Source organism: Anopheles ziemanni, chromosome 2, assembly GCF_943734765.1.
Source record: "Anopheles ziemanni chromosome 2, idAnoZiCoDA_A2_x.2, whole genome shotgun sequence".
Lineage (NCBI taxonomy): Eukaryota > Metazoa > Arthropoda > Insecta > Diptera > Culicidae > Anopheles > Anopheles ziemanni.
Genome location: NC_080705.1, coordinates 24,761,040 through 24,833,128, shown reverse-complemented (window position 1 = coordinate 24,833,128; position 72,089 = coordinate 24,761,040). Strand labels below are relative to the sequence as shown.

Here is a 72,089-nt window from a genome sequence, read left to right as displayed (position 1 = left end):
GTTTTGCTTTTGAAAAGAAAAAAGTTGCACGTTTTAAAGTGCTGTCAATTTCTCCTTTCTTTATAATCTCCTGCATAAAATTGCACGAGCCACAGTATTTGCTTTCCATGTGGCACCACTTATTGAGCAACTGCGCGCTGGACGGTTCTATTAAACCTCGTTCAAAATGCTTCACGTATGGTAAATGCGAAGGAAATCTAATCTCTTCAAGAAAATGGTAAATTATTTGATTTGATTAATTTGACTTTGAACCAAGCCAGCCATTACTTTTAAATCGAAATCTTTTTTCGGTTACGGTACGGTACCCACGTATACAAAACATACTGTGAGAACGTGTGAAACTTTCAGAAACATCATGCAGCGCTATTAGGAAAACAAACCCGAGACAGATGAACCAAGGAAGTGCCTCGAATTCTCTCATCAATTTAATTGCTTCCATTGAAAGTAAATGACCCAAATCTTCTGATGGTAGGCGTATTTGATTTAGTGCATCACTAGGCGCTTCGTTTAACCACAAATGAGTCTACCGCTGCTATTTACGACCTCCACCGTTGATACTGATACCCTTCCTGGATGAGGCTCTTACAACAATCACTTTATACTGCAACCACTACAACACAAAACAGAATTCTCACAACATGGATGATGCCTTTGTGCCATTTTATCTGAAAAAAATAATTTCTATCAAGAAGATTCCATCACTGTAGTTCATTATAGACCGCATTACTTGAACGTTTAAGACTGGATTCAAAATGATTGTTCCTAAACTGTGTATGTTTTCTATAAAGCTCTAATATTATCAATACTAAATCCAACGTATAATTGATAATAAAATGCTTCATCTATAGACGAACCGCGGCTCTAATAATGTACTTAAAACCGTTAGATTACAATATACGTTTTTTAAATGCCAAAAAGAGAGAATATTGCAGATTATTCAGTAAATTTTAACAAAATTCAAAACTGAAGAATGTGTTGGGAAAAAAATCCGTAGTTTTAGGATTACAAACTTAAGTTTTCAGAAGGTGATATTCCAGCAAATATTTTTGACTCATGTAGCTAACAACGGTACATATTTGTTTTGACGAATAATCAAACATATTGAAATTGCACATGTAATAAAAATTCATATTATATACGCTCTCGTCGTAGTTCTAGTTTGTTGTGGAAACATTTTCTGAATGGAAATAAAAATTGCAGAACAAAAAATATGAGTTTAAATGCGTAAACAGTTTTATGTTAATCGAATTTTAATGACCCCTCTTTTAACGATACTCATCTGAGATTGCTTTAGGGCAAGGCTTTAGGGCAAGTGACATTTGTGGCAAGTCATAAACATCCAAAAAGCCTTCGTTGTCCTCACGGGTATCTTTTCGTATTTATTCCTAACACAAATACATTTACGTTTGGAGTGGTTTTCTTTCCTCTTAAATATTTCTTGCTATAGTTCGCCCAACGACTGAAACTCGCTCTTGGTAGGAAACCTTGGAAAAAGCACGAAATACGAATATCGTTACAAATCAACGGCAAGACCTCCACCACTCTCTTCTTCTGTCTCTTATTCCTATTCTAGGTTGTTGTTATGGTGCTGAAGATCGTAAAAATCGATATAGGTTGGACCAGCTCTCGTGTAGCAACAGCCTCAGAAGAGAATGCAACACCGTAACATTAAAAAAATAACAGGACAAAGCGGGTCTAAAAACTCGAAAGCAACGCTAAAGATGACAACACGACCTCCCGAAGCGCGAACAAGGCGGCAGAAGACGACGATAAAACTCAAATTTATGCTCCACTCCAACTAATGAAACACGCATAACAACAACGTTTCAGTCGCGTAACACTTGGCCCGCCTTTGGCTTGTCCGCAGGTCTGCAACTAGTTGGCGATTAGTTTTCCGCTGACTGATGCGAAATTGTCAAGGTTTTTGAAAAAATTATCATTTCTATTGCTATCGCCTGGGAACTATGTAGGTTTGCAAATGAAATCCATTCACTAATTGAGCGTCTTACGTCCAAAGACGATGGTAGTTTTCATGGACATAACTCATTTACATTCAGCATTAACACATTTCTCTACCGATTTTTCAAGCTTTCCGTTTTTGAGCATACAATTTCTAGGATTTAATTTTAGGATTGTCCTACCATTTCTTGTAAATGTAAAAACAAAAATCCCAATCTATTGCATTGAAGAACTTTTTGTTTTAATTACTAAAACCCTATGGAATTGCCACGAATCACCTTACAAGGGTTTGCTACTTCTTTCATTCAACCCTTGGAAGAGTTGCTACTTCTTTCATTCAGGAAAATATTTGATGTCGAAGGGATTGTGTGCCTTTGGTTTAAACAGAATTGTTATGAATTGTTGATCGGAAATTACTTCTAAATGTATGTATGCACCTTTTTTCTAAATGTATGTATGCACCTTTCATCTAAATGTATGTATGCACCAATGTAACTTACATTTACAATTTACATTTTAAACAAAACTGATTGTTGGTTTCAACATGACTAATGTTGTAAATGTTGTTCATGCCTTCACTAGAAGAAGGCATGGTTTATTGGGCAGCACTAAGAATATATGAACACTTCCTTCCAAATACCAATAGGCACAACATATTGGTATCTGTGGGGTTCAAAAATGTGAAAACAAATACCAATGAGCTTATATTTATTCCTCCTGGCTGTGCTTGTGGTTGTTAGTTTTAATTTGTAAAAGGCATACAGATTGATAGTTTCAAATTCCTACTCGCAATCGGCTGCATTCTTTACGAAAAAGGCGATAGATACGATACACCACAACAATAAATATCTTTAACAAAGAGCGGAAAAATACCTGTCCACGTGCCAGCACAACACTACCCATAAAACAGTCGGGATTACTTGGTACAAACATAACTCTCCAGTTAACCAACGAATTGTCCCACTAGCCGGATTATGCACGTGGATTTCATTGTGGCACATGGGTGATGATTCTCGTAAACTCAGCAACCTCGTGTCCACCATCGTCAGCACTAGGGATGGGAAAATTTCTATCAAACAATGGAATGGCGAAAAAAGAAGCAGAGCATGGATAAATTCCATAGAGAGGAAACTAATTCCGTTCAGTGTGAATGAATGCACATTTGTGATTTTAAAATTCTATTTTATGATTTCTTTGGAACTAGAGCGTTTGTATGCAAAGAAAATACTTTTCATTTATTTTAGCTTGCATAACGATATAGAACTTGATAAAAATTGAACTAGCTAAACTGCTAATTTCAGAACGATCCATAGCCTGTATTTGGACAAAGAGATTTGCAACAGGCCAGACATTAGTGACTCAAATGCATATGGTTTAAATGGATTTTCCACGTAATGAAGCTGGGGATGGATTTGAAAACATAAAATGCTTCTGAATAGAATTCAACGCCTAAAATTTGAGCATGTCAAATAATTAGAAACTTTCGGAAGCAGTTGCAGAGAACTGGTGCCTTTCGTCTGGTTATCTATTTTTCAGTGCAAATTTATACCAAATTGGTCAGACAATTGGGATGTGAAGCCGGTCTAACCTCGGGTTTTCTGTGGTAGCAGCATCAATAGAAGCAAATGTTTAACCGGTGCATATATCCATGCTTCCTACAGGAGGTTTTCAGACCGATGAACAGCAGACTCCACCTCAACATTGAAGTTGCATTGCGATTCGGTAGTGCCTGCAGGTAATAGTTGGAGTAATCCTACACCTTCAACGAGACATATTTGCCGCTTCTTTGTGTACACACATTACGGTTTCAGCCTATGGGCTTGACCTCAATTTTCTTTTTGTGTCATTATCGGGCAGACATGCAAAATTTGACATTTGCTTAAGCTATGAGCAAATGATGCGGAATAAGTGCCATGACGCTTATCAGCAACTGTTAGTAGCAGTTACCAAGAAATTTTCTCTCGCTTTCAAATGATCCTACAATGAATCTAGAATATCCTTTCCAGTATGTCAATCTTTTGCTGCCGTTCTTGAAAATGCTTATTGAAACTAACTTGACATTGATGTTTATTTTATGATGATATGGGGATGAGGGACAGGGAGCAATATGGGTTTAAATATGGGATACACTGAAAGAAATGGAAATATGAACAGTTCGGCCATTTGTTTTATGATATATACTAAAAACAAACATCGGTTTACTACCAGAATGATTGTTTTTGTCATTGCATATTGAAAAAAATAATTTTGCAAAACATCACTGATATTGACAACAAAATGTCTAAGTACACAATAAATATTCAAAAAATTCTATTCAAAATTTCGAATTCCATGTCAGTTCCATTGGTTCATGTTGATTCCCAGTCGAAATAGTGTTCCATACATTAGGTTCACACATCTGTCGCCAGATTGGTATACCTTGATTATGCAATTTCACTTCTGAATGCAACCAACCGCGAAAACGGTACCCCGACGTTCATTTCAAGAAAGCAATTTCCTCCTCCTGTAATGGAAAGACGCATTCCTTCTCGGTTACAATCATTTCACATTACACATGAAGGTACGGCCTGGCGTACGTCCGGAAATTTGCATTTTATTCTGCCATCTGCGATTCCAACTTACGAAAGCATAAGTTCGGAAGCAAATATCCAAATGTGTGGTACAGAAGCTTGGTACAAAGATATTTCTAAAGTATGTGTCTAGTTGACTGAAGTCGTTTCTGTGACTTTTATCGTAAAACGAGAGATTAGTCGAGATAGGTGGATTGATTTTTCGTTGAACCCTTGACTTTTTGAAAAAACGTGCATATAAGATTCCTAAATCGTAATAATTTGTCATTTTGAATTTCCAAATAAAAACTTTAATTTTAATTGAATTGATTTTAATTGAAACTTTCTATTGCTTTCGTAGTATTTGCAATTTTACATCTTCTTCTTGGGATAACCAAATGCGGCTGTAAAGTAAAAATTAATTGAACAACTGATTTTGATCGATCTGATCTACATTGCAGATATGAAAGCACGTATGCCTTTTATAAATCCTTTAAATCCAAAGCATTTTCTTGACACGTAAAGAGCACGGGAATCTTGGAGCAATGTTGAAGAAGCTTGTTGATATAACTTTTTCCAGCTAGGATTTGCTCCCAACGGGGAAATGTAGAGTCAGCATCTCTGCAGGCAACAGATAAAATATTTTGCAACCCTGCTAGAGAACTCTGATATCATCTACCAGGTGACGTAATACAATTTGCTAAAGTTGTAGTTGAACCGTCCCTACTCCGACGATCAATTCCTTAATCTATATGCCAATTGGAGTGTAAACACAGCAGCTAGGGCAAGTGGGTTGATACCTGAAGTGGTTGGGTGGGGACGAGACGAAGACCAATCATAAAAGTAGCAGACACACAGAGAAATATCTTTTCCTGTTGATTCACTATTGGCAATGTTACCAGCGTGACAGTATGCTATCATTCCGTGAATTCTCTGCTCCTCCCATCCATTCTCATGTCCTGCCTATTCTCAGCTCCTGCCAGTTGTGTGTACGTGAGGCAAATTGATTGCTCTGGGTCATAAAAATAATATTTACATTCTATGTAACGACATGAAATATTGCATCTTGCATCTCTGGCATTGAAAGTAGAGATTCAACACGGCGGGTGCAAGATTGTTACTTAACAGGGTCGTTTTTTAACCATTCTTACCATCGTCAGAGAATCGGAAAGGTTTTACTAGAAACGTAGGTCATACCTCGTGGACAGAGACGCGTACCACATTGGCGATTGTGGAGATACGTGGAGGGAAGGTTAAGATAGTTAGGAAAGTGCAAGTGATATTTCGCCGTTCATTATGCTGCTTGTAATGCTATTGCTTTGCGCTGTTTCGTTGCGTCCAGTTGACTGTTAGAACGGAGTACCATCTAAATTGCAGTCCGAGCCCTAATAAATGCCCTTCAAGTTGCTCACTTTAAATGGAGCTCATTCATTCGCGCTGAATGCCAAATAATTGCACCGAGCAAATAAGGACTACTTCTGTTGGATTTTTCTACTTCGATGGAAAAAATGCAGGGAATGGAGAAATGTAAGTACTACGGAATGGCTAAAAATCATCTTCTCTTTTCAAATCAGACGGCAACAAATCGTCACTAAAAAATATAGCAAAAGTTGTATGATGTTAATGACAAAACTTTGAGTGAGATTGCTTCAGTGCTGCTGAAGCGAGTGCTGCTATTGCTTGGTTTTAAACATTTATATAAATATTAATATCCTTAAGTAAAAAAACACCATTCTTTATTGATAGTTGGTTTTGAGCATTTTTTATATATTGTAGTATCTTAACCAGGTGTTAAAGTTAATTCGTATAACTTATGTTTTCCTTTTTTAAAACGACTATATCGCTACTTCAGCGTACATATCTATCTAAACAACAGAGACGATTTATTGATGTTTTATTTTCCAATAATTAATTTCAGACAAAAGTTTTTTGCTTTCTCATGAAGAATTATTCACCAGCAGGCGAGTAGTTTTCTGGTGATGACATAAACTTTTGCGCCGCGTTTTGATCCATGAACCAAAATGTTCAAACGAATGTGTGGATGAATTTTTCAAATTCATACAATATTCATGCTGTGGAAATGGATTGTTCGTGTGTTAGTATTTTTATTCTAACTACCTCTGTCCAATCCACACTGTACTAGGAGTTTATTTATTCTACCTTTCCCATGCATTATTTCGCTAAAAAAAATCCTCTAGCGCAAATCCTTTCAAACGCCATCCATTATCCATTCAAACGAGTTTCGACTCCACCTGAGATATTCATGGTGTTCGTTTATGATCTAGTTTATCACCAGTCCAATCTGCACCAAATGCATTTCCAGATACAATAATTTTAACCAGTCACAAAACTAACACAAATTAAAATGTGCACTCTCCGACAGAAAAACCTCTCCTGTTTCATCGATACGTTGCGAACACAGCAAATAAATTCATGCATTTTGCTTCCTGTGTTTTTATGGTTTGTTATTTCGTTTTTTGTTTCAAGCGATGACCATTGGTTCACAGATAGCAACGTTGCTCCTTTTTGGAAAATTCAACGAAACATAAAAAAAACAGTGTCGTGTCGCAGAGTCGTTTGTGGTTCCAAGCACTTATGGTTCCGTTTTTCATGTGTTAGTTTGTATAGTGATATTTTTTCCACATATTTCTTTTTGTCGGAAAATATTATCCTAAACGTTAATTGATTAGACAATAAACTTCTGTTGCTGTTGTTCATGTTCTGGTTTTTCTTTTTCTATCCAGTTAGGGTTGCTGTGTTTTCCAGCTAACGACAAACTGTTATGTCTTAGTACGAATCTAGAACCATGAAATAAGTGTAGTTTGGTGAAGAATTTGAGCAATTTTTAAATTGTTAAATGATTTTCTTTTTGAGGTAAGAAGTAGAGTGCAACTTTGTTTGATATAGTTGCAAAAACTTACTTCGGAAGATGTGTTTTTATTATTTAACACCAAAAGATGTTCGATATTGTTAAAACAAGCTTCAAAAATATTGTGGTATTGCAAGGAATTTGCGGTAATTTGAAGAAAAGGCAAGGCCACTCAACATCAAAATATTGCATTCTCTCCTATACTATACCTATAGTACATTAGTTCATGAACATGGACATCACTCTAAGTATGCTATAAAGTAGCCGTTTTTGGAGCGTGCTCTTTTCCAGAGGAGGAGTAAAATTGTGATTGTGGTTTTTAAATAAAATCCAGCAAATTCGCGAAAGGGGTTATGTAAAATATTTTATTTTTAAAGCACCAGTTGCAAAACATATTCGTGCCTTTACCCATGAACAGCATTTGCAATTATTCAGCATAAAAACATATTACGAATTCTGTTTTCAATTGGTTTTTTAAATTCGTCCATTTGTTCGGAATCTAAAAAAATTGTAGACAAATGTTAAAAGACCATGCGCCTCCATCGGTTTGCAACAGTACCGATCATGGTTTCGTAACATACCTTACATAGATTGGATTTTGTTGATTCGCTTGTCAAAGAAATGGAATGTGTATGGTGATTTCATTTCAAAGAAAGGTGCATTACATAATGAATCGCACGTGTAGCTGACAGACGTAGCTTTATGCAACAAGCCTTTTAATTAACTAATGCTTTTTAACTCACGCGCAACTCGCTACAACACATACTGCTGGTAGCACGTAACACTGACATTGAAAGGTTTGCTCGTCGACAGACTTTTTCTGAACTTATTCAACCAAACATCCAAAAGTGCGCTAATACTTGCAACCACCATCTGTACCCTTACACGAACATCGATTTGGAGGTCTTCTAATGCATTCCGTAACCCAAAAAGCACGTGTTATACACATTAGCAAAGCCATAGAGCAGATGGTTACGGTATTCACCGTGGAACGTAACATGCTGTTCTTTAGCACCGTGCCTTGCGAGTATTTGCTAGATTAGTACAAACTTTCCATGCATCGTTGTGTTCAGCAAGTCTGTTTCTGCACGATTGTTCTAATATTCTGACCATTACACATAATTCATGTTTAGTTAAAAGTAGTTTGAAAAGATTGTTTGTTTTGCTACTTTTTCCTTAAAACGACTTGAACAATCAGAACTCTCGTGTATTCGACGGTGTGGAGGTATTACGTAGGGTATTACGAACGATGTTATCGATCCCTTTGAGAAAACGTACCAATGACAGACTGCCGATTTGTCATAGTTGTTGGTAAAACCGTTTATCGTATCTTGGTTTGAATCGTGTTCTTGACGAGTCGTTTGCTTTCGATTTCTTGCCTAAAATCTCCATAAAAAAGCTACCATACTCCTCATGCACTACCAAAAGGATTTCAAGTTCATAAAAGAGTGATAAAAATAACTTATCTGCACCAGGGCGAAATTATTCCCAACTGCTTGGGACTAAAGCTATTCATCTTCGATCCTCTCGTCCATGAACAACTTTTCTTAGGTTCAGCTTTCTGATGGCAAGCTTTCTCTCGTGGTCAAACCATTGGCTGATTCGTTTGGTGTTTATATCGTTTTGATGTGGAATTGATCTTTTCTTGAAGAATAGTTATCACAGAAAAGATGAAAAAGTTTTTAAAACATTGATTTTACAATTCTTAGTGTATAAAGCAATGAAAGTGTTTTGTTGAAATTATCACTGTTTGTGTACTGTGCTCCATAACAAATGTTTTTGATTTATTAATTTAGGGATAGTACAATGTGTCTATACAAGAACAAAGTTCTATAGCAAAACATGAACTAAAAACATGGTGATATAAAATGCGTTTAGTCTCCAAAAGTCACAAAGAAACTGCAGTTATAACTTCTGCCACCACTAAAGTGAACTGGAGTATCATAAACGTGTTCAGAGTGAAACTTGTTTTCCACAAGACGTAGCAGCGTTGGACAATCGAAGTCAAGTAAACTCGTATAGGTTCATAAGCATGGTTAGAAAATTTGAATTTATACCATACAGTCTGCCCGATAAAACTGTTCATCCGGAAAGGTCATCTTTCCTTCTTGCTTACTCAAGACTATGATGCGACGGTTTATCGACTCCGCTATTTTCACGCCAAGCGGTTGTTCCGTCACAAAGCCGTGAAACATGCCGTGGCACTTCAATTTTACCATGGTGGGCTCTTCTCAGTATATTGCCTCACTGGTATACTATCCATTATCAGAACGTTGTGTACAGTTTGCTGGTCCTGGATCTTTTCCGAAAGGTGAACTTCGTGAAAGTTTCATTCATCCAAAGGATGTGCAACCTTAAAAATGTGCTGGACAAGAATGAGGCGATGATAACGACATCAGGTGCACCACTTTACTGAAGCGTTTTGTTCACCGCATGCGGATGCCGATTTTCATTAAATGGTGCTTACTAGATTGTGCATGCTTTATGTGAACGTTTGTGTCTTTGCATGTGAGACAGACGTACTGTTTATGACTTCAACACTCCGAACAAAACGTCACCGACCTTTCTGCACACCAGTGATTAGAGCCTAAGTAAGATGATGCAAGTGCTAGCTTCTTATGTTTTTTGAGCACAAAAATATTGGTAGATTTAAGGGTCTGTTCGTTTTCCCTAGAACTTATTCCACTGAAAGAACACTATGATCTCTTGACTTTGGGCTATTCTGCAAATTATATACTTGCCTGGGCACCTCATCAGCCGGAAACGAAAAACAAAATCCATACAGATCATGAAAACGTTTATCAAACTATGACGATGTTCATCGTTGTAAATACAAACATGATGGAAAACGTTTAAACTCGTTTCATATAGAGCTCAGATCATTAAACGCACACTATAAACGGGTGGAAAAACGATTTAGGTCCTTACATTTTTCAACGCATTTCATCTCAATGATAGTAGGACTGCTTTAACGTATTGTCTGTTTTTCCATTAATGCATTTACAGACATTTGGTTCATACCTATACCATATGAGGTGAACGTTACACAATAGGGTTATCACATATCGCCATAATTTGTCCAAACTTAAAGCGCCAATATGATGCAGATCATAAAATAGCGTTATGAGTAATTTATATGAGTCATTGAAGAAATGTATGGGTGTATTTCAATGTATTATGTTACGAACCAAGGAGGAAACAAACACCTACGCCCTACTCTTCTTTGTCCATAGGTTTTTCGATCTATTTTGTGATAAAAATGTGAATGATGCATTTTACCACCTCGATTAAAATTAGATGTATCGTGCACACAAACGCCTCCTCTTATGTTTTCCTTGACCATTTAGTATAAGAGCTGTTCGTCAAAGCGACCTAGTAAGGATGATGGATAAAAGTGGGAGGAGAACGATCAATCAAACGCAGCATCAAGACTGTGAGATTCGGAAGCGTACCATGTGGTTCATATCCGTTGGGGATTGATGGTGTGAAACTCCCGGATTGAAGGCGTGAAAATGTGTGAGTGTGATGTTCGTTTACAACATGGGGGCTTTTGAAGCTAGCTTAAGTGATTGTGGCTGGTAGTTCCCATTGTTAATCGGAACAATCCGAGTGGGTTCAAGAGGTTTTAAAAGATATTTACTTAACAGTCACCGGCTTGTCCGTGTGGTTAAGTGGGACACTCCAAATCTACCGTAAAAACCTTCACAAGCATCAGTGGGAGCAGCATGGTGGTCACGTAAGCCCTGGCATTCTCGCATTCATTATACGCCTTTCTATAATCGATGTCATACTGTATGACATTGTATACTAATAAACTGTAAATTTGACCATAGAAATCAGTTGTTCTTGCTTGGTAAAAGGTATCTTCTTTCCCGATGAACTTTCATTCACCATTATTACAATTTTCAAAAGGTATTTGCCAAAATAGCATCTTAACAAAGTCAATTTCATTTGAAGTTAAATCAAGTACTAAAATCATATGAGCTCTTAAAAATTGCTAAGAGAAGAAAATAAGCTTTGTACTTTGTAAACTGATAGTCTAATATTTCTCCAACATGTTTCAACACCTTATAATCCAATCCTGTAGGTTTATCATTAATCATGCTTTCGTTTCAATCAATATCTACTCCAACAAAGTACAGACCGGAGGGAATTGCTGGCAGACATGCCCGGACAAGTCAAGAATGGACAGCTTGTTTCAAGTAACTAACGAACAGAGTTCACTTTGATAGACGAGCCGTGAGGAGTCTGATATAAAAGAGCGAGATGCTTGTCAAGATTGTTAGTGAAGAGTCCAGTCTAATTACATAGTTCATTGTTTCACAGAAAATAAGAAGATAATAACATCATATAAATTAATCCTCTTATTACAACAAAAACATCAGAAACAAGAAATGCTTTTGACGGATTACATAGTAGTTTTCCAATGAGCGAATTCTTAGAGCGGAGTTCTCTAAATGACGACAAATATTGTATTCAATACCAAAACCCGCATTACAAACCATAAACAGAAAAATTCTTCATCAGTATAAGCAATAATTATTCATTCAACAAGCATTCGACCCTTGGCTTGGCAAACCCAACGGGCAGTTTGAGTTGCAACAGGCGCGCCATGAATCATGAAATCGTTTTCCTTTCACCGTTGCCAAAACGCCAGTCAGGAAGCCAAAGGCTCAACTTTAGCTGCATGAAACTCGAATATCCTTTTTCCCTTGTCCTTGTCAGTTTCATAAGAATTTTCACAAGACAAAACGTGTTGAAAACCGAAAGCGTTGCGAAGAGCACGTCCACAATTAAAAATAGCACTTTGACCAGGGGTCCCGGTACGAATTATTTAATTCGTACAAATTTTTATATTCATATGAATGTTAAACGTAAAAATCCCTCTGATGGAGGAATATTTGTCTTTTTCCACATGGTTCACTCCTTTGAGGAAATTCGTGATAAATTGATTCTGATTTATTTATTTCGTCGTAATTTTATAGGTACTACTAGTTATTTGGGTCACTCTATTTTATTTTATTTTTCGCTTTTTTCTGCATACCCCAGAGGTATAAAAAAGTGACAAAAAATTTCAGGCTGCTAGTGAAAGCCGAACAAAAAGTCAGCCAAGTCATCTTACTGAATCGTCAAAATTGTAAGTGGGTGAAATGTTGAAAAATGACACTTCAATTTTCCTGATCCGGCTAATCCATTTTAGCAAAAGCACAGCAACGAAACATAATCGGAGAAAACCTGAATGATGATTTTAATGATAAAAAAACGACTTGCCTTGGTTTACTTACCCACATCACTGCAGTTCTTGGTAGAATTGGCGAGGCTGCGTTCCTCTGAGTTCTATGAAAGTTAGTACGATTTCTTCCTTCACTTTTGGGCCAGATGAATAATGCATGCGAGCTACGAACGTGACAGGAATGCTTTTGCAAACGTCACTATCAGTGCCTGTTTTATCGGCTCCTAGAATGGAGTAGGAGATATCTATATTTCGAGAATTATTGTTGTTCTCCGCTGGCATGATGTTCCACTAGCTTATGTCCGACGGTAAGAGTTAGATTTCGATGCGGTGTAGTACTGGTTTTGTTCACGGAACCATGAAATCCCTCTGAATAGTATTTGTTATTCGCGGTAACTGTAATTACCTCTGATTGCATTCGAAGTAGTAATTTTCCGGTGTACCGAATGTATTCGACATGTTTATTAGATTTAAGCACTGTTTACGATGGTATCCCTATTGAAGTAATTGCACCAAAACATAGAAGTATAGAGGGTGAAAGAAAGGATGAAGTTGTATAGGAAAATGATAGACATGAAAGGGAGTAGTAAGTAAGTAACATTCTATATTCTAGCAGTGATAAATTTTTCGTCAAGAATTTTATTTTCATACTTGTTTTCTTCATCTGGTCGACCTAGAGCTATTTCTAGAACTTGCAAACTTTTAAACTGATGAACAAAAGATACACATTGAGAAAACATGTTAAGAAGTTGCGAAAGTTTATAAATACGGCCACTCCAGACGGTAATTACAGTTCCAAACAAAACCATTCACGGCGATGGGAAAAGTCTTATCAAGATTAGTGTGGATAGTTCATCGCTGCTCTAAATGAGGAGAGCACTCCGTGGGTGAAAGAACTATGCAGCGGTATGGTAAAAGTAATCAGACGCAATGCATACTGGTGTCCGATGAAACCAAACAATGAAACTCACATGGTCTGATACGTTGTTTTTTTGTAACTGAAACTTTTTCCAAATGGTACGTATTTTCTTCTTTAGTCTTCCGAAACAGGAGAAGGTTGAATTCGTTACTGTCATTAGTTCAATTTGGAAAGGAAAAAAGGTTGAAGTGAAGCGCTATTATAAGGAGCGTTCGTGAAAGTTCTTTGCATTGGACACTGTCCACATTGGATGTTCTCTGTATCAATGCGGTTGAAATAGTATTGTGAATCCTGGCATCTCTTGTCCCTTTCCCTTTATCTGCTTATCTGCTGGAAAATGAAACCAAATATTTGTTCTGAGGTTTGTGGGATACCATTTATGAAATAGTAGAAATTTTATGTGAAAAATGTTTTACGTGCCAACGAGCGAGAGAGAATTGAAATTTCTTTCAACGGTAGCAGGTAGATTCATAGAATCATGCTATTGTTTGTGGTTGTTATCAACTATTAGTAGTAAATATTTGAGGTGTATTCCATACTTTAAATAATAGCATTCTTGTGATCAATGAAGCAATATCTATACAATTTAAATTAAAATGGCAGCGATGCGTAAATTTCTTGTTGCCATGGCCATTGGGATTTACATTTCAGATTCAGAAGGTGTTTGCAAGTTTAACTCGAGTTTAATATTAATATATAGTAGCGCAGTCGTTTTGTTTTTGGATTAGCAGCGAACATAATTTTTAGAAAGTTCTTAAGAAAGTATTTAATCTTTTATCGGCATGAATTTCTCAAACATTGTGCTATATAACAAATACTATTCTAAGTTCTCCCTTCCTTTATCGTGAAAAGAAAGCCAGGTTGAAGCGTGTATTTCAATGAGATATGTTTGATCAATTAAACGTAAATGATCATCACACAATGTTTGATTGAAACTCAATTGAAATACAATGTTAAACGTAATCGGAATGCGTATAGGAAAAATTCTACTTCTGTGCTGATGGTTGAGTAAAAAGAGATGCCAAAAGAGATGTACCATGCCGCAAACGCGTAAATGCTTAAAATAGAATATTTGCACTCTGCGCAATTTATATAATAAAATAAAGTCAACATATCTTTTATACACTCAATAAATATAACTGTATTTAAAGAACTAACGTTCCACTCCTCAGTCGTGAGATCAAAATGCATAAAATATTTGATATCTTCACCCTTTTCTTAGTAGGATTATTCAAAGTTCAGCTCGATGTTTACTGGCTAGCAAAGCTTCCTTTGCAGTCCTGCTGCTTAATTTCTCAACCCAAAACCAAACATTGACAAACTACCCATCGGCTGTTTTCATTCACTTGCTCCTTGCTCCATGCTACACCGCATAATAAGATTCGTATGGTTATTGGAGATAGTGTAGCACCTCCCAACGAGTTTCCTCAAGCAGTAAGCTATAATCTGCGCATCATGAGCCCTCATCAGTATTTCGTTGCCATCGTAGCCCTCGGCGTCGATTGATATTCGAGACAATCCCATCGAGAATGGTAAATATGGCAAAACTAAAACCAGCCGGGGCGGGATCGATGTAAGGATTGACCTAAAACCTTCCACCGTCAAAATATCAGCCCGTTTGTTTTGCGTCCGAGCTTGAGTTTGTAGTCGGTAAGGATGAACGTAACCCATTTCCCATCCACGTGGGTTGGTGCTTCGTACATCCTTGATGCCAGGGAGCGTCGGGATTCAGCGAGGTTTAAAGAGTGTGAAAGCGATTATTGAGAATTAGTGCGTGACTTGAAATCTGAGCCAAAAATTGGCACCCTTCGCTGAGTACCGCAAAACCTAGATTGGCTTAAATGAAATAGTGGGAGCTTACTACGCTCATACTTCAACGCCTTTTTCGCATAGATACAAAAATGTGGCGTAGACTCACTTAATAGTCTACGCTAGGTGATCTCATGTTTCAATGATGACGCCTTGATTTTGGGTATAACTTTCTAACGGCTGCTGAAGATAAGGCATAATAATCTATTTGTGGCTTTATTTTTCATCGTAAACACGTAAACAGAGAATCGTTATTTTGCGAGGAAACGTAATGAAGGTGGTTTATTGATAATAATTGAAACAATATGCTTACTTTCTACCAAAACTACATAATGGAATTCTTCAATTTACTAAAGTAGAAGGATAGGATCATAATGATGTTCAGGATAGGATTATGTTTTGTCTTCTACCAAATTTCATGTCCTTCGTCCCTGTGAATGTACTTAAAAAATATTAAAGCACAGGTTACCGAGAACAATTTTACTATACCTAGAAGTAAGCTGCCGAATATAACTTGAGTGCCGAAGTTAACCACCTTGACGGTTCAAATCCCAACCGAGACAGAACCCTCACTGGTACAAGAGGACCGACTATCCACGAACACAAACGATTGTGTTTTTTTCTGTTGTTTCTGTTGCAAGCAACACAGGGCCGAACCAAACTGTTAAGGAATAGACGAGGCTAAATAAAAAAAAATCTATTTGCAAGATCTTTAATTTTGTATAGTGTAACTTGTGTTGACTCACTTTGTCTATCCTTGACTGACATCATCGACGTCCTTCTGGAATGTTAAATAAACTTATATAAAAGAAAACATATTAAATGGGTGTTATCTGAATTATAATCTTCAACGATCAAATGATGAGCAAAAAAACATTCTTGCTGCAACACTTCATCAACTATCGTTTACAATCCTATAAAAATATATTCATTCCGGATGCTTTTGCCTTATCAGGTAGGGATTTGAAAGATTTTGAAGGCGATTCAATGGACATTTTCCTCACGGGTCTGTACTTTGCGTGTACTTCAACCTCAATCATCGAGTTCTCATGCCTAAGAACCTTCATAAAACGCTGCTACCAGATAAGATGGTAATCAAGCAGCTCTCGAGCTTAGCAGATTTTTCTCAAGTGCCTCGTTTCCCTAGGCGTTTTAATTTTTCCCTGTTCGTTTCAAGGGTTATATTTATGTTTGTATTCTTTTTCTCACCCGTGTTATTTGCCGTCACGAGAATATTTTTGGCACGTTACGTAAGTTTGCATCCGTACTAACTAAGGGAAAAGGCACTGTACTAATCCTCATTAAAAGAGGAAGATAGATTCACTAAATAGATAGCAGCTACTTACTCAATCGTTTTAAGCACCGACTTCAGCACGAGGAAGATCGAACACTTGACAAAATAACGTTATGAAATGTTAAACATTCGAAAAGGATAAATAATCTTATTTGAATCTTTTACGTAAACATTAGTGTCAGGACCTTCATGAACATTAGCGATATTGTAGGAATTTGACCTGATAATTATCAGAATTGTATCTTCACTGATTTAAATCATGTTTTTAAAACATTTCAAATGTCCAAATGAGTGAATCAGAATGTAGTTCAGGTAACAAAATGAAACAGTTTATTATTGATGTAAGCTTTTCGATTTGGATGATCTTATGAAGTACCTAATTACAGTGTAACGCCATTAAAGATAAAAACGTTATTTAGAGGACGCCTAAGTTGCTGTTAAAATCAAATTGTTATCATTATTTTGATCACTAGTGCAGGGTAGCCTTCGTGGATCAATTTTCGGCGATACGATAAAAAATAATACATTTCAATACATTGTCCTCATCTCTTCTTGAATTTTGCATTTTTGCCACATTTTTAACACCTAATGACGTGCAGTTTTTTTTCCACAAGTTTAGCTGTTAAAAAAAACAAGAAACAATAAACTGTTTCATTTAAAATGGATTTTACTTATAATGAAATCACGCCAGTATGAAAACAGCCGTTACCAGAGCTCGTTTTTCTTCCCAATAATAAATTATAAACCTTTTCAACCCCTTTTTTTCATGTCCGTTTTATAGGCCAAGTCGTGACCCACCCATTACCGTTGCTTCATCATCTATCTTGAAAAACGTCGCGAAACAGAAACCTTTCGAGTCGTTTTACAATGATCCGACGTGTTTATTTTATGTTATCTGTTTATTTTTTATCGTTTGAAAATGTCTTATCCAAAATCATAACAGATTACAGCAGTACCGACCTTTCGGGGGCGATTGGTTGGTGTGTTTTATCTAATTTTAGTAAAGGACTTTTAGTTGGTGCCACCATTGGCAGATTGTTATTTTTATTGTCGATAGTTGTGTTTTTGACTTTTCCTACAAGTTTCATGTCAAGATATTCATCCGGATCGGAGATACGATTTATTTTGTGAGCTACTACACGTATGTTTTTCGTTTGACCTTTTGGCCTTATTTGGGAAAGGACTCCTCACAGTCAAGAACACCGTTAGCAGCAACCATGAAAGATGGTCGGATTTAGCAAACTCCAGCGAAATGAAAACGGGCCTCGCACGGTACGGTAATCTTATTTTCCTAGTAATGCTAGATTGAAATTGAATTTTTCGCTTCGAGTTGTTCTTTGTTGGAAGAAAGTTGTCTCCACCAACAGCTTGCAGGGGGTTGTTCATTTTGTCATGGGAGGCTTATTTTTGCCAGGTTTGAATTCAAAATTGGTTTCATTTTAACTTTGTAAGCTACGGTACGGTGTTTCTCCACCAAATCATTTTGATGCCAAAAATATGGTATTTGGTTTATGGTGCTGTTTACACCACCTTCGTGCTTCGTGAGATCATAACTTGTTTGTAGCTGCTTCCATGTAGATTATGGTTTGCCAACTGCTTTTAATAATGATAACGGTTATGTACCCGTACGAAGATTTGAGGAACCAGTAACAGACGTATGATACGTATTTCTTGAGAATATTTTTAATCATTATTTGAATTCAATTTTTGATTTTGTTATTTATTTAAAATTACAAATTACCATAAGCTCCTTAGATTTTATAAACGACCGTCCCTATTCTGGTGTCGGTTTAAAAACTAAAACATATAGAAACTAGTTTTTCGTGTTTTGTTTGGACCTCTGAAGCACAATTGTTTTATATGTCTTAATTCTTTTTCACTCTAAATTTTACGTAACAAAATCGTGTTACTCTTGTAAAATGCTTTCATTTTTCATCACAGTCTTGTCCGAGTTCTGGTATAACGACCTAAACTGGTCTCCGAACTGACAGAATCTTCATGAAACCATCCTTTTAGACTCTGTTTAGAGTTCATTCACTTTCGTGTGGTTCATCGCACCGTTGTTTACTTCCTTGAAACTTTCTACGTTTGACCTAATTTATTAGGCAGCAAAAAGAGAAAGAAAACCAACAAACACACTCAAACACGCACACTTTAATACGCCACCGATGTACCAGTGACCTACCGTACCGGTGCCGGGTGTGGAAAACTGAATGAAAAGCTCTAGAGCTCGTCTCACGTGTTCGTGGCTTCTCCATCAGCTGGTGTTACCAACACTACCATGTATGTTACCGACATCCATTTCCCCATGGGAACTGTCCGAACAGCCGCTTTTCCCCTAAAATTAGCACGCGTTACAAACACGGAGATGCTGTCAGTTTTCGTTTGCTCGGGAAAGCAACGAGCTCGTTCGGCCCAGCATCTGACAGCATCAAACAAGCTGAGTTCGAAATCTCGAACTCTGTTGACCGGAGAGATGCCTATTTGAGGCCTACAGCTGGTCCGCGTGTTCGGAGTCGCTCCAGTTTAGCTCCAGACATCAGTGCGGATGGTGGAGCTTTGCGGTTCGGCTTTACACCCTCTCGTTTACGTACTATCAGAAAAATAGGACAAAATCTACTGAAGGTAGATTGTGTGGCAGTTCAAGGGTGTTTGTGAGTTGATTCAAAAATAAAACGTTGCGGTTTGGAGTCTGGGACACTCAAATGGTAAATTGAGCGAGAAAATCCCCTAGCTGCAGGACAGCGATAGTTGTTGCGGTACGGGAAACTATCCGGATAACATCTCGCGTGGAATGGAAACCGAATGGAACTGGAACCGGAACCGTCAGTGTAAGGTAGTGAAGATACAAGAGAGCACATTTTACGCTCTCTCGACCCTATCGCTTTGTTCGGACGATTTATTGTGGCGAAGTCAGATGGAAGTGAATAGTTGGTCGTAAAACCATGACCACACATGGCGGTACGTTAAGGAAAGGGAAGTCCCAACAGTTGCCTATCTTAACCTTGTAGGTGATATAATTTTACTCGGAACTATGGAACCTAATAGTATTCTACTATGTTCTGTAAATTGAAGAAAAACAAGTATCATTATAAGCGGGAAATGAAACACGTTTTACATAAAAATACCTGTTTCCATGCATTGTATGTTTATATCCTCGAGTTTTTCTTGCATACTGATGAAACGATCGTGCCCAAACAGGGTAGCTTAAAATATGTTTAATAGTTTGGCACAAAATTTCCATTTTCTTGGCTTCCGTGTATCCCGAGCTTAACGTGCTGACAGTGATTATGATTACACGAGCCTTTACTTCAGTCCCATTCCACTCTCCATGGTGTGATAAAGTAGCTGATAATGATTATAATGACGCAGCTGATGTTAATCTGCAGAATATTATCGTATTAATTCAGGTTACGAATTAATTCACCAACACATGTTTTTCGATAATAACGTTGTCCCGCTATTTTAAGTGCGTCGTCGTAGGCGAAGCACTTCCTCCATGAACCTCGAGGTCAATTAATTGAAACTAAAAGCAAGTATTTTGCACAGATAACGTGTAACTCATGAAATATTGGAACAAAATTTTGACTACAAACATTTAAATTTTTGACTACAAACATTGAAAATTGAGCGATATTATTTTATGTCGTTTTCCGTCTGTTTTGTTTTCTAACTATCATGGTAGTTGATGCAACTTCATTCATTCCAGTTTTTGAGGAATGAAAATCATACATATATCCACTACGAGCAGTTTCCCGAAATGGCACAAACGAAATCGTGATGAATAAAGTGTTCTATAGCTATTCTGCGAACCAAAAAAGGATGATGTCGTAAAACAGCCATCAGGAAGCTACCCTTTGCCCTTCGCGTTGGATCCTTTTAAGTGATAATAAAACAAACCAACGCTTTCGAATCCACCCAAAAGTCGGAGCGTTGCAATGCGTGTTTGGCCGATGGAAGTGTGTGTGTGTGTAATAGTGGATTGTGTGATTAAAGAGAAATAACGGTTCGCACGTCGGAAATTTAATATCTCTCGGCTTCACGGCTCGAATCTGTGTGGGAAAATTGTGTTATACCGGTTCGGTTGGAGATTGGTTGGAGAAAAAGGAAATCATTAGGTGAACGTTTGTTGTTGCTTTGATTATGTAGGCTCAAAGAATTTTCGCAAAACGAGATTTTGTTGTGTGATGAAAAGATTGGTAGATTGTTTACAAAATCAGCTGATTTTCAAACAAACGCATGTTTGAATAATAACTGGTGCCTTCATTGCGGAACTTTCCCAGAACGCACATGGTAAGTCTTAGTGAAGAAAAGCACATACACAAATAATCACATCACCACCACAACATTACCCACCTGTGACGTGGGGTCAGAAAATACATATATTTTTTTTATTTTACCTCCCTATACATTCTGTCTATCTTATTTTTTGTATTCCGTTTTCTTGCTCTCATTTGATTACGAAAAAATAAGCAACACATCTCCAACGAAAGTTCAACCGAAGCAGTGCTGTATTCCACCAAAAACAAACCTTAAACTTTTGTTGACACCTTTCTCCAGCGCAACTTTTTTTTTCCTATTATTGTAGAAAAACAACTACCAAACCTTACGGTCGTTTTCCTCCGCAGCGACTAAACTTTGCACTGCCACAGAAGGGAGTCGAAAAAACTTTTCCAATGGTGCAGGGTGGCAACAAACTGACGTTTTTGTTCAAAACAAATAATTATATTTAGCCAAGGTTGTCCACGGCCGAGTGCCGTATTGCAGTTGATCGTTGTAATCCGAGCACGGACTTTAATAACTTTCCCGCAGGCGTTACACTTGATGTTTGCTTCGTTGACTTTCCATTGATGGTCAAGTGGCCTTCAAATTCGAAAAACTTTCGTAAGCCAACCTCATTCTCGGAAAGCCTCCGGAAAGCCAACGAAAATTTGTGGCGTGAATGTTTTCCAAAGGAAATGTCGATGTGTCGCTTCCCACTTCGTTTCGTTTGCACAATGATGTCCAGCTGTTTCCTGTTACGCATTGGTTGTAGACCAGTTTATTTGTGGTTGTTTACTGTTGTTTTCTGTTTATTTTTATTGTAGTTTCTCTTGCCGACTTCACTTGTAGTATAGCTTTTAATTCAAACGGAATTATTACTTTTTCCATGACGGTAAATTATCATATTAGAAAATATGTAGCATTCTTCTAATCATTAGATATCATAACTCCAATAGGTTTAAATTTAAATTTTACAACTTTATTTTGCTGTCACAAGCAAACGAATAAAACCTGTTAATCAGTACGAAACGTTTCCTGATCACGTACATGGATACTTAATCAACTTTTATTTAGACGTTGCTAGCTGAAACGGGGCCAAAAGGGCTTTTTTTAGATGCCTGTAATCTGTACATCAACTAAACGTAGTTGTTTGTTTGTTGGTCTCTAAACAACTTTTCTTCATCCAAAAATCCCACTTCAAAGTGCATTTGAGACAAAGATTTGATTATATAAAGGCTATTGCAGCTGTTTAATCAACAAACAAGATGGCCGATTGCTGTTTCACATTGCCATAATTTAATTGGCAATGCGAACGAAAGTCATTCGTCACAGACATCCTTAATAATCACTTATAAAACAGCTTAACTACCCAATTATTAACCACAAGGCAAGGACGGACAACACCAGCAGATGTGCCGAAGGACATCCACCGAAAAGATTGTTAAGTGCTGACAAAAGACCCGGTACCGGCATCGGATGACTCGGTCGTCCTTCGTTCACGAGGCCTGTACAGACCAGTCTAGCCGAGATCTGAAGCTCATCGGCCTTCGTCTAACAGGGCGTGTTCTTTTTCTAATCATTCCCAATGAGCGTTGGCAGAAAAATGGCCTTGTTAGGGCAACCAACTGCCGGAACCATTAGGCGTTGCCCATAATGAGACCTTTCAGACTAGGCTCGCCCTCAAGCTCGCGTCCAGCGTATCTTTTCCACGTTTTACTCCGCAGTGCCTTAACCAAATGCTAAACAACATCCCGGTTCAGCTTTGCCGGCGCGAGTCATTTATCAAACTCCGAAGCATCCTGATGACCGAAGGCCGACGCAAAAGTCCTTTGACGATGCCGATGAATTGGTGAAATGTATTCACGTCACCAGCGCGTAATGCGCTAAACCAGCGACGCCGTGAGTACTCTGCTCCGTAGTTCATTCGATGTTTCGGGACAGCTCCGGACGTCCCACGCTACCTTTTCTGGTAGCTGGTGGGATCATAAATTATCCCAAGCTGGAAATAATCTACTGTTCATGAATACTAAAAACCAAACTTTTCCCGACCTAAACCCGCGTACCGGCACACTGTAGGTAGAGATAATCCGGAGGGGTTGCCGGCAACGCGATGTCGGCTAGGAAATTTGAATACTCTTCAGCAGCAAAATGCCACACCCTGCGGGCTTTTGACCCAACTAGAGACTGGTCGCTAACGGTTGAAAACAAAATGAGCAATTAAGAGACTTTATGTGAGTTGAACATGTTTCACCATTTATAACCTGATGTCATACGTTCTTGAGCTTGTTGTTATGCTCATTCTGCATACAGTTTTGGAAAAATCAAATTGGAAAGTTTATAGAGAGTCCAAGGGGGGGGGGGGGGGGGGGGGGGGAGAGGGGTCTGTTCCAGAGCCTTGTTGTATTGTAAACCTTAAACATAAACCGTATTCAAATACTTTGTGCGGTGCTCAATAAAGCATATTTTTAATCATTTAAATAAACAGTTTGACTACAAACTATTTTTTGAAATAAAAAAGCAAAAACACTATTTTTTTCGAAGTTTGTAAAAAGAAGATTTTGATTAAAATGTTTTTTTTTGTTATAAAAATAAAAATAATACCCTAATACATAATGTAGTTTGAATATAATCGTAATCACAATACAGTATTTCCCTTTCCGTAATACGAAAAAGAAAGTTAAAATTCAACTAGATGCTTGGTGGTGCGCCATCATTCAAAAAATAATAGTCATCATCATGGATCAAAAATATTTAGGAACATAAACCCACGCTAACATATGTGCGGAGCAGAGAGTAACATTAAGCACCACTACGCTGAAAATTTTAGAGAACGTTGTACGTTGCAATAAAAACTCTTAAGAGAATATTTGTCTATTTGTATCAAACACCGTCGGTCGAAGACAAATCACTTTACAGTGAAAAAGAAAAATATGAACCTCATGCAAAGTTATGGTTTAAAAGCAAAAAGCATCAGTACCGCACAAACGATAACAAGTTTTCTTCAACCTTGGCTGCTATATCATCTACCCTTGCCTCTCAATTTCTCATCCGTAAGATTTTTTCCGTTGTATACCCCTCGGTTTTGTCTGCCAAATGGCATACCATGTACTCAGTTCTTCATTTCTACGACACATGGGCTTACCTTGAGAAAACAAAACGGAGTTCTAAATTGGAAGGAAAACAGGCTTCCATGCGTTAACGAATGTGTAAAACTTTTACCTCCGATTGCGAGGGACTTCACGCTACCAGTAAACATTCGTGCCCGTTTTGGTGTTGGTTATTTATGTCAACCATAAGTAAAATTTATAACCAGTCATATAGCACCCTACGTCATCTTTTCCCTGTCTTCGCAATGACACCCCTTTTCTCTCATCGAAAGAGATAGTGACATACGCACACGCTTTTTTTCATTTTTTTGCAATACTTCCTGGATCGACCCAACATGCATTTCAAAAAGGGTGCCAATCGGAAGAAAACCGTTGCTGGAACTTTTCACAGAGTTATGAATAATATACGGATTCTGTGTATTTCAATCGATGATACTTCAATGGATTATTATTGAAGTATCATCGATTGAAATACCCAGAATCCGTCGGTTCACATAGTGTAATGGTGTGACTTCATACTGTCACCTTTCGAGGCGCAAAGAACAAAATATAAATACTAGTACCCGCACACCTGATTTTTTATGAAAAGCCATGACCTTGATGTATTGTTCAATTTATTGAGAATTTTCTTTTCTGTTTTGATAATAACAAGCTTGAGTACTAGAGTAAGCTGAATGAAGAGGTCTTCTAACTTTTCGCATAAACCTTGGTTTTTTGTTCATGGTTCTTTCCAAAGCTACGAAACTCGTATGCCGTCTCTCATGGCGGCGAGCAAGCCGTAACGATGATTCACGTCAGCGAGGGAAAATGTTGACAGCAGACTTGATTCGTGGTAGATCGCAACATTTTAACATACTGTTCTAAGTTGTGTACATAGAAATATGAGTGTACTTCGCAACATCGGACGGCAGTATCTTCCGACTCAAATTTGCAGCAATATGCTAAACTTTCTCCTATGAGCGCAGTGACGAAGTCCCAGGCAGAGCGCTATATCTACCATCATGGGACATCATCAGCAATGAGGAACATTTTCCTCAACAGCACCTTCTGGAGCGGGCTCGTTATCGAGTTTGGCTGAAGAATCTAAATAAATGAAGTGTGAGAAAGTTATGACCGTATGTTTAACGACATAATTTTACCACCTAACGACTCTTTTTCGACTAAAAATGGAGGTCTCGCGAATGAACCGCGGGACCGACTATCAGATCTGATGAACGAAACTTTTTATAACTTTTCATCATCTCGCTTCTAGCGCAGTATATCCATATTAATTTTCAGCATCAAAACTTCGTCTATCAAGGACATTCTAAAATTTTTTCGAATTGAGACAAAGTGAAAGCTCATATTTTTAACCGACATACCCATGATGCATGGATTTAAAACAGTCAACGTGAGCCTATATGGTACAAATTATCACTTTGGTAAGAACTTTAAATAAAAGCGGTCAATTTGCGTGACAAGAATGACTTTGTTGCTTTGGACGTACTAAACATAACTTGTTATTAAAAGTGAAATAATCAATTCATTCATAAAAATGGGAAAACTCAAACCTACTCGAGCTTAAAAAACGAGCTAAATTCAGTTATGGAAGATTAAACAGATTAATAGAGTTCACGTCTCAAGCAAAACAAGAAACATGGCAAGAGTTTTTCATCAACCACATATTTAAATAAATTTTTCCTTTAAATTTAAAATTATTCTCTAAACCATTAAAATCAACGAACAGAATCATTCCTGCAGCCCTTTAGTATTTCTGGATTTAAGACTCAGGGACATTTCTTTGATTACCCTGCTTTACAAAGGCTTCCATCCATGTGTTCCGAGAAACATGTCGTGTCTCAGGAGTCACGTTGTTCAAATTGATACCGAACGTCCTCGACTTTATTACTTCAACCAACAAGAGTTGCCGGTTCAAAAAGGAGTGGATGGATTTATTGAAATTTTTCCCATCTGCATTGACGACGATGAAGATGGCAAAAGGAAATTCAAGCGATGATGAAGTAGCCTCGCATGCCCATGTTCAAGGACCGACCAAAGATTTTCACAACTAGACTAACGATGGGGAAAGGTTGAACTTAAACCAGGCAGGAACTCACTGGACAAAACAGACAGTGATATTGTAGCACGTACATGTGTGCTTTGTCATCCTGGCGAACGAAACGAAAGCAACCGGAGATAAAACAACAAATCCCAAACGCACCGTTTGGGGCAAACGATGAGCCTGCTGCCAACCAAAATTGAGCTGAGACACGCAGAAACAAAGAAACCAAGCAATGTTCCATAAACGAGACATATGTCATGGGCATCAGCGGAAAAATCCAACATGTGGAAAAGACACGATTCGTTAGAGAAGCTTTGAGAACCAAGTGAGGTAGAAGTTCAGTCAAACGAAAGGTACACAATTTAGGAACCATCTGTGAAGGTAATGTAAACCAACATGGTAAGAATCCTCAATGGGTCGAGGGAATATTTTAATGTACCTAAGATGGACGGGAAATCTTAGGCATGTGTTGAGGAATAAATCCAAGATGCTAAAAAGGCAGCAACTCACAGCAAAGCAACTCCTTTTAACTATGCTTTGAACGGTGGAGCAATCTGACATACGTGTGACTTTTATCTTGTCAGTGATTTCAGCACCTCCTTTGTTATCATTACCCCACCAAGCTAAATACTCGAACGCTGGGCTATAAAGTAAAAAAAAAAATAACAAGGCACGGTTTCAAGGCGACTATAGATGATGAACCATATCTTCTCTAGAAAAGCTTTCTTTATGTACAGTCTTACGCCTAGGGTGATCGCATATTTTCCTAGTGACCAAGCATTACTCTTTAAACAGAATAAAATACATTTGCTTAGAAAATAGTACGACGACACACTCGGAATAGTTCAACATGATGTTTTTATCAACCACATTGGTTGTAGAGGTTTGAGTTTCAAATATTTTGAATTTTGATTCCTAAGCATATATCAAGTGTGATTTTATTTGAATATATGCATAGGAATAAAGGAAACAGAAAAAAACAAGCATTTAATCTCCTTAAGATGATACAAAAATAAAAGGAAAATTTTATATCCTCAAGAACGAATCAATGTTATTGAGAATTAGTTTAACAAACAGGAAGAGAAAAAACAAATACAAGGAATAGTCAATGGAGTACTACAAAGATCCTGGTTCCAAAATCAAATATAAATGGGTATAAACAAGCCTCTTGATGATTAGATAAATTATGACCGGAAAAAAAAGAGCATGAGTGGCCAGAAATCATCAAAACACAGCACCTCCAAAGAAAACAACGAAAAAGATTAATTTAATTTCACTAGCCTTTTCATGTAGTGTTAATAGATAAAGATGTTTTCATCCCGGTGGTCTCATGGAAAACTTCTTTGTTGCAAAGGGTCAACATATTCAAAGTTAACATGAGGATTAGGAATCGAAAGGCTTCTCGTTTATTCAAGCCCCATTCGTCTATGCCTATCAGTTCAAATTCAATTTGACTTGGTTCCTTGGCTGACCGTATCTCGTTTTCCAACTCGTTGCGTATCACTCGTGCATCTGAATTCGAGCCGATCGAGCCCCGGTCGCCGCCCTTTTTGTCATCGCACGTTTTGCACCGACCTTTTGAACGTTTGCCAATCACTTCAGAGTTTGACAGTTTGACAGTGAAAAGCTGAAAAGAATACGCACACCGATGCCTGTGGTCTATTTGTACTGTTGGTATTTTTTTTTCAGCTGTAAAAAATACATGTCTCGTAAACCATTCATGCAGAAACGACTTATCGGATCAAAGAATCAATCCGTGTGCCGTTGCCCCATGGAAGCCGTTTCTCGTTGGGCTGATCGGTCTTGACATGGGAATCATACATTTCATCTCTCAATTCTTTTCTACGCCACAGAAGTAACGCAAAAGAAAAATAAAAATCAAGTGTCAAATCAGCGGAAGGAAACATGTCGGATCGATAAGAATCCAACCAAATCAGCCACGAGCCTATAATAAAGACAACGCAAAAACGTTGTTATGGTATAAAGCAACACAATTGTGTGGGAAGGGCTGAAGTGAACAGTAATGTTAACCAAACCAGGTTGATGTTTTATTAATAGTGTGCGATTACTCGAACATACAGGTTTATCTAGACTATGAAGGTCCATTTAAGGTTAAAACTCTTAAGGTAAAGTCATGTGGTTTTCATTTCATAAGAAACAGATTAGGTTTAAGTTTAAATCGTTGATACGAGCTCAGTCTGTTGATGACTGCTGTGATGACTTCATTTATTGACCGACTAATCACGACTGCCCTCATATCCTTAACCCTATCACTAATCACTAATACAAAGACTAATACAAACCTAGAACTAATACTTATGCTTAATGCTTATCACTAATATTACAATAATACTTATACACTATGCTTATCACTAATAGTACTAATATTTATACACTACAATTCTCCCCCCCTATAAATGTTGTTCTTAAATTCATCTGGGATACTTAAAAGGTGGCTGACCTTTGAGCCGTTCTGAACGTCTTATGGGTGGTGGCGTTGTTTCGCTTCTGGGTCGCTTGCGAGAGCGTACTACCTGTGTAGTTTTGTCTACACTTTCTTTTTCATATTCCATTGGCTCAGTCTTCCCTTCCCTTAATTGGTTTATATGTACCATGCGTACATTCCCTCCTATGTCAATCACATACCTTAACGGACTTAATTTTTTAATCACCGTAGCGGGTATCCAGCGCATGAGTTCTTTAAAGTGATTCCGATACCAAACTTTTTCTCCCCTTTTGAATTCTCTACTTAGGGATTTCTGGATATTTGGCTCCTTATCTTTGCTCCGGATATGTACTCTATGCATAACTTGGTCTATTTGTTTTAATGGATTAACCGCTCGTAACGCAGTATGCGGTGTATAACCAAAAATGAGCGAGGCCGGAGTGACTTTAGTTACGGTGCATGGTTCATTCCTGTACTGCAGCAAAAAACGATTTATTTTTCTTATTAAACTTAACGATCGAACCTTTTCATCCAACATAAATTTCTTTAACACATCCTTGACAGTTCTAACCGCGCGTTCGGCCAGTCCATTAGATTGCGGATGATACGGCGGTGTCTTAGAAACTTTTATCCCCTGGGCCTTCAGGAAACTTACAAAGGACTCTGAAGTAAAAGGTGGTCCATTATCCGTAACTATTTCTTTTGGTAGCCCAAAACATGCGAAAAAGGATTCTATGTTTTCTATTATGTCGATGGCTCGTGACATGTTGACTACTTTTACCTCGATATATTTTGTGTACGCATCCACAATTACCAGTAATGTGCGGTTTTCAAAATAACACAAATCCAAATGTATCCTTTCGAAGGGTTCAACCGCTTCCTTCCACGTGGTGGTTACTGTTTCTCGTTGCACGGTCTGCCGAGCTTGGCATACCATGCATGTGTTCACCAAATCTGCGATGTCCCGATCCATGTTTCTCCACCACACAAACATCCTGGCATTTAATTTCATTTTAACCACTCCTGGGTGATTTGCATGTAGCAGTTCCAAGATTTTGCTCTGTACAGTATGCGGAATTACGACTCTATCGTCAAAATATAAAATCCCGTTATCTAAACCGAAATGCGTATTTAGTTTTTCATAATATTTGAGACTGTTTTCGATATTCGCCGGCCATCCATTAAGCACATTCTGATATATCCTATTCAATATTTCGTCCTTCTGCTGTTCTTTACGTATGTTATCCGTTTCCAATAGTTTGTGTATACTGCTATCCTGAACACAGTTGATCCCCAATTTCTCACAATCTATGTTCGCTTCTTCTGATGCAAGGGGTAATCTGGACAGACCATCGACATGTCCCATCATTTTTCCTGGTCTATGCTCTATTTCATAGTCATAGCTTGCGAGCTTTAGTGCCCACCTTTGTAGTCTAGCCATTGCTATCGACGAAGTTCCGCGGTGCGGGTTAAAAATCTCTTTAATCCCGCTGTTGTCCGTTATCAATTTAAAATGATGACCATAAATGTATTTGTGAAATTTATCTACCCCAAACATAACAGCTAAAGCTTCCTTATGAACTTGGGCATAGTTTTTTTTGTGCTGGCGTAAGCGTAGCCGACGCGAAAGCCACTGGTTTTTCTATTCCGTTCACTCTGTGTGCCAATACGGCTCCTATTCCATACGGGCTAGCATCCACTGCCAAAATTAATGGTTTAGCCGGATCGTATGGTTCTAAAACTATATTGCTCAATAATAAAATTTTTGATGCTTCAAAGGACGCCTGACATTTTGCATTCCATTCATATTTCACATGCTTTCGTAGTAACATGTATAGAGGATGTAGTTCGTTTGACAGGTTAGGTAAAAAACGATGATAAAAATTTAATAACCCTAGATACGCTTGCAGTTCCGCAACGTTTCGTGGTGGTTGGATTTTGTCGACTGCTGTCAATGCATCGGTTTTAGGCTTTATACCCTTCGCAGTCAGTGTATACCCTAAATACTCGACACTTGGTTTTAGGAACTCTGATTTATTAACGTTTAATTTTACATTATGCTGATGTAAACGCTCGAGTACCGTGAATAGGTTAGCTTTACATGACTCTTCGGATTCTCCTCCCACCAAAATATCATCAATATAAGCGATTCCAGCAGTATTAATTAAAATTTGATCTATGATACTCTGGAATATTGCTGGCGCTGAACAAATACCGAAAGGCATTCGTGTGTATCTATAGAGTCCTTTATGTGTGTTGATAGTGCACACTTCCTGAGAGGCTTCCGACAATGAAACTTGCAAATAAGCACCTGTCAAATCCAATTTGCAGAAAACCTTCCAATTCGCTATTTTTGCCAATATGTCATCTATTCGTGGTAAAGGATAGTGCTCAACAGACAATCTCCTATTAAGGGCAGCTTTGCCATCTAAACATATTCTCACATTGCCATCCTTTTTTTCCACTACTACTATCGGACTAGCCCATTCAGATGTTCTACATGGAATTAATATTCCTTCTTTAACTAATTTTTCAATATTCTCCTCTACTGGTTTGAGTAAGGCGTAAGGAACGGTGTAAGCCTTATGAAACACTGGACAAACATCCGGCTTTAGAATTAAATTCGCTTGGTAACCTTCAATTAGGTTTTCCTTTTCCATATTTGGTAAAACGTTCCTAAATTTTTCACCGATTTCCTGCATTATCTCCGATTTTACTGTGCATAGACTGAAAGCTTTTCTCCATTCCGGGAATATCCAGTCAAGAGCATCTCTTCCCAACAAACAACTTACTGGCTGCTTAGTTGGAATTACTGCCACGTTAATTGTTCCTTTTGCTCCCGATGGCGTGCATACTTCCATACCTAATCTCCCTAACGGCACAATTCTCTCCCCTGACGCCGATATGAAGTTCGTGTTGGTCGTCTTTAATCCAGTTTCCCCCAATTTCTCCTTATATATATATTCCGGAATAACACTTGTGACCGCTCCGCAATCGACCTCGAATTCTAGTTCGACTCCACTACAAATTAAACAAATTTTTTTAGGTAAATTTGACGATCGTGCTTCTATTACGGAACGTAAAAATTCGACCTCACCCTGACCGGTATTGCTTTGTTCGGTATCACTCTCCACAGCTTCCATACTTCGTACTCCTTTCACTCGATTGCATTGTGTAGAGATATGGCCTCTTCTGCCGCATACGAAACATAGCCAATTTTTTGCTGGACAATTTGCTGGATTGTGCGATCGTCCACACCGAAAGCATCGATCGCTGCTTCTCAATCTTCCATAGGCGCCTGCATTGTTCGTCGTTGCCCCGTTCGACACCTGGTTGCGCCGTACAGCCTCCGATGTTCTTCTCACGGCTGCCAATTCTCTCTCCGGCTGTATCGTTGCGCTCATTTCCTCATTTTGTCGTCTAGCAGCATCCCATGACAGTGCGATATTACAAGCTTGAGCAAAGGTCAAACTAGGCTCGGACAAAAGCTGCTTTCTAAGGTGAACATCCTGTACACCTGCCACCAGTTGGTCCCGTAGCGCTGCTTGCAGAAATTCTCCAAACTGGCACGACTGGGCAGCCGCTTTTAACTCGATGATATACTCCGCCATCGGTAGATCTTTTTGTTGCACTAATCTGAACTTATACCGTTCTGCCACTTCGTTCACTCGCGGTTTTAAATGTTCCTTCAACGTTTGCACCAGTTTTTCAAACGTTAACACAGTTGGAGCGTCCGGCGCACACACTTTCACTGCCAATTCGAATATGGCTGATCCTCCAATTGTCAGGAGATACTTTGCTTTTTTGTCCTCGGGCACTTCATTAATCTCCATGAAAATTTGCACTCTTTGCAAATAAATCTCTATGTTTTCACCCATAATATAAGGTTCCACATTTCCTATCACTTTAGACATTTCTACTACGGACTTTTTTTCCTCGTCGCCAAATTGTGATGACTTCATTTATTGACCGACTAATCACGACTGCCCTCATATCCTTAACCCTATCACTAATCACTAATACAAAGACTAATACAAACCTAGAACTAATACTTATGCTTAATGCTTATCACTAATATTACAATAATACTTATACACTATGCTTATCACTAATAGTACTAATATTTATACACTACAACTGCTTAAAGCAGATTTAAAACTAACACAAGGTAAAGCCGGCAATGGTTGACAAATTGCTCACGAACTTGAAACACAAACAATTAATCAACTCTTTAAACATTCGGAACACATACAACCGTTCCAAGCTTCTGGTAGGACGAGATGCAATCTTTCGTTTTCCGTTGTTTTCTCTCTCATCCTACATTTTTCACGCCCCGTCCATCTGTTAACAAGTGTGTAACGAGGGCTCCCCCGTTTCCTCGGGCGAAGAGTTTCGATCGATGTTCAATTCCCTGGCCGGATGCTGCCAACGGGACCATATCCTTATCGTAACGGCCTGTGGGGACATGTTCCCTTGGCATGGGAAAAATCTTCCATCGTCTCCCGTTTTCCAATGTGCCCTTCTCATGCTTCCTGAATGATTGTATAACATGTGACACAGTGGTTGTCACGGAAAGACGTTTTGGGTGGAAAAAACAAGTACGGGAAGCTGGCGGAGTATGGTAACACACGGGACTCTCCGAGTTTGATCATTTATCCTGCAAACTGACATCGGTCTCCGATGGCCGTTACGATAACACTTGGGGCCATTGCTATCCCCGTGGCTGCTGCTCACGAGTATCCCACAAACAGCCATACAAAAACTAACAAAACCCAACATCCATCCCAGATGTCGATTAGAACGAACCGGTCTGCTCTCTATGTATGCCACTAGATTAGGTCCTCCCAGAGCACCGGATAAGGCATGGGAAAAGATATATGGTCAAAAATTCATTATTGATGGGAATCGATGTTTTGCCATGAAGTTTGTTTCGTTTTTCCAATGCCTCGTTTTTGCATAGCTCAACAGAAAAAAACGGCATAAAACGCTGACTGTCCACATTGTAGATTCGTCAGGAAATTTGCAGTCCGAGGAATACAACTACAACCTTGCAGATTCCCGTGCCGAGACCATCGTTCCATGGGACTACCAAAAACTATGTATTCGTAAGAAATCAGGTAGTGAACATTCAACTATATGAGTTTCACTGCCATAACGAGAAGGAACAAGAAAAAAGTTTCATCAAATAACATGGCATTCGTTGCAGAAAAGAGTTTACTCTGTGATGTCTGATGATGTTCAAGCATTGATGTATGTAAAAAACACCGTGTACAGAACCTTGTGGGAGTTCAAACTTTTCGTGTTTTCGATGACATAGTCATACAAAAACTTTCACATGAACGATAAAAAATACACAAGTTGAATTTTTTTTAGACTTGAAAGTTTAAATTTAAATTCAAGAAATCCTGGAAATAATGGAAAATAAAAATATTTCCAATTTAATACGAATTTATCACAGACAAACAAACCTGCACATGATTTACTAACTTTATTGCTTAACATAAAATCGTAAAAACTCATCAACACTTCCTGATAAATACCTCAACATACACTTGAACTGTCTATCCCATTGTAAATGCATTAGAATCATTAGTTTTACTGTAAAAGTAACAAGTATAGGCTTAAACGTCCTATGTAAAGCTTCCATAGCACTTTGAAACAAGTACAAAACTCGAAAGCAAATTGAAGCTTCGCCATAAAATGCTACCTATCACCTGTTAATCCGCGTTACAAATAATATTCTACCTTTTAAGCCGGAGCTCAATGAACTCCCTACCGCATTTCAATTTGTTCGTTGAAAACCGATTTGGCGCAATGAAGGGCAATTAAATAAATCGTTAAACAGCTCTTCTATGTTTCCTTCCACTGAAAACAAGCCCTCTAAACATATACCGTTCGAACGGGATTATAAATTGAGGGAAGATTGAGGCCCACTTTCGAGCAGAAAATTAACAGTTTAGCAGAAAGGAACGAATATTAATAGGGTGTGATTGGCCTATTCAAGCGAATATAATCATCATCCATAAATTCACTTTTAAAATGCATATCAACAAAAAAATAGGTATGAACTTTTTTTACATCATACACTTTAACACCATAGTTTCACCATATGATACAAAGAATTGCAGAAATTTGTTTTTTTAGGTTTTGCAAACATTGGAGTCTATCAAAATGCTTCTCATTTCATCTCTGAAAACATCTAAAACAATGTATTTTTCATTTTTTCATTCAATATTGCATGATCTGACATTGCATTGTCAGAGTTGTAGTTTTTAAACAATGATATGAAATAACGTGAAACTGTATTTTAACATATTTTCCAATAAGCAAGAATGTATGATAAATTTTCATAGTAACTGGATGTATCAAAATATTGAATTATTTAGTCATATCTGTTCAAATAACATATACTCAGTTAGACAAAATCAGAAAATAAAAAGGTATCCAGTTTGTATGGATGACAAATTCTGAAACAAAGGAAAAAGTATTCGATTAAAACCATACTCATGGATCGAACACTAGGATTTTCGAGCGATTTTTGCTATCCATGCAATTCCTGCAATCCTACAGTTAAGATAGTTTCGATGCCTGTGGTTTAGTTTATAGATAATCCAGGAACCATCTGTGTCGTTGGATCTGTGTTTTGAATACGTCTAACTCATGGACCGCACCCGGTAGGAGCAGGTTGTAGCAAATAGCACTTTGCTTGATCCTGAGCTCGATGAGCAAATCATAAATCAATTTACCCTTTTATTGCCCCCTCCAGAATCGTTTGCCATACATATGCAATTTATCTTTACTTTTTTTGATTTGTGAAACATTTTCCATATTTCTTGTATAGACTAGGCTAGTTCATAAGTGTCACATATTATTTACCATTCGTTAATTCTTCTATTTTGCAACTTGCTCTATCCTATTGTAAGAGGACCTTTTATGTAAAAGTACACCAACACACAGATGTGCAGATACTCAATTGAATGATTACTTCCTGTAAAAAGGAGTTAACTTAACATAAAAGACTGTTGAACGAAATTGAAAATTTGGGTAAAAAATGAAAAGAACGTCCATGTCGTCTACACGTAATAAGAACACCTGAGATGTTGTTGACCGATGTGTGTGAATTGGTCCCTTTTTTAATTTAGGCGAGTAATTGTCACTTTCGAATATAGTCGCTTTCCTGATTGGACCAAAATGTGCTTAACTTGGGAGGTTGAAAATTAAAAAACAACCTGCAAATGGTTATCTGCCTTTCGTTGTATTTGACACCGTGTTGGTGTATCGATCTCGTTAAATTCCGGGTCTCCGTGACAGCAACTGTATCAATTTTTCCCCATCAATTTTTCCTCACCAACCTTATGTCCTCCTTTAGAGCAAGAGGCGGCAAGCAGAATGGTTTCAATAAAGGTCTTGCCCTTCCCTTGCTGCTTCGCTGGTTGTTTCGTTATTAATGAATTCCGGCCCGTTCCACATCCGGGTGATAATGACAAAGTCCGGATCAGCCGGTGATGATGCGACAGTTTCTAATCTCTCCTGGGTTTAATTACTCGACCAGAACTCGGGTTAAACATTCCGCTCCATTTTCAACCGGCCGTGGTTCAATGAACCGTGAATAGAGTGAACTTTGGTTATAGCGCACATTTTTGTTTTGAGAGACACACGTAAAGCTAGCGTGTGTTGATTATTAAAATAAGTTTTTCATTTTTCTGATGTGAATCGTGAAGATTTTCGGGAAAACATATTGTACGTTTATGTAACCATCTCAGGATTTAAGCGTTGCACTGTAATAAACGTCGTTCTATATATTTCACAAAGAATTTATTTGCATTCCATAAAAATTTTATTTGTACCTCGTTCTTCTTTAACCGTCACCCATCGTTTCAAACTACCATAGCCATAAGATTTTCGGCTGGCAGTCTGCAAAAAATATGAACCAATAAACGAACCGATTCCGTTTTATCGCCGACGGCGGAAAGTGAAATGTTCGCAAACATATTAATCTTTTTCGACTTCGGCCGCAATGCCAGGTAAGCCAATATTATTGCCCTTTATTCGCAACGCCAAGGGAGAGAAGGAAATGCTGAATGATTTGTTCGCTAAGCGAATGAAATCTGCTTCATCCTATTTGATCCTTTCTGGCATCGTCAATAGTCCGTATATTTCCGCGTGCAAATCACACCAAGTTTTGGGGTAGAATGCGGGTGCGTGATGCGTTGTGAAATAAATTCGTTAAAACCCGAAAGTCGTATGTTCCATTCCAGGCACGTCCACCATACTTAACATGCCGCACCATCAGTGAGGCAAAATACTATTGATTTAGACCGGTTTCATAGGATTCTTCATAACAGCGTACTGGTGTTCGCGAGCTATGTGCCGGGGAAATGGATAAAGCTTCGTATGTTTTCGATTTCGTTCGAAATATCCAGGCAGATAAATTAAATTATTGGGCATGATATGGAAAAATATAGGAACGGACCATGTTGCATTGAATTATTTGAACTTTAACTATTATTAACCACATTTAGCTTAACCGGATAAACCATTAAGTTATTATATTATTTTTTCACATATAAAATTTCTTATGCCAAACGTTTTGTAATTCAAGTGGATTTTTAAAATGCTTAAAATTCTGGCTACCCATAGCAGAAGCAAACATTTACTCGTTTTATTTCGTTTAAAAAGCATTTCTTTCATACATAACATGTATACAATTCATGGTCCCAAATTCTGCTAAAGTGTAGGATTGAAGGGAATGAATAGGAAATAAACGAAATTCCATGCGTACTCGTTAAATTAATTGCCACGCAATTTACGAGTGTTAGAAAGGAAAACATTGGTGTTATGAAAAGCTCCACACCCATAAAAAACATCATGGCTGAGGTACGTGACATACGTGTGGAATCATATGTTCACATGTAACACTCACCTTCGCGTAAACGTTAAGTAACAGACATTACTGATGCTATCAGTGAAATTTACTTCACTTACCAAACACCAGGCGTCTCCACCTAACCCGAAATGGCTGTAACACACCTCCACGTTATGAAGGGCCTAGAAGAACGAGACCAGTAACCTTTTATTTCATTCATTCTCCTAATGAACTTATTCAATGATAATATTTATTGGTAAAATATGCCTCACCATTAATTGACCGAACCCACGCTTCAACGTTGCCCCTCGTCAAGTGGACGCATTATTCCATCCGATGGCGTTGCTATGTAGTTATCACGCTACAAAAACAGCGTAAATCATACTGCTAATTAATAGCCAAATCCTTTCCGCGGCAAATGAGAACAAATTTCATGAGGATCAAAATAGCACAACCAATCGAATTTATTTGAGATGTCAGTACAGAAATCTTTAAAAAAACATTTTGAACTGACAATTTAACGTACTTTGAACATGCCAATAAGGGGATTTGATTGCATAGGGAACAAGATGCGGGTTTATCAGGCTATTTGCTGGAAATATAATGCTAGTACTTCAACGTTCCCATTCACCCAGCAAAGTCATCATCTTCCTGCGATCTGTTTTAAGCCCTTGTTTCATTTGAAGATGTCGATATTAACTTGGTCCAGTTGGCATAATTAGATGAATCATTTCACAGAATGTTGTCCAAACATCTGGAACCATCATTAACACTGGCTTATATTAACAGCAGGACTTCTGAATACATTTTTGGCTGCTGGTAAAGAAGCTTTTGAAATGGGTATTGAAACGAAGCACTCTTTTTAGCTCGTCAGTATAGAACTTAAAGTTTATTCTCAGGAATTGGTAATCTTTATCTTTCAAACTTAATTAGCAACAAGCACAATCCTGAAGTATCAAGCACAGTCATTTACAAGACAGAGAATAAAACGGTCTTGAAAAGGATAAAATCTTGCTTGACACCTTATGGCCTCAATTAACACATTTTCATTTTATCATTTCTGTTTTCATTACTAAGAAGGAATGTAAACATGCTACAATGAGAATTTTCTGAATCAATTTTAACTTAATAAACAACAAAATGCAATTTTTCAACAAATAAAATTTGTTTGTGCAATATCACAATGAAGTATTTCATATATTCGTAAATTTTAATGTACTTTACTTGGTGATTTCTAACCCAACAACTCATTAACTTTATTACGATGCTGATGCCTGTAACTAAATGAATAACTACACAAGTGAATAACATAGGAATAAACACACCAGCTTTTGTTTTTTAAGCACACTTTCTCACAATTATGCTACCTTGCTTGATTTGACACACATTTCCACCGCGCTTTTGCTCATTGCACTTTCATTTCTCATTTTTCTTCCTAGATTTCGCAAAACTATTTCCGATGACATCAAGGAAAGGTAACAGGGTGTATGTTCACAAAGGAGAACAAAATTGTCCAGCCCTAGCATCCAATGAACACCCGAAAAGTTCTACTGAACTAACATCCACGGAGCATGAAACGTAAACTATCCTGAACTTTCTGCGGGCCTTTCGAAATGTACACGACGAAACGAATGTTAATCCACATCCCTCAGCGGAACATAAACATTGCGAATATGTGATACTGAAGCAAATGAAACTTCCAAGTACACTCTCATAGGCTATGAGATTCCCAGGTATATGCCAGTTGTGATCCAGACCGGCGCACATGGAAGAAGATTGAAGTAATCCAGTGATACATGCATGGATGTAAGGAAGGAAAGGGATTCTTTCCCTCGACAGAGAATGGGAGGAATCAGACCGAAACATTCGATTGGGGCAATCGCTAGCATACACGTTGTCATCGTTGGTTGATCATCACTGGGATGAGAAAACCCGTCTTACCAGCATCGTTACCCGTCTTCTGGAAAGACATCACCGTAAAAGTGCGGTCCAGTGCCGTGTACAGGAAATTGAAGGTTCCGGGACGTCCTTCTCCCGTTCAAACTTTCCGTTCCTGTTTGTTGATCCCTTGTTAAGGTGCATGAATTTTACACGAGCCAATGCACGTCAGTGCGTTCTGGGTTTCCCTTATTCCACTGCTTTTTAGCACGGAACGATGTTTTCTTACTCATTTTAAGTGCTACGAGCACAAACGACTTAGAACAGGATCAGCAAAATCATGTTGGTTTTTTCAATTCATTTGTCTAGTGACTGGAGAGAAAAATTATCTTTTCGTTTGGTTATGAATAGACTTTTAAATGTAGAATGTGTATTTCATTCCAGTGATTAAGCTCCAGCTCGTTCTGTTCATGTGGCAATTTTTATTGAGAAAACATCATTTTTTCACACATGGTATAAAACAAGCAGCCGTATATCTTAGTAGACAATGTTGAAGCAAAAAAGTGGTCTATAGTTTCACAATACTGACTTATAATTGGATGAAGGTGGTCAACTGGTAGATTCGATTCAACACGTGAAGAAAAGTGTATGCTTATTTAATCCAAATTTCCGAAACGTGCACTACATATCAACAGTGAGCACAGTATCCCAGAATTTAGAATTACCAAAATGTTCTTTGAGGTGCACCTCCGTTCTACCATCGCTCCCAGTGCAATCCGCGAAAGGTGCTAAAGTGCAAACAGTGAGTGTTAAGTGTGTGATAGAGGAAGGAAAATGTTTAGTGTGTAGCCTGAGGGCAAAATAATATTCAAGTTTCACACGACGTACTGCCGTTCCAGCAAAGTGTGACCCCATAAAGTTTATAGGACTTCGTGACGTACATGGAGCGTTTGCAGCACGTCGTGCAACAGTGATAGTGTCGCTGCATTTCATAGTTTCACGCTGCCTGCAGTAGGGTGACCACCGGTTGACCACCCACGGTCGCTCCAGTCGGGCTCAAAATGACCGACATTAATCGCAGCACCAAACAGCAAAACTTTCAGCACAAGCACAACGGGCAAATCGACGCACAATCGGAGCAATTCACGCCGGGTCTAGTGCTATCGTCGCGAGGCCCAAACGAGCATAACAACACTGCCAACAACGGCACCGGAAGCACCTCGAGGGGTGGCTCGTTGAAACGCAACAATAGCCATCATCAGCGGACGAAAAAATCCCAGCATGCCAATACGATCGAACGAGGGACCAACATCGGTGGCCACAGAAATCCCGACCGGAGCGGGGGCACCGCGGACGGCCATTACCATCTCCACCAGGGCGGAACGGGCGGCACGAGATCCGGCGCCGGTTCCGGTCTGGCGCAGAGCTGGAGCTCCCAGGCGCAATCGACGTCGGCTGGAGGTGTCGGTACGCCAACGCAGACGCCGGCCGGACCGGACGCTGGCAGCACTGGTCGGCCGCCCGGGAGTACGAGCTCAGGAACGAAATTAATATCGACCATCAAAACGGAAGAAACGCTCGGGGAGGATTTTAAACGCTTCCACACGCTCCGCAACAGCTACGGTGGGAAATCCAATTTAAATGTAAATAACACCGATCAGACGATAAAGACGCAGGTCCTGCTACACCAGCAGAAGCTCCGCGAGTATAGTCGGCAGCAGCAGCAGCAGCACGTGGACAACGACAGCTACTCGACCTGCTCGTCCTCGCAATCCGATTACCAGCATCCCCAGCACAGCCAGTCCCATCGCCACAAGCACCATACCCACCATCGCCAGCATCATCATCAACACCACCATCAGCACACACAACAACAACACACTCAACAACAACAGCCGCAACCGCCTCAAAGCACCTATCCTATCTCAGCGACGGTCGCGGCGACGGCCACACTCACTCGAAGCGGCGGCGTCGGTGGTGGCTCGATATTGAAAAATGCCACCAACACCATCGGCCACGGGGAAGCCTCGGCGGGGGTCGGCGGGAACCGGAACAGCCTCCGGTGTGGCCCCGGCGGATTAAGCACTCTCTCGCTGTGCAGCTGTGATGCGGAAACGGAGGTGAGTAAGTCATTATTACCAAGCATTTCCTTTTTCCATCACATTCCTTTTTCGTTTTCATCTGGCTTCCGCATCATTTTTCGTCCCATCCATTTTTCATGCAACGTAAAACTCCGGGTTACGAGAAGCATGAAATGACCGATATGGTTTGTTAATCACTGGCACTGACTTTAATGGCGGCTTTATGTAGGCAGTGGATGACCCATAGAGATATCCTCGCTTTCAAGCTCTTTACCAAGTGAATGAGGTCTTTGTCTGCTTTCGGTTTCTATAAATCAAATCGCTTTTTTTTCTACAATTTGTCACTAATTGAATTTATTGCATGCTAGGTACGTTTGATATACGAAGGACATAAAAGACAAACGCAAAGGAAATTTAATATTAATGTGACAATTTTGTTCACCTAAACGAATTCATGTAAGTTTGTTTTGAAGCTCGCTTTTCGTATAAGTCGTGTAAAGAGGCTTCTACGAAGTTCCATACCCTGCACAACTGTTAAAATGCCACAAAAATCTCTACCCGAAATTTCGCCTCAAACTTTCTGGCCCAACCTAATTCTTAAGGGGTTTGAAATAAACTGGTGACTTTGTGATCCGAAACATCGAACAGCCAATGGCGCTTGGAGTTTGTAATTAATTTTCTTAATCACATTATCCAGACGCCGTGCCCAGGAAAGGGCGTATGAAGGAAGTTCGAACGAACGGAAAGCCTTGCTGGGTATTTTTCGATGGCCAGAAGTAAAATGTAAAGTCGAAAATTGTACCACCCACAGCTGTTATTACAAGGACATCTCAAAAACAGACATTCCGTAAGCGTAACTCAATAAGGAAAACACAAAACATAAGCGGACGAGCAACTACCACCAACAGAGCGTTCTCCTCGAGGCATTCCCGGGATTCTTTGGGAAGCAATTTCGATTTGAGAAAACAAAAGCGAAAAGTGCTGGAAAACCAAACTAAACATCACTCAGCGGGAAAATGATTAATTTAAATTTCGTTTTGAAACGACCTCATTAAATTTTCTTGAGCAGAAAGTGGGCGTATTTTGATACACATTTCCTTGTTCTTGAAATTACCAGTATCTCTAGTAAAAAACTATTGATAAGTTAAAAAAAACTGTAGAACGAGCTCATACTGTTGAAAAATAAACTAATTTAATTATATAATTTTTAATTTATGTATGATGTATTTGTTAGATATCAACAGACAATACAGAACAGAACAAAACAAATAAATGTAAGAAATGCCAGAATTCGTCAAATAGTAAAAAGGATTTGTATTGGAAAATTCATAAGACAGATATTAAAAATAGTTGACCGAAAAGTGATAGTAAAATGCACAAACACTTTTATTTTCCATTCACCAATTGTGTTCCAATGCTTCTCAGAAATGCAATTTACCAGATGCATATATATTGAGGCTATACTGTAGAAATGCCACCTTATGCTCTGGCTTGGATAATTGGGATTAACCTATCGTCTCTAGAGCTTCAATTAGAGCCACTCGATAAATCAATATACCGGAAGCTCACAGAAGCCATCCTGCCCCGGCAAACACAAGTGGCTATCTATTGCATCGCTTGCCACACTTGGACGATGGTGTCTTTTTAGATGTTGGAGATCGTTCGGAATAGAGCACGCAATTACACAAATTGACCAATAATCATACGTAACGTCATTCGAGCATGTTGCTTCCTTGAAGGGGGGTTCTGCACGCCAAAGGATACGACTTTCAACAGACCTTCCACTGTTTGATTGCCTCAAATGTGCTAATGTGTGAAAGTGTCACTAATATAGCCTAATCTATCATTCCATCTCCTGTATTGGGTTACTGGCTAGTTTAGCTAGTTCCAATTAGACTTCCCGTTTGACAATTTGTGAAGGCTCTTTCCGACACCAACAGCTGGACACAAATTTTCCCTTCGAAAACTACAACCGGTAGACGGATTCTGGCTTTGTTGAACCACATTTGAAGCCTGCGTTCGGTTTCGTGTGTCGAAATGGACCAACGTGAATGCCATACCATTACGAGAACCATTTTATCGGCCTGATCGGTCTATTCCGTTACCAATTTTGGCCTCAGCTCAAATGTCATGCCCCTATCTATCCCATCCACGTCCGATATTTATCACTCACTCATTCGCATCCACGTCCCTTATGCGTTCTTTTTCCCTCACTCACGTTGCGTTCCGTTGCAATCTCTTCATTTCGGTCTCCGGATCAAATATTTACAGATAATACCGAATCCATTAAGGCCATTATATCAGTACAGCCTGGACAGGAAAAATCCTCGCCAGCACACGTACACGTGCGAGCAGAACGCACAAATACTGCTAAGACTGGAGAAGGACCGCCAGAGGAAGTTCGGCTCCATGGGAAAGTTGGTGAGTGTCGATTCCGTTCCGTTTGTGACTGTGATTTTATTTCCCCCCAATGATTACGGTTGTGTCGTGGAGTCGCAGCGATGTGACCTGTTCTGAAGCGAGCGTGGCGTAATAGGGGGCCATTTTTGTTGCCTCGTATGTTCTTCCGGTTGTTTGCTGCGTGTTTGAATTATGGTTTTTTAGATGACAACTCCCCTAGCGCTAGTTTTAGACTACTCAAGAGCCATCCAGAATGAGGCTGAATGAAGCAAATGGTAAACACTTTGCTGTGATTCATTTTTCGACTGAAAATACGAAACTCGAGCACGACTTCGATCGAGAATCAATGAATTGTGAGGACGTTTTCTTTCCGAATTTAAACTCGTTTTGACAAAATCAGATCTTTAAATTCCTTTGTGCTTAGCATCTCGCTTGCAGCTTCTTTTGTCGCAAGGAGAAGCCATTGGTAAATCAGCGCCTCGGTTGTATCATTTTTCAACTTCACAGAACTCTACGTAGTCAATGTTTTCCTGAGGGCCTCCAAACTGTCAGCTCCAGCTCTATGGAATAAAAATTAAACAACGATAGAAACAATTAATTTTCTCCTTTATGGTCCATGGTCTTGCAACAACAATCGCCCGCCAAATACCAAAAGGACAGAAAGCTTGAGAAAACTAATTTGCTAATGAAAACTCTCCCAACTCTTGGCAGGAGTTTGCCGTTGCCTGCTACGGTTTAAGCTTCCTAAGGTCCCTGTATTTCCCGCTTCCCGTCTCATATTGCCCTTCCAGTCAACCGGCTCGAGGTTGCTTGCAGTTACCGGCCTTTGTTCTTGTTAGCTTCGTGAATGTATGTTCATACGCTCGAACGACTAGGGCATGCGTTTTGTCATCAATTTGCAGTGAAGTACTGTACCGTTACTTCCTACAGCCCTTGGGCACTTTAGTTGCTAGGAGTGACCGTTGTTAAACTTTCACTCGAACTGCTGTAGAGTAGTATCACCACAACAAAGCGTGTCATCGCCAACAGCTACAACGGGAAGGCAACTTCTCTACTTCACCAAACCGGCTGGCTCCACACGCTCCGTTTCGTCACTTTGTGCACGCTGTGGAAAACCGACACTAATGCACTACTACCGCTTCATTTTCCTCTGACGAAATTCTCGACTCACGGAACACATCGACAACGCTCACACTGCCGGCGCAGCATCTCGCCACGTCGACCGGCGACCTCAGCATGGCGGCTTCGGCAACGCAACGCCACCCGAGCATTACCGGTGCATCCGTTCCGGTCTCTTCCGTTTCCACGCCAACGCCGACACGGTCCGGAAACGGTCCGAAGGGAAACACGTGTAAGGTGGCGGCGACGGTAGCGGCCAACGTGCTCACGTTCGACTGCCAGCACGGACCACAGTCCCCACGGGGAGGTGATAATTATGCGGAGGTAAGTTGGGTGTGCGATACAGAATATCTTTTGATGTCATTTTGGTCGGAACCGCCACAAAACATCCGCCGCCAAGAGAGCCGTAAATTTATTTGATCACATTATTAATATCTCGCACTACGCGGAAGCTGAAAAAAGGTGGCAAATTTAAATTCTTTCTAGTCATCTAGTTAGTGTTCATAGTCCAAAATGAGGTAGGATTTGCGAGCGAGAAATGAAAATGAAAATACAATTGTACGAATTCAAGCCATGTTAACTTACGGATTATAAACAAAAATTAAAACTGATTCTGTTATAATACTTATAGCTCAATTTCTGGAGGAAGATGAGATAAAATTCAAATCGAATGATAAATGGAAGAGCTGAATCAAGCAACGAATTAGTTTTTGAAAAGGAAAAAAGCAATTTATCCTTCCTCAAGCTAGCTTTGTAAATGCCTGGCGTTGGCATTTCCTGTCATAAATCGCATTGAATCCTTCCACATGATCTCGATTTATAGTACTCTGGTATTCCATAGATCTGGCTTGTATGGCAAAAACAAAATTATGAACCTTTTTTTTTTAAAAGTTCAATAGCACGGTAGCCGATTTGTGAAACATATCAAAATGTTAGGAAGTTTGAGATATGGAAAATTATAAATTCGCTTGAAAAAGTATTGGCCCCGAGGGAAAGCGGTTTGAGCAACTAGGTCAAGTTCACTATTTTAAGAATCAAACGAAAGCGAAAGCGAAAGTTGTTTGGGTCATGATCGTTTCTATAATGACAAATACTTTCATTTGATTAAAACAAATGATTAATTAAATAAGATCTTCTTCAATTGCATTATTATGTTATGGGATTTGCATAGAGTACCATCATACCAATACAGATCATGGTATTTGGATAGGAACGTATAGTATTAGAACCACTTTATACAGTCAATCGTGAATCAATAATACAATTGTACCCTTCTCCACATCTAAATGTGAAGATCGCTGCCTCACGTTAAATCAATTCCAAATCCCAACTGTTTTCGTCAATCAAAACATCGAAAATACCCAGGCCCGTTCCGCTTGAAGAATTGTTTTCCATTCGCAATCCGAACGAAGGATGAAACGATTGCCTTCACGGTTCGGTCAGGCCGATTGATTTCGTCAGCAAACAATCAGAGCTCACGTCGGACACCTAATCGGGCAAACGGAAAAGGACTGTCCTCTTCCGGATCGCAAACATTTCGAGGTCCGCTAAGCTCGATGTTTCCGGCAAGCTCTTCCGGGCGACGTTGATTATTTCACATGATCAGCACTCTATTCCGCGTAATACGTACTTCCGTTTCGCTGTCCGCTTTTCACGCGAGCTGTTCAAAACACTTTCCCGGTACATGCGAATAAACTTGCTCTGGATACATCGGAACACAACATAGCAACGCCAAACCGATAGACCATGGTTTCGTTGGCGAGTGTTCCGGAATGTTGTGAAGCACAATATTCGTTTTATGAGATTTTTATCGAGTGCCGTAAAATGCAGCCACTTCTAGCTTCCGGTCGGAAGATGTCGATCGTTGCACTCGCACTGTTTGCGGAATCCGCCAGTAAGTAGCATTTCCTTGTACCGTTTGCAATCGTAAAAGTAATGAAACACAAGTAGATCGCGTGAAAAAATAGCAAACGGAAAAACCTCGAGCTGCTGCTACACACAATTTGTGAACCGATGGCGTTCTCTTCCCGTGTCAAGTGCCAGCCTTTTCCATGCGACATAAACGTGTTGACAGGAGCTAAGAAGACGAAAAACATCAACCGAACGACGCCGTTCGATAATTTTATTGATTTGACGACTCGGCGTTCGGCACTAAAATTGATTTTGGTAGTGAACGAACGAAATTCGAACGTGACCTTGGTCCGTTGTCAGCAAACAGCTTGCAAAACATGATGGAAATGGAATGGGATATTTTTTGGATTGTCATTTAAAAACATAGAAGATCACGAAACAAAACCGCTAGCTAGTAAAGTAGAATAATTAACATTTACTTACAATGTTTAAATCCAGTTTAAAGGATTTGTTCAGAAAAATATCAGATGGATATTAACATTTTTGCTGAATGCATTAATCCCCCCTCCAACGGTTTTAATTATCAACAAAGAAATATGTATTGAAATAAAACATTAGACGAGAGAATTCGACTCATTACGTTTCCTCACAAGCGAACATTTTTCTTTTTCCCGTGTTGTGAATGAACAACTGAACGCGTTTCTTTTTTCCATGAAGTTTTTTGAATTATTTTTCTTCGCTATGCACCCGCTACTGCCGAGTTTGCTGGTCGAATTTCCATGCTTCCATGTCTAAGCTAAATTTGCCGTCTTTTCGTTTTGCCCTTGTTCGTGCGTCGTGATTTGTACGATTTCTTCATCAGCAATCAAGTAATCATTATTCAAAAGGAGTAGTTCAGGGAAAAGGAAACAAAAATCCTTCCCTGATTATTCCGCAGGCTTGAATTAAAGAGGAAACTTCATGTGAACTTGTGCCCTGTAAGGCTGACCCGTAGAATTTGGAATGACAGAAACTGGTCTGTAATCTGAAACCCAGGAACGGAACTGCAAGACATTAAAATAAAATGGAAAAAAGCCTCAGCAGATGGGAAAGCTATGGAAACCAAACCATCGGGAATGAGGGCCAAAGGGAACAGAACGCAGGGGGACGCTTCAAGAATGACATGAGAAATGGCAAATGGATGGAATGTAAAAAAAGGCAAGGATAAAATGGCAAGCACAATGGATACCCGTACAACGAGAACACGGTCAGCCCGCAACCGTCGCAATCGCCTCGAAGGGCATTGTGCATTTCACTTCCATCAACCTCGGGAAACATTTATTCTGCTCATTTCCATCGCGAGACAATGTCATAAATATCCGCTCCATCTGTCGCTGTTGGGGCCGCATTTTTCTGCTACCATTTTCCAGCTGTCCCGATCCGCACCGTGCCGTGTCGCCCTTGGCTATGTCTGTTTTGCGTTTTCCCATGATTACGCTGCGGTTTTCCAGGACGCGAAGCATTCCGACGCTCTGCGGCGCTCGTTAGCTTCCGAGCGAATCGGGTGCATTTGGCTAGATCAGATACAGCTGCCGAAATGCTGCCCGCGGCTACCGGGCCATCTAACGCTCCGGGTGTTTCCAAAGACGCAACAGCTGTGTGTCGTTTGCTCGGGGTGAGAAGAATAGGTTTTCCTTCACACCAGCCGCCGTTTATTACGTGATTATGGATGAGCTCTATTGCTTTCCGCGTGGCCCGGATCAACTGCGAAGCCGATGGACATGTGCCCGGAGGCAACTGGGAAATGTGTGGGAAATTTGGAAGCATGCCTGCGATGCGAAACGATGTATCGTATGATGGCAGCAGGGTAGCAATTTATTTCACAGCATTTTAGTTGCAAACGAGCTGTGACGAAGAAGAGGATAATAAACGATGAGAACTCAAGCAGACGGAACCAGGGCTGGATAACCAATATCTAAACATACAGCTTAGTAACAGCAGTTGTGCTATAAGACTACCTAGGGCTACGACTTTATTGGGCCCTGTTAAATAAGTTTATGCTGGAAGTAAAGGATATGTTTACGTTTGCAGGAAATACGCTGTTTTTCCGTTAGAATATATGTTACTCATCTTACGGCTCCTGGCCGACAAATCGATTAAGACAATCAAATAACACGTCTTTGTTAATCCTACTCCCTGCAGATGCATTTATATTCGATGCTCCGTAGCATGTTTGCCAAGTCTCTACGGTGGTGCATTGTTTATCAAAAGTCTCACGTATCGAAAATCAACATATCATCAATCGATTCTTCCCTTGTGTGCTTCATTTCCAGGACGATTCGTACAGTGAAGACATGATACCTCCACCACCTCCCCCACTCAACCGAAGGCCTTCGTATGGATATGGCTGTGGTGTTGTGCAGCAACCTGTTGCGCCGGAACCGGGGCACGGCGAGCATCGGCAGCCAACGATGCACGAGCTCAGCTCGTCACTAGGCAACCGGGAAGGCCTAATCGGAAACGGAAGTTACCAGCCCGCCATGAATCAGCCGGATCTTTTCAACTTTACCTCGTCGCACGACGCTTCCCGAGGTGGGACGCTAAAATCAACACTGAAATCTGGCAAACCGTTGGCAAACAGTAAGGGATCTTCCACCGTCGCCGGAACCGGTGCTAATGCCAATGGAAAGTCAAAGCTGAATACCGAGCCGCTTCCGGTGATGATGGTGGACCTGATGAATGGTAACGTCACCGGTGCACCCTCCGGCGCGAATGGAAACGACCATGACGCACTTGGAGGTGAGCCAACGAAACCGTATCCGCCTTACTACTTCGACGACAACTATCTGCACCACCACTACTACGCCGGCGAGCCGACCGAGCTGCCGCTTAAGGACGCGATGGACGGTGGGCATTTGTACCAGCTTTACCAGCACCACCATGGTCACCACCATCCGGTGGAACCGGTCAGCGGCGGAGGTGGAATGTACATCCCGAGATACGAAGGCCTCGGAGGTTTGCCCACGAAGTACAACACAATTGGAGCGAACGGACACCTACCGGTGGGCGCCACGGATTTCCCATTGGGCGGCCACTTCACGGGTCTCGGAAGTGACGGTCCGTTTCACCACCAAGGACCCGGTATGGGGCACCACGCCAGCACCTGTAACGTGAACCAGACGTACCAGGCGGGCTCGGCCAAGAGCAACCTTATCGCGTCCCACCACTTCTCGAACTCACTCAGCAACTTCAACTTCAACCCGTCGCAATACTTCGGATCGGCGCTGGATCCTCCCCCGGGTACCACCATTATCCCCGGTGGTCTCGGAGGAGTTATGGGTGCTGGCGATGGATTTCCTTCCTCGTGCAGCCTCAACGGAACGCCCAATAAGCTTCAGCCAGCTCATCCTTGGAAGCATCGCCAGTGTCCCAGTCGGGGTTCCAGCAGCACCGGCTCGGGATCATCAAGTAAGTATTGGGATACATAACATATTCCATCTATTCATCACGTTTCCAATTAAGAGTAAATTTGTGCAATTCGTCAAAAGACAATATCGTTTTCGTATAGTTTCGATGCGCTTCCATTCCAAGTTAAAGTAAAAAATTTCCAGAAGTATACATTTTTTTATGCATTCAAGAAACAAATATTTCACGTTCGATTGTCTTTTGTGTTTGAAAAATTCACGAAGTGTATTAACCAACAACTCAAAAGAACTATAATGAGCATTTAATGCCAAACAAAAATACGACGATGTTGACACGAGATATACAATTTAAATTCGTACAAAATATTCCTACCACAAGGAAAACCAAGAAGCAGCAAATAAATCCGGGTGATATTCTGAAGTGCAGTCGGTTGTTTTCAAATAAACAATCTAGTTTGATAAGGTCGAAACTACTTCCATGCTCAACAGATGCATGCTTCTGGGTTGCACCTTCCACATAGTTTAAACAGTACCTTCTCTGAATGTCTGCTTATACAACATCTGGTCATATCGGTTCGCACTTTGAGTAGACGCATCTGTTGCTATTCATATCCGGTCAATCTCTTTGTTCAACCTCAACCATGTTTGTGCAGACTCCACATACCATAAGACAAAAGAAGAAAGCGTTTTCAGGAGTCGGAGCAAAACGTGGCATGGTAAAATCTATGCCCAGAAAGTTTGCAGGGAAAGAAGGGAAGGTAGAAAGGGCATACACCAAAGGTAGTGAATAGGAGTGGCCAGTTAAGCAACAAGCTTTCGTATAAGAGGTAACTTGTCGGTTGGAAGCATGACGTCAAAAGAAGCACTCATAAACATTGTGGCAATTTAGTTTTGACGTTGCCTCCCTGCTGATTTCCCTTGATGTAGATGAAACACCGCTCACACCATGAAACAAATGGATGCTAATAAGGACTTTTGGGCAGGGAACCTCCCGCATTGTTGACAGGGAGCCAAACTCCGACACTCACAGCGGGGAGCAAAAAGTCGATGGATAAACTTTCTCCATTGTTTTGTTTCTTTGAATATTGGCATCCTCGCTGTTAACTTAAAGGATAATTGGACCCTCCTGGAGGACGCAAGTTGGGATTATTGGAACATGCAAAAACATTATTTTTTAACAAAGTTCTGTGGACGAAACATAATAAAACACCGCAGACAATCCCTTGTCCCAATCTTATATGAAATCTGCTTAAACGGACCGTTTAAGTGTATAACACTCTTTTCCTCATCATAGATTTATACTATTCGAGTATTATTCAAACCATGTTTTCCATGATACAGTTTATTGAAACTGGTCTTCAAGTTATGAATAATGTTTTATATGTAGCTGATAGCTCGGGGTGCCCATGGCGCAGCGGTAGCGCGAGGAAACACCACACCACAGGTGTGGGATCGAATCTCGAGTCTGGCACCCTCCGGTATTACGAACGGCTGACCACCGATCTATAATGTACCGTCTTTCGGTCACACAAAACTCTCTTCGGAGAGAGGCCTTGTCCCACTAGGGGATGTCGTGCCACATAAAAAAAAATATCTATATATATAAAAGTCACCGTTGTCTGTATATATATATGTATGCACTCGCATCACGCAAAATCTACCGGGCCGATTTACACCAAACTTGGCAGGAAGGTAGCTGATTTTCCAGGATTGAATGATCTGAACTTCGTTTGTTGATATCTTCAATCCTCCCTACCCCTCCCGAGCACCTACCCTCGAAAATTAATGAAAAACAATTATAGCTCAACCATTACTGATTGGATTTACATAAAAATTGATACACATGCTTTCGTAAGGACATAGCATGGTTTAAAATTTCATCGATCTAGGGGAAGGGGAAAGGGGGGCTCTCATACTACCCCCTACCTCAAAAATGGTAAAAATGCAATATGGATATCAATTTCGCAAGATTTATGATCTCTAAATCGAATGGCCTTACTCTTAATGTTCAATCTTAGCCCAGACTCCCTCTATCCTCCTCTTCTTCAGCATAACAATAGCAATTCTCAAAACGAAGAGCGTTATTTCTTATCATGTATTCAACAGCATTACGCAAACTCTAACGGACCGATTTGTGCCAAACTTGACTGGATATTAGCTAATTTTACAAGGATGAATTATTTGGACTTCGTTTGTTGATATCCCCATACCTCCCTACCCCTCCCGGATAACAACCGTTCAAAAATAAGGAAAACCAATTAAAGCTCTACGATTATTGAACAGATTGTCACAAACTTGGTACACATACTGCTTACAAAGAGACATAGCTTTGATTAAAATTTCAACCTCCTAAGGCAAGGGAAAAAGGGGGCTCTCAAATTACACCCTACCCTAAAAATAGTAAAAATGCAATATGGGTACCAATTTCGCAGTATTTGTGGTCTCTAAATCGAATGGCCTCACTCTTAATGTTCAATCTTAGCTAAGACTCCCACTACCGTCCTCCTCTACAGCAAAACAATAGCAATTCTCAGAACAAAAAACGTCAATTCTGATCACATGTATTCAACGCAAAATCTAATAAGTCAACCTTAACCAAACTAGGCTGGAGTGTAGCTAATTTTTTATGATTTCGAATATCCTCCGTCCCTTTCCCGAACCGAAAACTTTTCCCTATCCCCAAACACCGAACACCTAAAATGAAGAAAAATAATAATAATTCAACAATTATGGGATGGGAGTTTTACAAAATTTGGTACACGTACTTCTTAAATATGTAGCCATCATCTAATAAAATTTCATCCATGTACAGGAAAGGATAAGAGGGGCTACCATCTTACCTCTATATCTCTACAATGGTTTAAAAGCAAAATGGGTATCATTTTCGTAGTTTTTTTGGGGTCACTAAATCGAATGGAATCGAATTTGAGTGGTCAATCTCATCTCAGACTTCTTTTATCTTCTGCTACAAATATTCTCAATCACACAAAATCGATTTTCTTAACCGATAACTTTTTTCAAAATCGAACATTCTTAACATTGTAAAACTCAAGACACTGAATGAAAACACTCTTTCGTTTGGAATTGTTTTTCTACCCGGATGAAATCGGGTTAATCAGCTAGTAGCTGATAAAAAACAGTTGGTATTAAATTGTATCGGTTCATGTTATCTTTTGAAGTGAGATAAGAATTACCCTAAATCGTGATCAGAACAATGAAACTTGGTGTGAAAAAATAGATTTAAAATATTAGTTGCCTAACTTTATTCTATGTATTCTTTACTCACCAAACACCACATCTGCAAGACACAGACTGCAAAGCAGAGCAATGCGTATTAACAAGCTAGAGGAATCTTATTTCTCTTTTTGCACCCAATTTGAACCTGCAAATCAATTGATTAGGTGCACTCCCACTCATTTCGCGAGGAACATAAATAGCGCCGGGAATATCATGGTAGTGAAAATAAGAAAAAATAAAACCAATGTACGAATCATAGTATGAAACACCAGACGGTTGTCCGAAGCTTTGTTCAAAGTACAGTTTCAATGGGAGCTGGCGGAAAACTAATCAAAAGCCCGTTTCCTTTTCCCTTGCGCTTTCTTTCTTGTGCCTCCCGTAGAGTGGGATCTACCCTCAAGGCAGTGGCTTGCGGTGACCTCCATCCTGCTGATAGCGGGGGCGGCCGGGGTGGCCGTCCCATTCGCCCTCAAGGTGTCCTCCAGCGCCCCCCTGGAGGAGCGGCTTCAGGTTGCCACCCAGCTGCTCGATACAGTGCCTTTAATCGATGGCCACAACGATCTGCCCTGGAACATACGGAAATTCCTGCACAATCAGCTAAACGATTTTCGGTGAGTGGAAACTTCATACTTTTCCTACCTTGTTGGTTTGTTGGTGTGTGTGTCCGTGTGTGACGGAATTGCGAACTGCTACGTCACGAAGTCCAATTAGTATAACTTTTTCAATCTAGCTTTATCTTCAACGCTGGTCTTGGTTATTTCCTCGTTGCAGGTTTGACGATGACCTTAAGTCGATATCACCCTGGTCGAAGAGTGCCTGGAGCCATACGGACCTGCAGCGGCTTAAGCGGGGTCGAATTAGTTCTCAGGTAAATTATATCGATTACTTTAACGTCAGCTACTTTAACGAAGTAAAGTTATACCATTTTCGTTTTTATATTAATTTAAAATGCTTCTAGATCGCGTCGAAAAGGAAGAGACTTTTAGGTTCCATAAATATTTCACGATATCACGATACCTTTGCTTACTTTTTTTACAACACGGGGCATGCAACACATTCCATTCATTCCATTCCTCTAATAATCACCTACTTCAACTATGAATTGAGGTTCAATTAAAGTAATCAATTACAACCCATGGTTTTTTAACCTTAACCAAAATATTGCTTTCTTCCACAAACGATGGTGTTTGGTGTTTGGTGTTAAAGTTCTGAAAGCATACGGTAATATCGGGCAATGTTTCCCACGTTGAGATTGACATGAGTTTAACTGTCAACTTCTTCCAACGACAAGTAAAAGATCGTTTTCTGTGATGGTCAAAATTTACATTACTCATTCATTCCTTCAATGCATTTGTGGTACAACAATCACACGTTTTCCATAGAATTTCTATTTATATTGTATTACCGATACAAGTTCATCTGAATTAATATTTGTTGAACCAGGTATAAATGACTTAGTAATCGTTTTTTATTTCACTTGTTAAAGTTGTGGTAGAAATTATGTTAATATTCCAATCACTTGCGCATGGAGTTTTCAGATGAAAACGGTTCTTAACGATATCACCTAACCTGTTATCGATTGAAATCAAAAACTCAACAACCCTATTAGTACCATTCGATTGATTTTGTAAATCGTTCCGGAGGACGAGCCCAAAGTCTACCGAAACCGAAGTCGTTCTCCATGGATAGGGTAGCGTTAGGAGGACCTTAATTCATCGTTCCATTAGACGACGCTCCCAAAGCTTTCTGCTGCGAAGCAACCTTTTTTAAAGTTCGCTTTCATCTGAATTTCTTCAACGTTTTCAGTAGATATAACGTATCTATACCTTATCGTATCGTAGCAAAAAAGAAACAGCACACATTAGCATGCTTGAAGAACATGATGAAAATACTGGCAAAAAAAGTGGTTCAAGAAGTGCTCAAAAGCAAACACAGGCCACTTTCCTTGCAACATCCGAGTCTTCCTGGTTGGCTTGTAACAGCGGGTCGATGTGAATGTTGTTTATTGAAAAATAATGCAAATTAATCTCGATCTTGCTTGTGCTAAGAAGCTTATCGGCCACATGGTGTAGAGTTAGGCTACACGCTAGCGAATGAGCTGGCCCTTTCATCTTCCTTGCTGCGTGCTCACCCTCCGGGCCCTTTACACTCTTCCCGCGCAGCAGCTAAAAGCAACTCAAATTACTTACTTTCTTTTCAACCTTGCGTTCTCACGACAGGCAATAGTCCGTGAATGCTGGCGAACCGGTTTGATAGGAAGTAATTTTCCATTCTCATTCTCCATTTACATCAAACGGAGGACCAGGCGTCTCCACCAAGCTTATCGATTTACCTTTTTTTTTGAAGACTTAAGGCTATGGTTGACCCATATTAGCTGAAGGAGCTAAGATCGCGAAGTAACACAAAAGAATTAAAATAATAATTTTCGCACGGCACTTTACGCCTCGGCACGGGCGTAAAATAATTAAAATTAAAGCGATTCGTGTGTACTCGGGCCGTGTTCAATTAATTTAATAATGTTATCCATCGCTGGGAATGAGATGGCCGAAGTAATGTCTATATCTGCTCAAGAAAACTGCTGAAATCGTCTTTTATATCTTTCCGGAATAGAGCCACCGTAGGTACACCATTTCCGTATTACTTTTATTTTTACATCCGTTTCCTACTTTCACTTGGCAGCCAATGAATAGGTTCGAAAAGAGCATTCTTTAAACACTTCCAAAAGACTAGATTAGACGCGGCTGAGGAATGAGGTGGAAGCCGTTTTATGCCAAGTAATTTAGGTGAACTGTTCGGAATACATAATCGCAGCAGGCAAACAATGGAATTATATGATACGCAGTAAGATGGGTGTAATAACATCAAATCAAGATATGTGAGCCCCACTTTTTGCTTAGCCACTGGATGCTTATGACGTTATTTAAAAATGGTTCGGATGAATCGTTGAAGTTAATTTATCATAAGTTGAAAGAACAAATGTTTGTCTTAAAAACTATATTTTTAAAAACTTTTTATATTTATCTGATCAATGTGTGGCTGTCATACTAAAGGCAAGTTTGGCATATTTTTTGTCATTATTTTGAAGGTAATAAAAGCAATAAATGATACAAATAAACTTTTTACTCCACTGAGTGAACTCAAGTTTCCTACCGCGTATGAATTTGATCGTTTTCCTGCTATTATCCATAATCCAAAGAGAGTCTTAAGTTTCGTTTGATATGCAGCTTACAATACAATCTAAAATTTCCAACTCACATTTCCATCTAAGCTGAAGTTACAACACTTTGTAATCATTAACGCTTTCATGCAAGTGAATGATAGTGATGAGCATGTGCAGAAAAAAATGGCAAAACTGGAATATCGTGCAGCTTTCAAACCCATTTTCCTGATCATTCCGGCCGGCCTAAATGATCATTTTCAATGACCCAAGTACCGATAACGAATTAATATGACTGGAAGGACAAGCACATGCTACACTCGTACACCACAGTTGTAGGAACGAGCCGAGCGCCAACTATTACACCATTCGAGGCAAACGTGCACGAGTTTAATGAAATGACAACTATCGGAAGCAGCTCCACTAATGAGCTTAAAACGCATTTAATTATCATTTCCGTCGAAACTGGGCCAAAATGTCCACTTTACCATCGCTATGTTTCCACTTCTCTCGGGGTGTAATTTAATTTTAAACTTGATTCAAACTTCCAACGATTGCCGGTGGTATCATGTTCGTTCGTTCGATAATGGAAAATTGCCTGAAGCATTTTAGTTAAAATTAAGTGCATGGTGAAACGGCCTAAGGATCGACAAATGATGAAATAAGATAATTTATTCCTTTCCTTCCATCTCTGCACTTCCATGTGGAACTTTTTTCATTGTTTTCTTCATGTTACTCATAACAAATAAAACTCAGCATCTTGTAGCAAATACAATCAAGCCACATCAACAACAACGTAATGGATTTGAGACTAGTCTCCAATCCATCAACCATTGTTCACGCTAATTGGTGCTGTTGTGTTTCAACTATTCTCTATATGTTCTCTTCAACAGTTTTGGGCTGCGTACGTACCATGTGAAGCTCAACATAAGGATGCAGTGCAGATCACGCTGGAGCAGATAGACGTAATTAAAAGACTGACAGAGCGTTACTCACCGCAACTGACGTCTTGTACATCGGTTTATGGTATGTATTTGATAATTCGCTGTCTTTTTTCTAGTTTAAGATTTACTTCTATTTTCTGTTCTAATTTAAACAACTTATAAAATATGTCTATGTATATGCGGGGTCCGCGACAGCCGAGCGGTAGTGCCGGTTAGAAAATCGGCCCATGAGCGCCGGGGCTCACCATCTCGACGGCGTGGGTTCGAATCCCAACCGAGACCGGACCTTCCCCTGTACGAGAGGACTGACTATCCACGTACAACAGGGAAACAAGTCTCGTAAGCCCTTACGGGCAGGCATGACCAACAAGCTCGTTACGCCAAGAAGAAGAAGAAGAAAATATGTCTCGTTTTGGTGGGTTGAGACAATCCATCAATTTTGTCTGATTTTGATGGCAAATATTCCATGTTTTACATAGTAGAAGGTTGTGGCAATGTTAATGTTTAAACGTTGTACTTTTCCACCGAATACATATAATATTATCCACCAATTTCTTACACCATTTTCAGGTACAAGTAAATTTAAAATACTTTCTTTAAGACTGTTTAAAAAAACTATGACTGATTTTGAAGTTTTAATAAAATGGTTAACAACAGTACTTATCGCATGAAAACTACGGACTCCTTCTTACGAATGTTTAGTAAACATAAATCTTTTCATTTAGTTTTGTTTAACTATGGAAAACATAAATTTACTTATAAACATTTCTCAGTATCCAAACCAGCTCAGCATCATATGAATCTTTACATAGAAGCGTTCAATGGCAATACTATTAATCGGCGGTGCCAGCAAATAGATGTGGTTTACCGAAACCACTGATTTCACAATCGGTTCAATCGTACCCAAAACACTTCGAGTTCCATTTCCAATCCACCGTGTCTATCGAAAACCACTACAACTGAGGTTGGCACTAATTAGAACGTCTTCTTCGTCCCATGTTCCCACAGATATCGTGCAGGCGCACAAAAACCGTCAAATGTGTTCCTTAATCGGCGTAGAGGGTGGCCACTCGTTGGGCGGATCCCTTGGCGTGCTACGCATCTACTATGCACTGGGCGTCCGCTATATGACCCTCACCTCGACCTGTCACACGACGTGGGCCGACTCGAGCAGCGCGGATGCACCGAAATATGACGTCCGGCACGGTGGCCTCACGGCCTATGGCAAGGTAGAGTATTAGCTTCTCATACCGATCCGTAAAAGCTTCTCATTCCGATTCGTTACCTTTGAAGAGCGTTTAAAATGAAAACCCATTCCGAGCCAAACATGGAGTCCTATGGTATTCTGGCAATGGATTGTGGAGCTTCTTTGTCGATCGGAGTTGTCTAAAACGGTCGAACTGGGCAAGTTCTGACCATGAAGATAATTAAGAGATTATTCACACGACTGACTAAAAGTGTGTTTCGCTATCGGGCAAAACGTACGTAGCGGCCACTTCCACTAGAAAATACCCCAAACATTATCAGCGTACCCAGCGTTCGGTACGGCAGTAAACCACCATGGCTCAGTTTCGGTAGCGACACAAACAAAGACTCTCTGAAATTCACTTATGCACTATGTGCTCTCGATAGGTCCTGGCATAGTAGCTATCTTAGCTAGTCACCTTCGAGTTCACCGCAAAATATTGGTTTATTTCACATGCATATTTCCCATTCTGTTAGATAACTCCAAGGTTTTGCACCGAGAAGCCTGTGCTAGACCATTCTGGTGGTTAGTAGAAAAGTTTCCAGGATAAATTTCCAATTTCAATTGCACTTTCTAAGCTATAGCAATTGTTTATAGCAGTAGGATGGAATGGCCAGAACTAAATTCCGCTTTTGCCCACGGAAGGGAGAATAAATGGGTAACAGAATATTTTCCCGCTAATCCTAATGGCACTCCAGGGCGCCAAAGGTGTCCAACACAGCTGCTCTACTGTGCACCTCGATGGACAATTGAAAATTACGTTGCACGTGAAGGGAAATGGAAAGATTTACAGTGTGCTCCACTGTTTATGAGAAGCTTTATAAAATTTCCTAAACATTGAAACTCTATTCTGTTTTGGACAGTACGTTTCAAATGGACGATCTTCGATATAGGGTACCAATCAAAAAGTAATCGTACATTGCACTAAGGAAACAAATCACTTTCAAGCAGAAACACGACCGCAACAGACTTGAAATTGATTAAACAAGTTTATGTAAGTAAGTAAGTGATCAATTTCATATTTGGATTGGAGCTTGTTTTGATTGATAGCACAAAGATTCAGTTTTGTAGGAGCCACAATTTTTTAAGTTCTAACATATAAATAATTAAATTGTGTCTCAACTTTTGTTGTGCTTTTGAAACTAATTTATTTAAATTATTGTATCTTCTTTAATCGTAAATCAGTACGGGGTGTAACGAAATAGACGTTGGGTAAAAAAAAACAATTTTTCTCAGCCTTCCTGAAACCAATTTGGGAGGTCGCTTTCATTTCGAGTAAGAGTAATTCTTCGAACCGATATCAGACGGTTTATCTAACGCCTCTTTGTTTTAAGACGCAAACAGCATGTCTGAATAAACAAGATTCTATTACCATCATCGATTTTCTCGTCCCGGGGGTTTGAGGTTAAGCAAACTTAAATTAATTATGTGTCATCGGCCACCGCAAATAATTGTGAACATGAAATTGAGTTGCCACTGAAGAAGCCTAATAAGTTGAACCAAAAATAATAAGGTTGCCTATAGATGTTTGGAATCCATTTCCTTAAAACAATTTATCAAAGAAAGTAAAAATGGCTAACCGTTGCAAGATGCCTTGAAGCTCTTTTGATCATAGCGTTTCCGTCGTTGGTCTGTCTCAAACCAGGAAAATTGCTTATACAAATAATCGGTAGAAAAAAGATAGTATCAAGAAAAAAGTGTAGTAAGACCTAATATATGAAACAGTACACAAACAGTATGAAAATGTTTAATACGTCCAAGCAATTAGTTTGTTACTATTAAGAAAGTAACAAAGTCATTATTATTGCATAAAATGAGCGGAAGTTTCGAAGAAAACAGAAAAAAAACAATTCATAAGGAAATTATACCTGATACAATAAACGGTAAAATGTGATCATTTTTATCATTTACCAATCATTTACATACTAGTAATCCTGTATGTGTCGCCTTGTTTTTGTTTTTCCTCTTCCCTGCTTCCCACAGACTATCATACGGGAAATGAACCGGCTGGGCATGATAGTGGACCTGTCCAAGTCATCCGTCGGGACGATGAAGGATGTCCTAGCGACCTCACAAGCTCCGGTCATCTTTTCCCACTCGTCCGCCTACGCGCTATGCAACTCGAGCCGGAACGTGCAGGACGAGGTGCTCGAGCTGGTGACGCGGAACCGCGGCCTGGTGATGGTGAACTTTTACAACAAGTTCCTTCGGTGTAGCGAGAATGCATCGGTTCTGGATGCCGCAGGTAGGTTTCACTTTTTTAATAGTTTTGCGCCATTTTTTGATTCTGTGAGATTCGCGATTCGAATCCCAATTCTACTCGACATCCCAAGACCTGACTAGGAAACGCTTCCGATTTGTGTACTTCGCCACCTGTATGTATTTCGCCACGGGCTCAGTTACATGGCATCATTAAATAGGCAGGATAATCATCATTTCAAAACCTGCATGTTAAAAGAGGCGAAGGTTTCGATAATTCACATTAGGATTGGGGTGTCAACCACAAGGATCAATGCCGTATTGAAGGACTATTTTTTCACATCCAATGTTTCCGTTTTCCGATGTCCGTGTCTTAGACCATCTCCATAGGACGGGCTACCTTTAAAATTTGACCATAAGAAATTTTACAGAAAAAAACCTATTCAAGTAACGACAGGTATTAATCGGACCATACACGCTTACCAAACCCTATCGGAAATAAATATTTTACTTACCCCGTAGGCAGCCTGCTGTACATTCGGCCGGCAAAATCATCATGCTTTGTCGTTTTGACTAATTGACAATCTATACCAACCTTTTGAAAATTTAAACTCACTATTTATTCAACCTTCGTTCTTCGAAACTGGTCAGAACCAATAGTGAAATCTAAAAGGACGCATCGTGTACTATAGCTGGAAGAAACAAGTGTATTGCAAAGGAAGCAAAGTGCATAATAACAATTGACTAAACCGCAATCACATAGTTCATTTGTGTTTAAACAGTGAATCCCTGTTCGGTAACAGAGTGGCATAGGTTTTCCAATACAAACAAAAGTGACAGATAGAAATGGATTTGCTTATGATTAAGCTTGACACTCTGCAGCAAAAGTTAAGCCATTTGGATCAGAATCAAGGCAAGCATGAGCATTTTCGACTGAAAAGTCTCGAGATCGCAGAACCTTGTACCAAGACGATCGAGTATTTTAATCGAGGTAAACTTGGTGAAATGGAATGCACCATGAGGGCTCGAATAGATTATCTCCAAGGAAAGCTAGATGAAATGAAACGATGGCTAGAGAGAACAGCTTGCGCAGTAAGTTGGAGCAAATGGAGCGCGCGATCAACGCTCGCGACGACAGGCTGAACTGTTTGGAAAAGAATCTACAAGACATCGAGCACAATAAGACCACGAAAGAGGTTTGTCATCAGATCAACTTGGTCGCAACCGACTTCAGTACCGATGAGGCTGAGGATTACCTGCGCAGTCAGTTGTGGTGTATTGAGCAGGCCGGAAATGGGCCGGTTGTTGGAAGAAAGAGATTCTAAATTACATTAAAAGTTAGGCAATTTCGGCAGAACACTACCAAAAATGACTCCCGCAGTAAAAAGCTCGACGAGATGGATCGGTCGTTTCAAAAGAGTGATTCATAATTACACGAAAAGCTAGTTGCTTTCGAAATTATAATAAGGGCGAGGGTCGTTTTGCTGGAAATGGGACGTAAATTAAAAAAGATAGATAAAATCCTACAGAATACTTCAAAAGATGACTATGGATTACTCAAACTGTTCAAAATCAGACCAGTCAATGTTGAAGCCGGAAGCATGAAGGGTTAACAGGTACTGTCATTTTTCAGTGCGATCCTCCGGTAGGTTAGTTCTTGTTATGTTTAACGGCCTCAATGCCTTACCGTACGGGTTCGGCTACGTGGGATCAGAAACAAAAAGCAAAATATTGCTATTTTCAAAATTTGCATATGTCACCGAGCACAATTATTTAAATGGTAAAAAAGCCTTCCCTACTGTAGTGACCGTCGGAAGGGAACGGCGATTTTCAGATCAATTGTAAACGTAGCACTCTCACTCTATATGCGTTCCAGCTCACAGTTCTAACTCAACTGGCCCATTTATTTTTATTCAACGCTTATTCATTCGTTAGTACATGATACTTCCCTCTCTTTTCCTTTCTATCTACCTGTGTCTCTCTACATATCCCTCCTAATCCCTACACCTACAACAAAATATACCAGGTACGGATAGACAAAACAAAACACAAAGGGTTATGTAAGGCACTTTTGCTCTGGATTCATTGACTTGGGCCAACCAACGAAGGTAGGCCATATCCTATGATCACATTGCAATCCGTACCTCTACGATTTCACCATAAAGAGTTGGATTGCAGAAAGAAGTTCAGGTAACGATCCGTCGATAAAGGGCAAAGCACGCCTTTTGAAAAGCATCGTTTGGGATATTACAAACCTCGTAGGTAGCAAAAGTGTCTCATTACCTCATTACCTTTACTCATACCTGCCACATTTTCAACACACATACAACTACAGCAGATACATACTTATACTGAAAAAAAATTCGGTAAAAGTCAGTACCAATTGGGAGCTCTTACAGCATTGACCGTGGACAGCAGGCGGTACACACAAGTAGAAACAAATTACAAGTAGTTCTTTACTGATTTAGTGAAGTTCTGGTCCAGCAAGTGGTTACAAGCGAGCAGTTTTTAAAGGTATTGCACAGCAAGGCCCGGTTCACTCGACTTCCTCTGAGTTCTAGATGGATTTGCTGATAAATAAGCTCGACATCCTGCAGAAAAAGTTAAGCAAATTAGAACAGAATCAAGGAAACAGTGAAAACGTTCGTCTAGAAAGCCTGCCAGCACTGCAACCTAGTACAAACATCGAGGATTCTGTTATGGCCAGTGACTTCGGCCATAAGCAAGACGAAATGGAACACTCTACGATGGCAAGCTTGCGCAGTAAGCTGGACGAAATGGAGCGCGGGATCAAGGCGCGTGACGAAAAGCTGATCTGTTTGGAGAAACAACTCGAGGACATCGAGCGGAGCCAAAGTACGAAAGAGAATATTCAGCAAGACTACTTGCAAGGAACGAGTTCTACAGCCAAGATGACCAAACACTACCTGCGTAGAAAGGTGGAAAGAATGGAACAAGCATTAATTGCAAAAGAAGAAAGAGATTTGAAACTTCAACAAAAATTTGTCGAATTCGAAAAAACTATGAAAGCTAGAGACGATAGTTTGCTGGAAATGGAAAGTGGAATAAAGACGAGGGGCAACATTCTGCTGGGTAAGCTGGTTGAATTCGAAAACAGCATGAAATCAAAAGCTTCACTGCCAAGAGAGGCGAAAATTATCTTTCTCCCGAAAAAAACGGTTTTTTTTCGCTTCAACACCGTTTTCAGGACGCTTACCATGACCGGGCTCTTTATGGTAGAGTACTCACACTGTCTCCTATCTAAATCACCTGCTAAAGGTTTTGGAATAAAAAAACAAGATTCTTAAATTAATATACAAAATAAACCCTCCTCCTATGTTCTGTTTGGTACACACATGTTTGGGGCGACATTCTGTTTGGTAAGCTGGTTGAGTTCGTAAACAGCATGAAAGCAAACGAAAATGCATTACAATAAGTGGTAAAGTCTATTAAAACAATAGAGACCCCTGCGAAAATCCGTGTGTCGGACGGTCCCTACAAATCATGCAAAAAAATGCCTCTGATGAAGTCCGGTGTATATGAAATCGAAATAGGTCCCAATGAAAATATATCTGTGAACAAATTACTGTGAACAAATTTATTTTGGAGGTGGTTGGATAGTGATTCAACAGCGATTCAACGGAGAGGTAGACTTTGACAGAGATTGTGCCGACTACCGTAAGGGATTCGGAAATCTCAGAGGGGAATTTTGGTTAGGACTAGAGTACATTTATAGGCTGACCTCAACCAAGAAATATGAATTATTAGTATAATGCGAGGATTTCAGTGGAAAACTTTACCATGCAAGATCAAAAATGTTCAAGATTGGTCAAGAAAAAGATTTGTACACACTGTGTCTCCGTGAAAACCACATGTAAAACCAGGAATACTACAACTTTTTAACATCCCCTATTAGGAATAATCAATTCCAAAAAGATTGATCGAATCACACAGCAGTCGTTTCTGTGTTCCTGATAAATAAAAAAAGCAAGCCAGGGGGGGTAATCTTTTGACCGGAGGCTGGTGATACTCTCGCAAGGAAAATGTTAATCTTAATGGTGCGTATAGAAAGGAGGGGATGCGTTGATCAGATTACGCTTTAGCTCATTTAAGAATACTTATACGTGAACTGAAATAATGAGTAATTAAAATTTGTTTAGTTCTCCAGTTAAAGAAACAGAACACTGGCAGATCGAATATTGTTCCCCCACTGTGTGCATATTCAAAAATAAAAATAAAGGCTCTTCATTGCAAAGTTTTGTAATTTGTTTCGTGTACTTACATAAGTGCATATACACATACACAGTGTACTTACATATAATACCAATGACAGGTCAGACCTAAAGAATTCGCGATATTATCACTATTTACCAATAAACGACCAGCACCAATAAAATAACAGCAAAAAAGTAAGTGGTTTCCACATTATATTGCGAAAAGTTGGACATTTTGGGCGGGACTTGGCAAATTCTTTTTAATTATTATTATATCGCAATACATAAACCTTTTCAAAGCAAATTGACTTTCTAGTTTGTGTTTATTATTTTAATATTAATGTTTAGATGTGCTTGTGATTTTACGATTTCTTTCAAAGCATTTTATGCATTAAAACCGTTTATCGACATCGTCAGATCAATACTCAATTTGAGCCTTTTTTTCGTTTTTTTCCAAAGTGTACAATCTTTTGCATAGAATAGCATCGAGAAAACTGACAGGTAAAGTCATTTTTGTCTCAGCAATCATGGTGACCTCAAATTGTTTATTTATTATCGCTCTCTGACCTACTGATTCATATTTCTTCGATCAGATTTATAATTCGGATGTATTGGAAACAACTTAGAAATTATTTGTCGATCTTTCATATTCCAAGTCTCCTAAACTCTTTATAATGAACCCTTTCAATCGTCACTCTGGTTTTGTCAGCTATGTCACAGAGAAAATTGGTATTCTGGATTCGACTAAAACCAATAGTCTGTTATCGTAAACCTTTTATTTTTGGAAACATGGTGGTTGAATTGATGAACTGGTTTCAAAATGGCAGGAGCACAAACGAGCATAGGATGACATTTTTCTGGTAGCGGGCATATTTAAACACACTTCGCTTATTTCTTTCAAGTATATGCTTTTATTTGCTTTTAATTGCCACGAAGCGACCGTAAACATAGTAAGCGGCATAGTTTACTAGAAGAATTCATAATTCAATTCGTTGTGAGTATGTAGTTTTACATTCCAATTCTATAAATCCACCAAACAACGAACGGTATGAATCTAAATTATTTTCATGGTGGTCGAACAGAACTTGAGTGATTGTAAATACAGAGATGAAAACTAGCGCATGCCAGAAATAGTTTTGCACGTTCAATTGAATTACACACGAAACGTACGATGGTGTGCCGAATAAACCCCAACTGATTCAGTTCCTTTATGACCCTTGTTTCATCCGAATATTTCGCCTCCGAACATTCGCCTAGCGCACCAGGCTATGAAATTTCTAGTGATGATGACCTATCGAATTCGTAAGAGATTGCTTTATCAGCATCCAACATGATTGTGCTTTGCGAAGCTAGACAAGGCAAGTGCCGGCACTTCTTTACTTTTGGTAACAAAAACAAAAACACAGTGACATTGCAATCAAACTGAAAGTCAGAAAACGGTGAAAATCATAGTAGAAAGAAGAAACAAAAAATCATAACCTTCGATTATAAAGTCATCAAGAGCAACGTCCATTGAACATACGTCTATCTGGTTTCATAAATATGTAGGAACCCGTTTTAAGGCTTCTGATGATGATGATGATTTCCATCGATAATTTATGTGTATTTTTACGATTTCTTCCACAAAGCACACATCAACCACATTCGCCGAGTTGCCGGAGTTGATCACGTAGGGCTGGGAGCCGGCTATGATGGTATAAATTTGTAAGTATTTCCAATTATGATCAATGTTTTAACGCTTCAGTTTCACATAAATCAAAAAAATCTATTAGTAACAAACACTAGTTTTATAAATTCATGAAATTAATTATAGAGTATGAAAGATAATTTTATTATTTCGAATGATAACAATATAGTCATGTGCACTAACACATCAAATCACATTTTTAAGATTGTGTTTTGACTTCTTACTTCAAACAATCACAACCCGGAGATGGTAGATACTAGCAATATTTTTAACTGATTTTTGTATTCGAATGTTAATTTACTGCGCGAAACATCATTCTGGAAAAAATCATTGCACGACCATCATCTTTCAAGGAACGCCAATGGAGTGACTTCCAATCATCGGTAGTATTTGCATACGGCCCATTGAGATTAGATTCACTACAAGCATTGTACCACCAAGCCCCACCAGTTGCCTCGGCACAATTTCGCTTAACTGAAGCATCGTTATCACTATCCTTGGTGCTGAACTTCATGCCTTGATGGTAAAACAACGAATCTCCTGCTGTTCCTTTATAGCCTCCAATCTTGAGGCTATACTTGTCGCTTTCACTTCCGATCTTAAATTCCTTATACCTTTCGTAGCCGTAATTTCCCTTGTAGTCTCGTACTTCTATCATCAGCTCATTCCTCCGGACCGAAGTCAGCTCATGCAGATTCTCCAAGCCTAACCAAAACTCGCCGTCAAGGTCTCCAAAACCCTCGCGGTATTCACTCCAATTCCGGAAGAAATCAACTTCGCCATTGAAGCGATGCTGAAAAACTGTCCAACCACCGCCGAAAGCCTTCTGTTCACAATAAACCTGCACAGTTAAAGATGAATCCGGGATTTTGATTTGGTATTTTGCGGACACATTAGTTGGTACTTCCTTGCAAGACCTGTAGGCAAGAATTCTTCTAGGTCTTGTCGCAGGAATCGAAGGTGTAGATACAAGAATTTCAGGTTCATTTTTGATCAACTTTGTTTGAATGCCGATGGTCTGCTCGGCTTCGGCTTGCAGTCCGTTAAAGCTTATATTCTGAATGCTATTGTTAAATCCGACCAGAACCGGAAGATCGTTCTTCTTCTCAATAGTTTTGTTTCTCAATACACCTATTTGATCGTGAAAACTGGCTTTCATTCCCTTCAAAGTCTGTAAAATTTCCTGCAAAGTATCATTCTTTGACTGCACGGTTTCCTCCAAAGCCGTCAGCTTAGCTTGTAGAGTTTGTTCTGTCATTTTTACGACGTGCTGCAATTTCTACGAAAAAGTGTTGACGCATTAGTACTTTACTACCAGAATACCCACATCACAAGTAGATATATTACCTTCATCGAGCCCGTTGCCTCCATCATCGTATTATTTGCCTTCATGTTGGATTCAAGCTGAGTCAGCTTTCGTTGTAAAGAATCCTCTCTTTCCTTCATATTTCGTTTGACTTCCTGCAAAAAACATGCGGAAGGTGTTATTCTTCGATTTAGAAACATTTCGCACTGAATAATTTCATACAGCTAAAGCGCGTTCCAATGCGTCCAATTGGTGGTCCTGCAACTTTACATGTTGTTCGATATTCTGTAAGCTGGCTAGCAGAATGTCGACTTTAGTCATGACTGATCCTAACCCTAATTCATCTGCTGCAGAAGAGTGAAAAGCTAAGGCTATGCTGTAATACAGTAACAGGTCAAACACACGGCACTTCATTGTCTAGCAAGGGAACGACAAAATGCCTTCACTGTTAGAACACCCAACGATCGATCACTACGAACACCTAATGTTCGTGTCTGGGACTCGGTACTATTCCGAGCGTTTTGAAGAACAGTTGAATAGCTCAGGAGATGATAACAAGCGTTTAACTCCGGTAGTGTTGGTGCGAACTGTGAATTAACCCTTAAGACAACATGATCAGATAGTAAGGCAATTTATTTGGTTAGTTATGTTTCGAAAATCGATCCCACCAATCGTTGATTAATATTGCTTTAAGGCTCTCCATGTTTTGTATGAATTTTAATGGGTATTCAATAGATGACCGTTACAAAAATGCCCCGCTCTTCCATTATCAGTTGACGTTGGGTTCTTTAAAGCTGACATCTTCATTTTTAACGACTGTATTTACAAATTCTCTGATAAACTTATTATCATCAGCAAAGAACTAAAATAATACCAATAAATAATTGTGGGTAGAATATTTAAACTGTTTGCGAGATTGTAACGGCAATTCCCTGATCAGTGTGTTGGTGCGTGTTTCTCGCGCCGTATGGTCAAACATTGAGGCTAATGAGACGAAAAACCTGTATTTTATTGATAAGCACCAAGCAATCATGCAACAAAATCGACCCGCATTCAAAAAACTAAACTTAGTGTCTTTAGTTCAATCCAGAAAAGTAGAAAAAAGAAAATAATTTCTTTAATTAATTAAAAAAGGATTTGAGATTATTATACGTGAGTATTATTTTTACGTTACGCGTGATCATTTTTCATAAAATATTTGTTCTAAAAGATTGCTAATTTACAATTTGTAAAAGCTTCCTTAGGATTTATGAGTCATGGGTTACAAGATCCAAAACGTCACCGAATTTTGAACTGCTGGTGAAAAATATTTTTGACCACTGCAAAACAACTCAAAAACTAAAATTATACAATTATGAAAGTATTAATTATGTTTAATACTTTCTTTTTCTTTTCTCTTTAAAACCGTGAACGGCCATCTAAAGACGATCCATAAATCTTATTTCATTCTCGTTTCATTCTCAAACTCATCCAACCCATCCCCCGGCGACCGGAGCAGCACCCCGAAAGACCTGGAGGACGTCTCGAGCTATCCGCGCCTGTTTGCCGAACTGCTCGGCGACGGCTGGACGATCGATGAGCTGGAAAAGCTGGCCGGCCGCAATCTGCTGCGGGTGTTCGAGGACGTCGAGAAGGTGCGGGACAAGCAGCGACTTGCGGGGGTGCGACCGTACGAGGACATTCCACCGGTCGTTCGACCCGAGGAGCACATGAACTGCACGACGAATAGTTAATGGACCACCGAGGAGGTCAAAGTGGCATCACTCGACAGCGAGGGTAACAGCGAGACGCTCGAGGCTTGATTGGCTCCATCTGGTTTCCCTTTGACCGAAAAGAGGGGGTTTTGACAATGGAACGGTGAAACAACTTGCCACAAGAACCACGAATGTGGAAAATGATCGGTGCTAACGCATGCTGCCAAAAAAAGCACCATTCGAGGGCACAAAAAACCTCATAACCTGATAGTATTAAGCGAAAATGAAATGCCTTTTGGAAGTCGAACGATTTTTGTCACACAATCATCAATCGCATGTCGAAAGAAAAAAAAGAAAGAAATAAAGTAAAATTATATTCGAAGAGCAGAAAAATTTTTTCCCTCTTAGAGAGTAATAGTGTGATAGTTATTACTTTTTAGTTGATTGTAAACTGTTGTAAATTTTATATAGTTTTCACACACAGGTACACACATCTATTGAAAAGCTCTTGGCGTAAAGTATAAGTGAATGTAGATACAATACTTTCGTGACCTCTGTTCATATTAACCGTTGTTTGGACTACATAAAGCTGATGCCAGACTCGAGATTTCTAGCGCGTGTTTGTTCTGTCTCCTTAAGTAACACCATTGTGGCATGAGTAAACCATATTTTCTCCTATCCGGTACCAAAACTGTTTGTTTGTTAAATATTGTTATTACGAATCTAAATTTCCATTTCAATACTTACCGTATACCGTATTACAACAACATTGAGAAACCATTATTAAGCTGCTAATTGTATTCAAATATTCAACAACTTCACGAAACATCATTCTTATAAATGCCATTGAGCGCCGATCAGTTTTTAAGTAATGCCAATTAAGTGATTTCCAATCAACGGTTATGTTTGCATACGGACCGTTGAAATTCGCTTCGCTACAATCCAGGTACCACCAGGCCCCACGCATTACCTCCGCACAATGATACTTGTCAGTCAGATCATTATCGCTATCCTTGGTGCTGAATTTCATGTCTTTGTGAAGCACCATTGTATCACCAACCGTTCCATTATACTCGCCTAATGCAATACTATATTTGTCACTTTCACTGCGGATCGAAAATTGATCGTAGTAAGCAAAGCCATGGTTGCCTTCGTAATCTCGTAGTTCTATAATCAGCTCATTCCTCCGGACCGAAGTCAGCTCATGCAGATACTCCAAGCCTAACCAAAACTCGCCGTCGAGGTCTCCGAAACCCTCGCGGTATTCACTCCAATTCCGGAAGAAATCAATCTTGCCATTGAAGCGATACTGAAAAACTGTCCAACCACCGCCGAAAGCCTCCTGTTCACAATAAACCTGAATTATTTGACCTGAATTTGGGAGTTTAATTTGGTATTTTCCGGGCTTGGTTGGTACTTCCCTGCATGACCTATAAGGTAGAATAATGTCAGCCGTTGTAGCAGGTCTCAAAGGGTGCAATGCAATATTAGTTTCGTTTTTGATAAATGCTGTTTGGGTGTTGTTGATCTGTTCGGCTATGGCTTGAATCTCCTTGAGGGTTATATGTTGAGCACTATCACGAGGTTCGATCTTCATTGCAAACTCATTTATCTTTTCAATGGGTTTGTTCATCCATTCATCTTGTTGATCTCGATTCATCTGGAACACCTCCTGCAAGATACTATCGTTTGTTTGCACTGTTTTCTCCAACGACGTCAATTTATCCTGTTGAGATTCGTCTTTGACTTTCAAGATCCGTTTTGCTTCCTACAAACAAAATTATCTTACATTAATTCCATTCTTCAAGTATAGCACCATCTATTTGCTGATCCCTACATCTCACCTTAATCGAAAGTTGCACTTCCTGCAAAGTGTAATCTTTTGCCGTCATGTTGTTTTCAAGCTCAATCAGCTTTCGTTCCAGCGCGTCTTCTCTTTCCTCAACATCGCGTTGCAGTTTCTGTAAGAAACATACGAAAGCTCGAGGTTTGTTTAAACAAGCATTGAATAATGTCTTACAGTTAAAGCGCGTTCCAATGTGTCCAGTCTGCGGTCCTGGCCACAACCATCTTGTAACTTCATATTTTGCTCGATGTTCTGTAAGCTGGCTTGCATAGTTTCAAGTTTACCCACGATCGCCTCTAAACCTAATCCATCTGCAGCAGAAAAAGGTTGAGCTAAGCAAAGCACACTGATATACAACAACACGGTAAACACACGATATTCCATCGTGAAGCCAGGGAACAACTAAACGCTTTCACTGGCACATTTACTCATAACGTCTAATCAACGTGTGATGGGATCGATCAAGAACTG

The 72,089-nt window shown here is 39.6% G+C and overlaps 1 protein-coding gene across 1 annotated transcript; it reads left to right on the top strand.

The window, feature by feature from the left end:
- Positions 1–40,294: 40,294 nt before the first annotated feature.
- Positions 40,295–69,811, top strand: LOC131288031 (uncharacterized). Its single transcript, XM_058317131.1, has 11 exons — positions 40,295–41,353; positions 43,586–43,735; positions 44,921–45,157; positions 48,997–50,131; positions 53,708–53,936; positions 54,097–54,193; positions 57,376–57,508; positions 58,435–58,655; positions 60,656–60,917; positions 66,714–66,789; positions 69,577–69,811. The coding sequence occupies exons 1-11, from the start codon at positions 40,295–40,297 to the stop codon at positions 69,809–69,811; spliced, it is 3,834 nt and encodes a 1,277-aa protein (XP_058173114.1).
- Positions 69,812–72,089: the final 2,278 nt, after the last annotated feature.

Bases quoted from the DNA above. Each gene is read 5' to 3' on its own strand.
- LOC131288031 (XM_058317131.1), top strand. From the start codon at position 40,295: ATGACCGACATTAATCGCAGCACCAAACAGCAAAACTTTCAGCACAAG. The intron at 57,509-58,434 runs GTATGTATTTGA...ATGTTCCCACAG, and splicing joins GTCTTGTACATCGGTTTATG to ATATCGTGCAGGCGCACAAA. The intron at 66,790-69,576 runs GTAAGTATTTCC...CGACCGGAGCAG, and splicing joins GGCTATGATGGTATAAATTT to CACCCCGAAAGACCTGGAGG.